We start from the raw sequence: 53,769 nt of genomic DNA on the forward strand, positions 1-53,769 counted from the left end.
CCAATAAAACAATCGGCAGAGATGCCCATGTTTTTGGATCTTTTCCTTGTCTTATGATTTCCAGGGTTATACATTCAACAAATACAGGAGTGGGAGAAAGTTTCCAGATGAGGAGAGAGATAATTTTGACTGTTTTGTACTTACTCAGCTGCTATCCTAGCCCCAGAAGACATTTATAAACTTTTCTTCAATCTAAAAACTACTGCACTTAATTTACTTATTCCCATGGCAGGGATTACACCATTTCACAATTTACCTGTTTACTTTTGGGGTTTTCTAAGTTAAAAATGCTGTCTGCAAATAAATTGGCTCTGAAACTAGGTGATAGAAGTGACGTGTGTTGTCTATCTGATTTCAGGCTCATTAGTCACCTCTCTGCGGCCATGAGGGCTGCTGGAAGGAAACGGTTCAGAGCGCGATAGGTGGCAATTCCAGGGAGCAGGGGATGTACCCGTTTGCCAGCTCTGCTGTACATGCACTGCAGGGCTTACGAAGTCTTGCAAAAGGATGCAGTTTACAGCACAGATTATTTCTTTTTTTCTTTTTAATCTACTGGCCTTTGCTTTGACTTGCGCGGGCTGGCAGAGCGCGAGGAGCTCCGCAGTATCAGGAGCTCCCCTGGCTGTTCCCAGTCCGTTCGGGTGATGGGGGGAACCAGAACCTCAAGCATCCATGAGAAAAGCCGGTGGAACTGGACCCTTCTCCCAACAGAGACATTTGTACTGCTAACAAAGCCCCTAACTGCAGCCTGATAAACCAATCAGTCCCCATTTTGTCCCCTGTTTCAGAGCAAAAATCAAGAGGCTGAAGTTGTGCCAGATGAAGAGAATAGAAAGGAATAAAAACTCTGACAGGTTAAATGTGAAAAACAGAAAAGCAGGCCAAGAAAGTTTGAGAAACAAATCGTAAGAGGCATAAAAGCTAATAATAATTTCTTTTTCAGACACACCAAGAGCAGGAAAACTGCCAAACAGTCTGCAAAGCCAACAGATGAACAAGGTATAAAAATAGTGCCTAGAAAAGATAAAATCACAGTAGAAAGTTAAGTGATTCTTCTTCATCTGCATTTGCTAGAGAAACTTCAAGAGGTTCCCATAGTGGAATTAAAAAAAAATAGTAAAAAAGATCGTATTTGGGAGGATCTGCCTAAAATTGAAGTACCAGCAGAGGAGGTTGTAGAACAAATTAAGAAAATGAAGAGTAGCAATTCATCAGAACTTACTTGACATTTGGAAACTAAGTGTAACTGAATTAAATGTGAAGGTATGTAACAGCTGAATTATTTATCATAAGTGGAACCTCTCGCAAAATCGCCTTAGTACTTAGTAGAAGAACAGAAGGTACCAAATAATAGGTTTCCATATAATGCTTAATAAAATACAGAACAGTAAAACCACTATATCAGGCAAACCAGTAGCACAGCACAGCAGACTTTTGTCTTGAACTTCTAGGCATAGATTTTCTTGGCAATTATCCTTAACAACGTATCTCAGAAAAATAGCTCTGATCTGTGGTATATGGATTTATTTTAACATTTACTTTGTTACTTCATGCAACTGCAACTGGCTCCAGCCAACTCCTAACTGGCACCTGCAAATAGCAAACAGGAACTTGTCCCAACTAAAACTTGGGAATTTGGGTATAAAGTTTGCTGGGTCTTTCTAAGCCTAGGATTTCATCTACAGCCTTTGCAGCCACCCTTACTAGCACAAGAAAGGGACCATGGAATGGGCACTGAGGCCCTATTAGGTGTGGCTAAGACTCCCAGAGGTTTTGGCACTGGAACATGCCATTGGAGGTCTGCTGAGATACCTTTAGAAGAGGGAAGGACCCAAGAAGTGAAGTCCAACTGCTTTTTGAAGTGCAACTTCTCAGCACCAAGCCCATCTCCTCTCCTCTGCGCTTTATTTTTAGGAGCAGTCGTAGATGCATCAGTACCATGGGCGACTGTGGGGCTCAGTGCCAAGCGTAAAGTCAAGGCTTCGTCACTGTGACAGAGTACACACCACCTTCTTCCTGTCAGTTACAGGCTCAGTTCAGTCTCAGTTTGGTCTCTCAGCAGGGGTTTGCTTATACCTCCAGAACTGGAAGGCTGTCCCTTTTGGGTTTTTCCCATTTTATTTTGTAATGGAAATCTTTTCTTTCATGTAACTAGACTTACTAGTGACATTTGGCCAGGGCAGCGCAGGCTTCAGGTTGGCCGCAAAGCATCTGACTATGAGAAGTACCAGTACAAGGAAGTTGGAACTGATGATTTGAGTTCAGGAGAAGACCATCGCAGCCAGAGTGCTGAAGGGTCCCGGCATCCCCAGTCCAAGCAGGCTGGTTCTGGGCAGCACACCGTAGTCGTCGTTCTGTCGATGGTCCAGTAAAGACCTACAAAATCTACAAGACCTTTGCCTGCAGGTGGTAGTCTGCAGGTCCTTGATCCTGCCTCCTCTGCAGACAGTGCGTATTCAGAGTCTGGGTTTGGGTCCAGACAGATCTGGCAAGTCTAGTTATGACTCACTCGGTTTTCTTTAGAATCCTGCACTCCTCAAATTGTTGTAGTTTCATAATAAGCCTCCTCTAAGTTAGCTCAAAACCATTAAACACATCTGTTCCTGCTCCTATTGTCAAAAATAAGGCAGTCTTCTGTTTGCCTTCATTTTTATTGGCATCCACTACTTCAGCACAGAGAGCAAAGTGCAGTCTAAATATTTTCCAATTCTATTTCCAGAAAAAAGTTTCAGTTTTGATGACTCTTTTTCAGTGCTCCGGTCTACCATTCAAGCTACTTTCTTTACTATGTTTTTACTCCTGGTACAATTTAGTGTTGGATCCATGGTAGGGCATGTAAATAGAAACATATGGATGAATTGAAATCAACTCAGTGATTTGCTTGTAATTCTGAAAACACCCTTTTATTACAAACAAAAGCTTCACTCAAGTACTTTAATACCTTATAACAATAGAGAAAACTGCAGGAGATGGGGAAACATTTTAAACATTAATTTTACAACCAGTCCTTTCATGTGGCTGGCTCCCCCCATGACTAGCTGAATCCTTTACTTCCCTTCCTATATGCAGTTTCTCAGACATTTGCACCACAAAATCTTCAGGATCACTCTCACAGTCACTAATAATTCTTCTGAGAAATAACATTCGCAGCTCTTGTCTTTTAGACGTGTTCCCATTTAGGAACTAATATTTTTATCCAACTCGCCTTATTTGTTCAGAACTGCTACTACCACTTGCTGCTGTGCTATTTACATCCTGCTGCCATTTTGTTGCTTAAGCTAAATATATTTTTATTGATAATGCTATACTTACTGTTCAGGAACCCCATGGATTGAGGATACCCTATTTGTATATATCAGGGCACCTTTATTTAGTTGTATAAATCCAATTGCCTCTGCCAAACTTAGCACGGGCTCCTGTGGCATTGCTCCCCAAGACTGTGTCTATGGGCAGTGTCCAAAGGTCAAATTCTCAAAACCTTAGCACGCGCTTAGCTCCCGACTCCCTAATTTACAAAAGTTTAAATTTAAAGCATTATAACTCTTGGCTTCCTCTTTAGCAACGCTTCCCATTCTAGGGTGTCAGGAGCTACCACCACTCTGCTTTTACTACGTCGAGATCAATCATCCAACTACCCTCGCCTGATAGAAAAACACCTTCACAGAAAGCTGCCAAATGATAAAATACACACTGTTCCAAGTGTGTTATGTGCTTCTTTTGCCCGACCCCTTGGACTATTAATTATTCCATCAACAAACATTAGATACAAAGTGGCTGTGCTACAGTGATGGCTAATAGTTACTATTTCGTAATGATATGAGACATACGTCCTAGCTGCCCCAAATCTATAAAACCTCTTTGGTTCGTGCCCCAAAGCTGCCCATGCTGCGATACAATCCATCTTGCATGACCATCCTGAAATTCACAGGGGTAACACAGGCAGCACCTGACGCTGCAAACGAAAACCTTAGGGTGAAGCATCCAGGAGCACTGCCAGATTCCCCTCACCTTGATCGTATCGGTTGACGTTCCAACCATATGCAGAGAGAGTTAGGTTTCCTTTACACTAAGGGAGACGGACCAACATTGCAGGTTGTTGGTACAGCGAGGGTCAGACTTGCCCACTTTGTTAACAAACACAAAAAATAGGCATAAGCAGTTTGTTTCCCTGATACCCTTGATCTGTAATCTGTCTGTGCTTGTTGAAATGCCACATGCGACCAGGTTTCTGAATTCTGTTCTGTTAATCATTGACAAAATCCTCTAATAATAGTTGACCATAACTCAAATATTACTACCTTTTTCCACAGACTTAATATGTTTGAAATGGTTCTCTCATTAAAGCAAATGGTTAATTACAAGCATTGAAAACTCAACTGAGCCATGAGGAAATATGACTTCTGGTCTGTTCCCTGGCAGACACTGCATACAATTTCTTTCACTCATTTACTCACACAATTCCCACCTGATACACATGCGAAACTCTCTGCTCCTGACAAGTTCAGCAGCCATGTGAAGTACCAAGACTAAACCACAACACCACTTTCTTGGTAACAAGAAGGGTCTTCCCAAAGCCTGGGGAACATTATCAGCGCTGTTGAAAAGCAAGTATTGAGTTCTCTAGCTGTATTTCTCTGGGGACAAGCAGAAGACCACAACCTCTCACACACACTTCAGCAGGAGCAAATGTACTGATAAAAGTGAAGCTGAGAAGGTTTTGATGCAAGACACACATGAAATACTCTCATTTTTTAGGATGTTGTAAGGAAGACAACTCTTGTATTGCATACACCAAACGATACTAGTTATTTTGGGGTTTGTCAGGACACTCGCAAATAGCAAAGTACATTCAGAAAGACATTTTCTAATCTTGGTGGCAAAGAACAGCCTTTTCTTCAGAAAAAAATTCACCTTCAAATTTTCTGCTGTCAGAGGCACATTTTAGTTAGAATTCAGTAAAGGAGCACGAGTGCTGTCCCAACCCCCTCTTTTTTTACCTTAAACTTTTATAGAATCACAGAATGGTTTGGGTTGGAAGGGACCTTAAAGATCATCTAGTTCCAACCCCCTGCCATGGGCAGGGACACCTCCCACCAGACCAGGTTGCTCAAAGCCCCGTCCAGCCTGGCCTTGAACACCTCCAGGGATGGGGCAGCCACAGCTTCTCTGGGCAACCTGGGCCAGGGGCTCACCACCCTCACAGTAAAGAATTTCTTACTAATGTAGTAATGTCTCATCTAAGTCTCCCCTCTTTCAGTTTAAAACCGTTCTCCCTCTGTCCTATCACTACACTCCTCAATCAAGAAAGAGGCCCTCCCCAGCTTTCCTGGAGTCCCTTTAGGGGCTGGAAGGGGCTCTAAGGTCTCCCCGGAGCCTTCTCTTCTTCAGGCTGAACAACCCCAACTCTCTCAGCCTGTCCTCACAGCAGTGGGGCTCCAGCCTCTGATCATGTTTGTGGCCCTCTGCTGGACCCGTTCCAACAGGTTCGTGTCCTCCTTATGCTGAGGATTCAGTAAAGGAACATGGGTGCTGTCCCATCCCCCTCTTTTTTTACCTTAAACTTTTGACTTGCTCTGAATCTGCATCTCTCTCTGAGCAATTCAAGATGTCGCTCCTCTTTGAGCTGCCAACTCCACAACTACACGCAAACATTTGAAAGACATTCTTATCTCGTCAGGTGACGTAGTGGCATCCATGCCCAGCTTCTGCAACCACAAAAGCCATTCCAGCTGCGGTACTACAACGTGAGCAAGAATTTATAGTTACAGGAGGAACTCTAAATAGCGTACATCCACACTGGAAGAAAATATTGCTGTGGTAACAGGAATAAAACAGTATTAGCAGAAAGCAGACTTAAGAAAAGCGGCATTTTCTTTCTGGTTGTAACTAGGAGTAGCAAGGGAGCTGCTTGCGTTTCCTCAAAGGGGGAAACATTTGTGTACAGTTCCCAATGAGAACAATCCAAAACCCACAAAAAAACCACACAACCAAAGGTGTAAAAGAACTCAAATCAAAATGGCTACAAATAGAGAATAAGGGGTGTTTTCAGTCTGCTTAAGAGGCCTGGGAAATGTTTTTGGTGTTACTGTGGATATTCACAGTAATATTTATTAGCTGATCATCACAGACCAAGAAAGGTTAACCTTTTCAAAGGCAGTTTGGCAGAGACTGACAGAAACTTGAGTGCAAGCGATACTAATTTTAAAGTCTAATCTGCGAGAAGCTCTTTACACAAGAGTAGAGAAAGATTAATTCACTATCGGTGCTCAAGGATGATGCACAACATCTGTGAACATTTAAAAAGAAATTAGACTTAACCAGCAATGCCACAAGCTCAGTAAGAAGGCACAGTGTGACCCCAAATTACTTAATATGGGCACTTACTGAATGATAAATGCCCTTTTTATGCATGAAAAAATTAAGTTATCTTCCAATTGTTATTTCCTACAAGAAAAACAAGCCTTTAATCACTTGATACAATTTCCTTCTGCTTGGCAAGATGTTTGAGAGTTTCAGCAGCACGGTGGAATTCCCAGTTTGGAATAAATTTGCCTGAGTTAGCTTTTCAACAGATCTAACACAACCAGCAAACAACAGGCACATTTCTTGCACACTTATGCTGATAACAGGCTTTAACGACTACTTCCTACACAAGTATGTTTCAGAGTTAGAGAGGCGATGCTTTCAGATACTGAAATTGAGAATGCCATACTCTTCCATAAGCTTGAGATGAATACAGTAGTCCAAGACTCAGTGTTGCACCACTGTAAACAACATGGCACGTACTAATTGTTTTTTCCTTTAAATAAAATGCCAGCCACTGTCTATTCCTTTATATTTTATTGAAGACTCATTTCCATATTTAAGCTTTGCGGGGCTGCAAATAAGTTCAGCAGTATATAACGGCACAACAAAATAGAACAAAAATTGTAGGCTGGTAATTCTTATATATTATTTTCTAAGAAAGCTAATTAGAAGCTTTCCACCTGAAAGACAACTACTCCAGGCAACAAACTATTAAACTTACTGTGAGGGGAAAAAAAAAAAGAGACAAAATAAAACAAATACATACAGTGCTTTTAGTTCCTCAAGCCTTACTGCTGTCACTGCCATATGTTTATATATACATAGATGAATTTTATGTATGTTTTTAAACATTGACAAAAGTATATCAACACAAAGACTCCTTTGGTTTGAAGGTCTAGATAAATCATAGACTCCCCTCTGTTTGAAAGAATGCATGAAGCTGTAATCCTTGCTACTTCCACAGTATACTAATGTCTCTCCATATTAAACAAATGTTTCTACTTTTTCTTCAAGTATTTAAATCTACTCCCAAACTGGGAGTGTTTGAGAGGATGTGACATCACATTTACAAGGTTGAGAAAGTGATTCTTGAACTTCATTATGATAATGCTGCAATAAAGTTATCAAAACTGGCAGTAAGAAGACCTGAAGGCTTAAAATTGCAAAGCTGTCATGAGGTATGTGATAACGTGCAATACTTACAAGGCAAGCACCTTCCATTCTGTCTCTTCTGATTTATCACTCAGTCGCTGCTATGTATATCCCAGGTAGCCTGCCTTATTAATAACTATTTATGCAAAATGGGTTAAGAACATGAATAAGAAGCAACAATAAAACACAGTCTGGGAACTAACATTTGGTTAAAAAAAAAAAAGTCTTTCTACGTGCGTCACTATAATGTGACAAATTCTATGGCTGTATGTCTGTGATTAACTGGTTAAATGCAGAAGAGTTTAATTTAAAAAAAAAATTGTGCTTTCTGTTACAGTAACAATTAGAAAGATCAAGCAGTTACTTCCTTCTCTCTGTAGAATGCAGAATGAGCAAAGAACAGCAAAAAATGAGAGCCTGAAGAGGAGAATGGAAAATCCTAACCCTTATTTTTCCCCTTTATATCAACTTTGCAAAATTAATTCCTTACTAGAATTATGTTACCTTACCACTAAAGATAACTGACAGCTTATGAAACCAAAACTAGGGGGGGCATACTCTTTTTTGTCTTGCAAAAGCAAGGTGAAAGACAATTAAGTTAAATGAAGAATGAAAATTTTAAACTACTGCACCTGCTTATGAATTCCACAGAGAATTTTTTTCCCCTCCGCTGCTGTGTGAAAGACACACACAATTAACAGGACGGACTACATGAGTCACATACTTCCACATGGGAAGCTGGTAAGGTAAACATATACGAAACAGTTATCAAGCAAAAAGTAAACACAGAAGAAAAATCAGAGGAAAACATATCTGCTAATCTTTCAATAAAAACAAATCTTGAAGTTTTATAATACTCTGTGAAACAGTCAAAGAAAGAAGAGAGAAACGAGGAAATGAAGTTGTTCTACACTTTTCAGTGGGAAAGTACTGCCTGGCACACAGAGCACATTTGATTTCGAACAAAGCAATAAAACCCACCACTGTAGTTGTGGAATAAGCCCTAGAAGTGAGACCTCTCAGCCATGGGGACTTTCTCCATAGTTCAACAGACGTCCTACGACTTAAGGACTGAAGCCTCTTATATCTCTTCTATAGAGGATTTTCTTCTCTCTGAAGCAGCTTAATGAGGAACTCTGAAGTTCTTCGATACCTTTGCTTGGTTTTAGATTTCCCTTCTCAAACTCAATAGCTCACTGTATAAATGGAACTGATTTACAGCATGCAGAAACAAATGACCTTATCACGTTTTATTTATTGGCATTTATAAAGCTTCTTGGAAGAGAAGCATGTACATATTAAGTTCTCTGCAATTAAAGAAAAAAATTGTACAAAAAAGTTCAGATCTGCTCAGTTAGTATATTCAGAGGATAGTGAGCAGCATGAGTCCATTTGAAATTCACAATATCTAAGTCACATAATTTTTAAAAACTAAGCATTTCCTTCTGCTTTGGCTCACCCAAAGCCAATTTTATCCTGAAGCAGCTAAATAGCCTTAAATAGACATGACTAAAGAACACGAGAGACTGCACAGAAGCCATCTGATTTCAGTTTCCTTTGTATTTGTTATAGAAAAAGGTACCTATTCCAGTCCAGTTTAAATGAAGATGTACATTTGAAGTACCACACCGAAATGTTCTCAGCCGAGGTAATTTCAAATACTCATTACATTTACTATGTAATGCAGAATTTGCTTTGGTATACTATGTGTGGCTGCTATCCTTTAAGTAATCAAACTTCCAAATTAATTATCTTGTCTATAATGGAGTAAAGAAATTAAAATAAAAATTCAACATGGTCAATCCACTTCCAAATTTGCATAAGTCTTCCATAAAACACAAACATACTGGAGAAAAGGGACTCAAGCAGTTCTTAAGGTAAATACAATAATTAAGAAAACTTTGCTAGATTTCAAGGCAACAAAAGAAATTTCACTATTTGACCTCTACATAAATAAATGCAAAGATTTCTTGCATTATTTTGCTTGATTCTGTACAAGTTTCAGTAATTAATTTTATTTAAATATAACTCTTACAACAATTTGATCCAGGATCTTAATGAAAATGAGATGTAAAGGTTGACAGTTCTAATATAGAACTTTCACAACAGTTATTTTAACACTGACTAAACAAGGAATGGAATACAAAAAGATTTAGGAATTACACATTTTAAACTGAAGATGTCTTATCTCAGATTCACTATGAAGACGACTTTTGCAGGATGTCTCTCCTGGTTCTATCCTTTAGTATGCAACTTCATTGTTTACCTACCAAACAAAGCATACAAGTTATCACAGCAAAATTTACAGAATAATTGACTTTGGCCTTGGTCTTACAAAGACCTATTTACACATTTGAGATAAGTAAGCATCTTCTTCCCTTTAAATTCTATACACATGTTCAAGCTTTAACCCTATGTTTGGATCTACAAAATCCGCAAGATAAAGTGTCTCTCAAATATACATCTTAGACCATTAGAGTAAAGTGTCTTTATATATGTGAACCTATCTTTCGCTAAATTACCCACTCTGCATCACATGGACACCTCTAGAAAATGAAGCACTCGCTTCCACAGTTAACTCCTTGGTGCTGATGGGTTTGACTGCTGAAAGCAGCTATTAGTAGGGGGGGAAACTCAAATCATTGTGCAAAAAGAAATGAACATGCCTCAAGTTGCCCCCAAATGTGACGAATCCTGTAAAATAAGAGAAACAGGTCCTAGTGCACATTAAGCAGATGTCATAAATTGTGTGTGGAAGGCTGCAGCTGCTCAATAATCACACTCCCATGTGCTCACCATCTTATTCTTTGGAGTTTGTGTCATTTGAACACCTCAAATAAGAACCATTTTGGCTGGAGATTTTATTTTAATTTTATTTTTTTTAAAATTCTGGTTCTCAAAGGCCCACTGCCAATGGCAGATCATTTTAATGGAAAAACGGATCTCAACACCAAAGAGTTAATGCTGTCTATGCATAACTGAAACAACTCAGAGTATAACTGCGGTTTAAAAATCCTTCAATTTGTTTTGTGACAATCTAGCAACAAGATAGATTTTTTTTTTTCCCCCTCAGTTTAAGATTTAACCCACACCCAAAACTAATGCCTGCTATAAAGAAGGCAGTTCCTCATGCCACTATTAGAAGTTCCAAAGCACTGGTTAGTTCATAATTAAAAGAAAAGCAAGGTACAATTGCAAACGAGTATGTGACTTTTTACAGAAGGCCTCATTGTGGTAAATTATATACAGCATAGTGTTCTCATTTTCCTTAAAGTGCTACTATCATCATATTGATACAAGATCATTTATTGTTTTAGGAGGTCTTTGAGTACAGCACCAGCACTGGCATCAGGAGACACTGGCAGCGGCGTAAAAGTAGGCAACGCATCAGAAATCGGTTTCATAAGCAGATGTCCAGAACTACTAGCAGGTGTTATGAGAGGCACTGCTGCAGATCGAGGTGCTAAAAATGGATTTATATCTGGTCTTCTGCTCGTTCCCGAGACTGCGGAATCTGAGATGTAAAACAAAACCCAACAAGAAAACCACTTTGTTAGAAAGCATGTGTTAGTCTACCCAATATTTACAGCATTTGTTCACAAACACATTCAAAAATTGCTTACTTTTGCAACGTGAAAATACTATCTTCTTGCTATGGACCATAGACGCTCTCAAAGACTTTCATTCCCTCTGTCTTCTCTCATCTTGGATCTCATCTGCCACTGCTTCTTTTTCTGGACAATTCCTATGTCTACACTTCAGGCCACCAGTTACAAGCCTGACTTAAAGATCAGGTACAGACCTGCCAACCATATTGTGCTTGCTGGCAGCTGACATCCAGTAACAGCTCAGGCCACCCAAAAAAAAATTATACATCTCTGTCACAGGCAACCTGAACACCCTTTGCCTGCAGTGTCGGACATGAAATACCTGTCACATTGACTCTAGCACAATGCAAAGGCGCAAGGGCCCTTGTGCACGCACTACAACGTGGCGCACAGGTAGGTTTTCCCACCCCATGGTGTATTGGCACAGCTTCCCCAGGAAACAGCCCCAAGAAAACCCCCGTAAATAAACACCACAGACACAGTGAGCCACAATTTAGTCCTGAGACAAAACTTAACGTTTGGTCATTAGTCAAATTGTAATAAAATGTTAGTTTTAATAAATTATTAATAAACTATTTTTTTTTTTAATCTAACAAATCGACTTGCCCCTCCCCAACTTCCCCCATCAAATCCTCACTCAGCTCCAGATGTAACCTGTTCTCAAGGTTCCTACACCAGATGCAGAGCAGAAACTAAACTGACATTCCCATATCAAACTAATTGTTTGGATAGGTGATTTTATTCAGATTTTTTTGTTTAAGCGAAGTCTTTCATCCTGTAAACATTCTAATTCTCATAAACGCTTTTCTGTGTGGATATTATACTGACATTTGTGCCCGGTACTTAAAAACTGCTCCCATACGGTCCACTTCTAGGAACAAAAAACTTAAATGTACCCAAACAATTAAAGGGATTATCTATAACAGGTGTCTAGTTTTACAAGCCAGCAATTTAGCTCCTGAATGGATAAAAGGTATCAGGAATTTACTTCTTCCAGACAAGGACACTGGTTTTTTACTAAGTAAAATAGATACTTTACCTCTTATATTGCTGTTATACTACAAGGAAGAAGAGTAAGAAGAAAACTAAACTTAATTTACATTTATTAAAAAAATAAATACTGCTTTCAGAGATAAATTGGTATTTCACAGTAGACATTTATACTTTGTAACATCCAACTACTTTAGGTGAATGGAAAGAGGGTGTTTAAGCATATATATCTCTCTATGTGGATCTATATATTACATAGGTTTTTGGGGTTGGGGTTTTTTTTGTTTGTTTGGGGTTTTTTGAGTTTACAGTTAAAGTTTCAATCAGAACAAAGCTTCTGCAAATCATGACTGTATTTCGGTAAAGTCTTAAATAAATGCACATAAAAAAATCAAGCACAAACTGGATCACTTAAACTGAAGATTTGGATCTTACATTACTTAGACAAAAGCGCGCTATTTCAACATGCATAATATAAGCAGAATTGTTCTCTGCCTCAGAAAAATCAAAGTTAACACTCATGCACAGCTTATAGAGATTTCAAATCAGGCCATACACTTAACTGATTTTCTTTCAGTCCTCTCTGAGCAACCAGGTTCTACATACCAGAGAGGCACTGCAAGGCTGGTATTACGTGCATTCTTCACTCAGTGAGACCCAAGCTGATCAACGGGGATGCTGAAAATCAGGACTGGGTTCACTGATAAACCATATGGCGCTGTCTGTGCAGCATCTGTTTGGCTTTAACAGGTGCCATTAAAGCCTTTCCATGTCAAAGGGAATTTGCTCCCTCAGTCTTCTGTATTGAGATTTTCGGAAGTGGGGTACAGAAGCAGCAGGAAGGAAGGGTGGAGGAAGAAAAAAAAAAAAAAAAAGAAGAGAAAGCAGGAAATTGGGGGTGGTGGCAGGGGGAAGAAATCAAATTCATAATTTACAAGTGAGAAAACAGAGAGTCACTGAAATCCCCTTGAAAATTCTGCCTTTAGTCATTTATGTTCTGTGTAAAGATTCAAATTTTTCTTCAAATGTTACCTTGCATTTGACTGTTGGATGGAGTACTGCTGGTTTTACTACTTCCTGCTGCTCCCAAAGGTTTCATATCATGAACAGAGAGCTTGGGTGGAGGAAGGCTTGGGCAAGACTCTGTTTCGAGGAATTTCACAAACAATTCTGAAAAAGACTACAAGAGGCTACCAGTTACTATATTTTACTGATGCTCTGTTGAAAAGTATGTAAGTTAAAAACACATAGGTACATAAAACACAAAGCTGTCAGCAGCCTCCAAAAAATTCTGCACTGCTACTTAATACTAAGTATTTAGTACTTGGTACTAACTAGTCCTTAGTGAGTGACAATGAAATTTATTTTCAAAATACAGTTTTTTTTGCTGTCTCAGTAAGTGGTGTTTATGTGAAATTGATAAACTCTAAAGAGAACATACATACTTCCACCATGGTTCCATTATTAATTTAAGCCAATTGTTTCAAGAATCCCACGCTGCTGCTGATATCAGAGTATTTCCTGCGTCCATGCTCAAGCAAATAACTTCTCCAGAAACACATAAAACTTAAACATTTAGCTTAAAACACATTGCTTTCTTTATTTGACAAAAAGTCTTGAATAAAGGAAGCATGGAATGATTAGGGTGTCAGTAGCACCACAAGATAAAGTTTTGCTTAGTAAAGCCTGTACTATACATACAAAAGCATTAATTTTGCTATTTTACATCCATAGTTAATCAGACCACAATCCTCTGGCAGCCTAAGTGTCTGCATTATTTCAGTGGGCAAAACCCAATCCCTACACTTTAAGTTAATTTACAGGAATCCATTCTCAATGTGAAAAGTCTAGCTCAATGAGCAGAAATCCAAAGTGAATCCAGAAACCCCAGTCCCTCAGTGCTCTATCTTTGAGTGCATTATTTACTGGTCTGCAAAATGGAAAGCTCCATAGGTTAACTGCTCCCATGGACCATGCCATGAGAACTGTTGCTTTACAGTATTTGAAAGCTTAAAATATCAACGTTATATGCTGTACATAAGAGGCTCCAGCTGCAGCAGCTGCAAAAACTTTTCAAATTAAATTTAAAGGACATATGGGAACACAGTCATCAAAATACAATGTCATGGTCTTCTATACTATTGAGTATTGCAGAATTCCAGACTCTTACACGTATTTAACCTCCAGCACTGTCAGTTTGCAAGATAATGTCCATACTGTAAGAAGTCAGTGATCCCAGGAACCAGTGGAACAGTAACCAGATTTCAGTATTAGCCCAACACTTAGTATTGTATAATTTTCATCAATGCCTACATATTTATTTAATGCAGAAAAAAACCCAAACAACTTATGCCAAAGCAGTTGCACAATACACGCAAATAATGCAAGATACAGTAGCATCAGTAAATGAAGCTCAATATACTGATGAGCCAAATATCAGCACTGCCCCAAATATGCAACTGCCCCATTTTTTCCCACTCAAACATAGAGAATGCACAATTAATTCTTACACTATTAAAAATGTTCTGATGAGTTGGCCTCAAAGGTGTACTAGGGACACTCTTTGATCCAGCTCCTCCACCAAGCCAGCCAGTCACCCATCTCGTAACTCCTCTTTGGTCTTCACATAATAACTAGAAAGTATTTAAAAAAAAAAATTAGGAAAACAAAAATAAAGCAGCAGACAAAAGAAACAGCAACATTGTGCTCATTATATTTATTCACCATAACTATGAGCGGAATCCTACAGATAAATAAAAACTTTAATTACTGTCAAAATCTTATTCTCTGCCCCCAAAGACTGGTAGTCTAAAAACCCGGCTCTTTATTTAAAAAGATAAGTCCCACATTCTTCACATTACCTAGTGGTACTTAGAGAACTGGCTTACTTTTCTGTGACTAACATATTACAGCTATTATACACAACAGCACAAAGTTAAATCCCTTCCTTTCTGCATGAGCATTCCTCAGCAAAATGAGATCCATTCTATCAAAAAATGTTATCAAACAGTTCCATTAAGATCAGCATGTCCCACATAAAAATTAACTCAGATGAGAGAACAAAAAACATACTTTCCCCACAAGAAATGCAGTGAGAGTCACATCTAGTTTAGCAGCAAGTTATTCTATTTCCAGGCAAGGATACCGCAAATAAAACAGGATGTCTAGTGTTCTGGAAAGTATTACCTGATCAAGTTCTTCCTTTTTTATTCCCAAGATACTTCCCATTAACCTTAACACTTCAGTACGTTTATTTTTTGGAGTATGAAAATGTCCAACAAAGAGGTTTCTCATCAGGAGCCTGCAGAACAAAGGAAGCTCGTTATACAATCTGCTCTTGGGTAACAGTTGATACTGTAATATTGATTCCTCATACTCGTGGTTAATTTTACAATAATCCAAATAAACATATCTAATACAAGGAAATAATGCGGTACCTCAGCAATTTCCTTCCCCAACAAGTTACAACATTTCTTATAGGGGAAGTGTTAATTTGGACAGTATTTGGTACATTCTACGCAGTACGGTGAAACTGAACTGAGCACAAGCAAGGTTTGACGTAGGCATTACAATTAGGGAAAAGGTTTATTCTAAGATCTTGACTCAGAAGAGCATATAGATATTTCTATGCAGTCCCAAATCAAGATGTATGGCAGGGGACAGGGGAACCCATTTGCCTATCCCCATTTCAGTTCTAACGGCTAAAGAGAAGGAAAAAAAGAGACCAAGGAAGAGAGATTTACACACATCCAAGTGATGCTAGCTACACAAAAGGGCTTGCTGTTCACACCTTAGACATTGTTAACAGACGTTCATTAAGAACTTTCATCTCCATTTGCACAGCTCATGCTATTGAAGGACACTTCTACTTAAGAAAATTATCAGTAATCCAACTTTACATACACATTGGTTTTATGAATCAAAATTGCTACTTATAACCACCAAGCAATGGAAATGAAAATAATCAAAGTATAATTACAAGATCACATAGAGAAACCCAGTTCTGCACTAGTCTTACAGCTGTGCTAGTAATGTATCTGTACATTGTGAGGAATAAAAAATAAAAATGTATATCAAGTTTTTCATTAAAGACTTACTTGTCCACTTTTCCTTCTGTGCTGTTCATAAGATTCATTAGTTTATTTTGTACATCTTCTAACATTTCTCTTCTGATCTCACCTATAAAATGTTAGGTCACAGCAATTAAAAATTGAAACTTCAAAACTTTGTTGCAAAACTTATAAATAATACACACATTTGGAAATAAAAATGTTAATATTGTTATAGTGCTTTCAAAAAAACAACAAAAAAACCATCTTGATATTTTGTAAAAAAGTGTCAACTTAAGTGATTATTATTTGAAGTAAGCTAAAACTTTCAGACCGATAGTCAATGCTAAAGTCCAGAAACACACAGAAATAAATCAACTGCAGACAGTCTGACGAACTGGTCTGTTCCACCTAGATAACACAGAATTGGGAAGAAATTCTTGATCAAGGTCTATGGTTGTGTGGTGGCGATCTTTTTCATAACCTGACCAAACTGCATGTGGCATCAGGTCTTTTGATCTCAGTACTTAACCTCAAATATTTCCTAAACCCAGCTATTCTGCGTACTCTACTCTCAGGTTGCTAAAGCCTTGGAGTACTAAGGAGTTCTTCAGTCTCCCAGGAGAATGACCGGTTGGCAGAGCAATATCAGTGACTTGTGGGTCTCTTCTGTTAGGACTTTTCCTGCTCCTGTTAATCAATACAAGCTCTTGAAACAGCACGCTGGGACATACTAGTGCATCCTAGAACCAGTGCTGTGCTTCACAGTCCAGTATACTGGCAAGAAAGGCTCTGCAGAGATTTATTCAAGATTCCCCATACTTTTGGGAATATAAACCTTCAGGTAAAAATGGCAGAGATGAAAACACCACAGCTACCATGAACCAAAGACAAAACTGAGAGGAAAATGGCAAACACTTTCAGTCAGGTATCACGGCCTGCAAATGAAGTGAATGGGCCAATATTGTAAGTTAATTAGTACAGGGCTGTCTAGGAGTGTGCTAGGAGTAACTACACAGATTTTCTGCCTTTTTTGCACGCTGACTCCAAGTTCTCATACTGTTGTGTAGTGGCTGCAATGAAATTGGTTCATCTAAGATATCACAACACTGATAATGATATTCTTGCCCTACAGAAAGGACCCTATTTTTCCTCTCCACAAACCTGAAACAGGAACTATTAGAAGAGTAAGAGAGGAGTTAAGATTCTGCATTCATTACTGCTATAACTTTTCAGCTTTCTGAAGTTCCTGCTCTTAATCAATGATTTGTCTACTGTCTACACATTTGAGCCTCGCAATGTCAGAGTGTTTAATATGAGGGAGATACAAACGTAATAGTCCATTTCATTAAAAGGAGCCATGGCATGATACTGTTACATTCACTCTTGCCCAATAATTTCACAGCACTAACTTCTCTACAATTCTAAAATTCTGCTAACACAAATAACTTGCTAGCTTAAATACAGAATACACACAAACCCCGATCACTCTGTGTCAGTAACTCTGTTTTCCTCTGACCTCCCACAAAACTCATAAAAATAAAGCTCATAATAAAGAAAAAAGAATTCTCCTAGAAGTTTTACTTGCCATAAATATTTTACAACATTCTGACTGTAAGGAAACAAGGCACAAAGCTTCCTCCTTATAAAAACTCAAGATACTTCTATCTAGTTCCTAGTGTATCCGATGTTTGTCTACACAAGTTTGTACAAAAAACACAGAGTAAAAAGTGCTAGAAAAACTTATCTCACTTAAATCCTCAAACGCAGGATTTAAGAACACTGGCAGTAAAACATTCTCAGACAAGAAAACAAATAATTACAAGATAAAAAGAACTGTCAGAAGATAAACTACAAATGGCTTCACCTCAAGACAGCAAAAATATAGTTTTTCAAACTGGGGTTCTGCAAGATACTACCTTTGAAGTTACTTTTCTCCTAATAAAAGTACAAGTAAGTCTAATCACACACAGAAGTTTGACAAATATATAATAATATGAACTATCCATGTGAAGGCCAGCTCTACAAGCAGAAACGATGAGCTTTTTTTCCCCTCTCTCTCTATAAGGTTGAATGCTTATCTTCAAATCCTACAGAAAAACTGCCGACCTACTTAATTTCTCTACCATTTTTACACTTCTTGAGCTCATGCTAATTAAAAGCACTCCATTTAAAAAAACAAAACAAAACCTACAGAAGATACATTTTTCTTGTATCTATCTTGTAGTTGATTTCTAAAAATGGATACAACCTAACATGTCCTGTTCAAATACTCCACATCTTTATATAAACATTTTACTTCACAAATATGAATTTCAGAGAGTAGAGAGTAGAATAAACTAACAAGTGTCATGCTGAGAAAGTTCTTATTCAAGGAACATAAGGATTGAGCTCCTTATTCAAACCAAGTTAAAAAACAAAGTTATATGTATTATACAATATATCTTGTAACAACTACATCCATACGCACTGAAATCCATTCCAATAATGTGACTGCTCTACAGCACTCCTCTCTCAAAACACCAAGGCGAGGCACAGGAGAATAAATCCACGGTTTCAAGGTTTAAACTTACTTAAAATTATGCTGCTTTGTAAATCTGGTTAAATAGGACCCCAATACTTGAAGAAAAACATTTGGAATATAATTACAGAAAGATAACATTTGCAGGAACATACATGGAAGTTGAGTTGCAATTTGGGTCTCCACGGAGTAAAGGGAATTAAAAAAGTTAAACTATTAATGCCACAAAAAGATAAACAAACAGCATCTGAAAACAAATTGCAAGTAAACCTCATGCTGTTGCTATTGTTCTACAAAGCAAGACAATCCCATGTTTCCTTTTCAATTTTCATTCACATGATGAATTTTAAAACAAATGTATTAATAATTTCAATTAAATACTACTGTTGTTTTCTATTTTTACTTGGCAAAAAGATTTTATGTTGCAGAGAACCAACTTTTAAGGAAGCTACAGAGCTATATTCCATCCACAGTGACTCTGCAACTCTATCACTAACCATATTTTTTAAATGGAATATTTCCTTCTAAAATAGAATCTTACAGTTGAAAAGGACTTAAAAAACACGTACTTCATGCATATGAAAAGACTGAATAACAAAAGAAACCTGAGCCAAAATTCAGCATGGACTGCTGTAAACCAGACATTTACAACAGTCTCCAATAATTTGTTAACCATTTATGGCAATCCAGAAGACTGCATCTGGTACATCTTATACTTTTCCATTAAAATCACTTCTCCTGCCAAAAAAATCCATAAAGAAATCCTTCAAAAGATTTGGCCAACAAAACTGTGTCTGGGAATGTATTTGGCCAATTTTCAATACGACTTTATATGTTTTCTTGTGTAAATAGAGAAAATGGAGTAGCCCCCTTTTTTTTTTTTCAATAAAAATGATTTATTCTACAACAACATTAAAGTGCTGTTTCCTTTATGCAACAATCCCTTTTCCATTTTTTTTACCAAGTGAATCGCTTGCCAATACAACATAGCTTGATAAAATACTGAGATCCAGTTTTCTGTCAAAGTTCAAAGCCCTCCTGCTTTCATATGCAAAGGTTTGCAATCAAAATTAACCAGTAATGAAGAGCTCCCCATTTCAGAGTGCCATATTTGCCTATGCCAAAGTTAATTTCAGTCCAGGGTGTTTGAAAACTTTTGCTGTGATTGTCTGTAGTGAGACAGAGATATACAGAATTCAAAAGCAAATCAGTATGTAGTTGTACAAATTCATGTAGCAGCTTGAAATTTAATTTAACTTGTACAATGCGAACTCAGAGAGCACTCCTAGGACACCACTTGCATGCCAAATTGCACTTAGACACAATTAAATTTATGTAAGTACACAAACAATTATATAGTAGAGAAGTCGTATCTTATTTTTTTAGAGTTCTTGCTGAAGTGACTTTTCACACCAACTATCTAATCATAAGCAAGTATGCTTTAAGAAAGCATGTTATTTCAAAGTAAGGCAAATTATAATTTAAAAATTAACAGCAATAATTAGTTGTGTGTGTTCAGGGCAAGAGTTACCATTGCATCCAGCAGAGATGCTGCACCAGGTCTTCCCCCAGCAAACCTTAATTGAAGGCATTCACCCCAAAATTTCCCACAGATAAGAGGAAAAAAACCAGAAAGAGCGAGCTGTTCAGTAACCACAGAGAGTAAGCAAACCTCTGCTCTTCAAGCTGCCTTTTTAGGGCCACATCAGGGATCAATCCTAAGTTTTTCTCTGATTTTAGATTTAACCCATGTGCTCAGTGAAAGCCTGACCATAACAGAGGATGCTGCAGAAATGGGAAAATATGGTGACACACAGAAATAAAGAGGGAAAGAGAAAGTAGGACTCAGTTGGGAAAATGGAGAAGGAAAAGACAGATGAAGACAATAAAAAAAAAAAAAAAAAAAAAGAAAAAAGCCTAATATTCCCTCAGCAGTCGGTACTGTTAATAAGTTCACCCATAACAGAAATGTCATGCAACTAGACACAAAGAAGTAGCCTTCCCTTCTTGTTCAATGAAACATTGCAGACAAAATTACAAGTCAGAGGTAAGAGGTAAGTACAGAAATGGAGCAAAATTATTATTGGTCCTAAGTCCTGCTTTGGCCAATGCTATGACTCCTTTCTCATGAAAACTGAAATTAATGCAGTAATGGGAAAAAAAGTGACCTTATGTTATTATTTTGTTACCTCCAAGTGAGTCTCTGAGCTTATAAATCTTTACTGATGTTTGACATTCAAATAGATTGCATAGAAACTACCCTTCATTTTTTCCATTTGATTAGACTAAATAGTGTAAGGCCACACATGGAAGTTAAATCAATTTTTAGTAAGAGGTTATTCTGCCTTTTTAGGCTTTTGTACAGTCTTAATGCTAAATGTGTTTGTGAAAGAGAAGGCTCTGCATCTCATACAGAATTCATGTTTTAGTGATACCAAAAAGGAGAAAAAAGAGACCACAAAACCACACCCGAAAACAGAATCAAAAAATCAAAGAAACAATTATGTTGGAAGTGACCTCTAGATCATCTAGTCCAAGCCCTCTGCTCAAGCAGGGTCACCTTCAACAGGCCATCCTGACCCACGGCCACTTGGGTTTGAATATCTCCATGGATGGACACTCCATGTCTCTGGGCAACCTAGTCCAATGTTTGGCCACCCTCACTGTAAATATTCTTCCTTTTCAAAACTGTTTCTCTGGCAAATTCCTCTACCATCTGGACAAGTTTTGTCTTCAAATTCACAGTAATGACATTCATCAAACATTAGAGTACTTAATATGAGAACAATATGAAAGGCATCTTTCTAAATACGAGCAATCAGGAAGCTTATTTGAAATGAGATCTAAAAATACAATCTAGAGATGTGTCCAAGACCTTCCACAAAATCTCTTCAGTCTCACTTCTGAGCAAGAGCTGCTCCCTCTACATCTCTTACCAACAGCACACCTTTTCTCTCTACCTCACTGTACTCCTGTGCCTATGTCAAATATCGTAGGTAGTCACTTTGGAAAACCTGACAACATTTGGTATTTCAGAAACTTTTTAAAGAAGACATTTACTGAGCTAAATGAAGGGCTTTGGTATTTACAGGGGAAAAAAAAAAAAAAAAAAAAAGCACAAACCGAACAAAAACCAACTACTACAGGGCTTTCTTTTGAGAAAGATCCCAAACAGAAGGTAAATAACACTTTTTCAAATTTGCTTTATAAACAAGGAAGTTCTCAAAAGGTGGCACAGAGTTACTCTTTTCCATATACGAGACGAATTTTGGTAAGTTACTAGGAATACTACATCTTCTCCTCAGCTGCTTCGAATGTTTTAAACAGAGATTAAAAAAAAAAAAAAAAAAATATATATATAGTTACCTTCTTTCTTAAGTTCTTCAATCTGCTCCTCTTTGATGTCAAGCTGCTCAGTAAGCCTTGATGCTGCATCCAGAGCAGCATTCGCCTCTTCTAAACTTTCCTGAATAGAGGGCAGGAAAGGAACAAAAAGAGAAGCGAGGGAGTTTACCGTCACAATTACACTAATACAATGCAGATCGAACAAAGAGATGCAGAGACTTCAATCATTTGTTCTTTAGAGTAACTGGATTGTAAATATCCTCAGAAAACGGATGGTCAGCAGAGGAATACTACTTTGCTGACCTTCTTTTAGCGCCCCTCTCTCTTCCAAGGAAGAGAGAATAATTACATAATTTGATGTATTCTTAGACAGTAACACTTAATACAGCAGTTAAAAACAAAAAAAACAGTCAAGAATAAGCATTTAGTTTCATAGGGTTCAATTTCATTATTCAGCCCACCTGCAGTGACACAACTTTTTCTTCTAAGCTTTCTGCTTTTCTCCTCCATTCTGCAGTCTGTTTTTGGTGTTTCTCCAGCTCTGCTGAATACATCGCTTTTTCTTCTAAAGGATTAAAAATACAGCATGAAAAACAAAAAAATCTTAATTCACAACATGTAACTGTTTTTTTTGGGATATGCAATTGCAAAACCTCAGCATTATCATATGTGGTCTTCATGAGGCAGAGAAGGCATTCATATTTCGTAAGTGGGATACTGACAATCAGTTTACACAGGGCCAGAATTGCTTCTCTAAGTTTTTTTTAAAAGGCAACAGATTCTGAAATTCAAGCTGTCAAAAAGGAAACCAAGTAACTACTGTTTAAAAAGCACCAAAATATGTCTATCTGGACTTTGGTAAGGCCTTTGACACCGTCTCCCACAGCATTCTCCTGGAGAAGCTGGCGAATCATGGCATAGACAAGGGTACTCTTCACTGGGTAAGAGACTGGCGGGATGGCCGTGCCCAGAGAGGGTTGTGATTAATGGGGTGAAATCCTCTTGGCGGCCGGTCACCAGTGGTGTCCCTCAGGGCTCAGTTTTGGGGCCAGTTTTGTTTATACCTTTATCAATGATCTGGATGAGGGGATTGAGTGCACCCTCAGTAAGTTTGCAGATGACACCAAACTAGGTGAGAGAGTTAATCTGCTTGAGGGTAGGAAGGCCCTACAGAGGGACCTGGACAGGCTGGATCGATGGGCCAAGACCAATTGCATAGGCTTGGGGAAGAGTGGCTGGAAAGCTGCCCAGCAGAAAAGGACCTGGGGGTGATGGTGGATGGCCAGCTTAACATGAGCCAGCAGTGTGCCCAGGTGGCCAAGGTGGCCAACAGCATTCTGGCTTCTATCAGGAATGGCGTGGCCAGCAGGAGTAGGGAAGTGATCGTGCCTCTGTCCTCGGCACTGGTGAGGCCTCACCTCGAGTACTGTGTTCAGTTCTGGGCCCCTCTGTACAAGAGGGACATTGAAGTGCTGGAGTGTGTCCAGAGGAGAGCTACCAGGCTGGTGAGGGGTCTGGAGACCAGGTCATGTGAGGAGAGGCTGAGAGAGCTGGGCATGTTTAGCTTGGAGAAGAGGAGGCTGAGGGGAGGCCTCATTGCCCTCTACAACTACCTGAAAGGAGGCTGGAGAGAGGTGGGTGTTGGCCTCTTCTCCCAGGTGAATAATGACAGGACCAGAGGAAATGGTCTGAAGTTGCAGCAGGGGAGGTTTAGATTAGACATTAGGAAGAATGACTTTACTGAAAGAGTGGTCAGGCACTGAAACAGCCTGCCCAGGGAGGCGGCTGCGTCACCAGCCCTAGAGGTATTTAAGATTTGGCACTTCAGGGCATGCTCTAGTGGCAGAGATTGTAGGGGTTTTTTTCTGTGTGTGTATGGTTGGACTCGATGATCTCAAAGGTCCTTTCCAACCATGAATATTCTATGATTCTATGAACTATCCCAGTGGAAAAACGCTTGTTGCAATCTTTGCTATTTCTCGACAGAACTCACCCTGTTGGAATTGCTCTAGTACCATCTGCAGGTTGGCCAGTGACAATGCATACTGCTTCACTTGGTCCTGTGAGATGGTGAGCTGCAGCACAGTTTCATCTCTCTGCTTGGAAACCAGGTTTAATTGCTCTTGCAAAGATTCAACTTGCAGACTAGCTTGGTGACTTAATGAAAACAAAACACATTATTTATGGAGAAAATAACAGAAGTTGTCACAAAGAAAATGAAATCCCAGCAAAAATAGCCTACCTTTAATATTTCAGCTCAATTTATAAAAATGGAGCCAATTTTTTTCCCCTGATTCCTCTTTAAAAAAAACAGCAAACAACAAAAAAACAACCTAACAACAGACTTTAAATAAGTCTGGTAATAAAAGTTTGTCAATGAGAAATAAACCCCAAAACCAAAACTCAACCTACTTTTGTTTGAGGTGCTTTAGGAAAAGAAAAAATTAATCTTTGTTGTTTATTATTAACAATATTTTTACCAAAAAAATGAATCGATATCTTGCTAATTGTCTGCACGAATTGCTACATGAATCAATAGGTCTTTCTAGCAATTTTTACTTTTAAAGCCAGTCTCCGAGAACTCAGTATATCTTGCTCCATACTGATGACTGAATGCCCCATTTAACTTCACATTATGCAAAAATATTATGAACCTGTTTTCTCCTATGTCAGTCTTTTTAAGAGTGCATGTCAGGTGGGAAACAGGCAGCATTTCTTGAAAGGTATTTGACAAGTTTGATGAAGAATTACAAAACATTCTGAGGAAGAGTTTTTACACACAACCTTCTCTCAACTCTTCCACTTCCTTCCACAATTTTTCACAACAAATTCCACTCAGAAATCTTTTTGCTGAAAACATTAAGAGCAGAATCCATCTTTGGTACTTAAATAAAAAAGAAAGACTGCAGCTACATACATATATTTTGATTAAAATACTTGTTCATTTGGACAACTGTAATAAGACAAGAAAAAAATTCTTTTGCCCAAAGTAACTGACATTCCTTTAAATAAAACAATATTAAAGCAGTCAAGATAGGCATGAGTAATTTTGATACTTAAGTTCTCATTGTTCTGGCTGAAAATGTGATGATGGCAAATAAATAAAAAACCACAATTGGCTCTAGCCTCCCAGATTCTGCCACCCATGAGAACTTCAATGCATCTTGCTTTATCTATATACACTAATAAAGCTTTTAGTAGTGGTATCAGGTATAAAGTAAGGACACGCACTTGTCTGGAAAGCAATTCACAAAGCTTGACAGTCACATTTGTGCATTGAAGGTTATAAAATAAGACTCTTTCAAACTGAACAAAGCCTTGACTTTAAAGTCCCATCTTTTTTGATTTGACAGACAACTAAATCAATAGGTTGAGGGATTTTTGTTTTTTCTGGATCTAAGCACTATCAAAGATGTGAGATTTCAATAGTCACTACTAAAAGGACAAATACCTTCTCAAGTTGTCAACAGCAGCCAAGTATATTTCAAATCACCTTCCTCATTTAAAGAAACAAAAGTTTTTATCTTTTTGTTTTCTCGACTGCTTAGCATGTTATAAAATGGTAATTCAGTAAAATAAAGCCATCAGTACCAGTCTAGCTAACTGTTATATATATAAATACAGCCAATGCCACTGCAGTATAAATGAAAAAACTACCTGGCATTCTCCACTGCAGTAGATGAGGACGCAAGTTTTTCTTCCAAAACCAAAACTTTCTTTCTTAGCTTGACCTCTCTGTCTTCTGCAGCTAAAGCTTCTCGGGTGTAGGAGTCCTCCATTTCTAAGAGGTGATTCCGTAACCTCTCCAGCTCCTGGTTGAGGCGCTGCTCTTTCTCACGCAAATGCTGTATCTGTGTAGAACATACCTTAAGTTGCCCATAATATCACTTCTCATAAAAATAATTTAAGCAAACATAAAACATGTCCATTGAAGCACATTGCACGTGTATCGATTTTAAATGCTTTTTACAAGTGATTGCTAACAAAAAAGAATTCAGAAAATACTACAGATGCAATTTCTTTTTATTTCTTGCAACTGTAAGTTATTTGGCGGTGTACCTCGCTCTGCAGGGCACTGCTCTCCATTTGCTTCTGTTTGAGTGCCACCATGACTTGGTCCCTCTCTTGCTGAAAACTCACAGCCTTTTCCTGCATTGATTTAACTTCATTTAACAGTTGATTCAATTCTCCTGTCTTGCCCTGTTGAAGACACAAACAAGCATTTCAAATGCAGCAAATAATTTTACCCAAGGAGACGCAGTCTTTGCTCAGAAGAGCATAAAGACGATACTGATATAACAAGGAAAAGGGCAGGACGCCCATGGCCCTACAGCATAGAAAAACATTCAGGGAAAATATTATTTTGAAGTTATTCGCTCACATGTTAGAAGACAAAGTAGAAGTTATTGCCAAAAGACACTATACAGATGCATTGTCTTAACTGACTGCTGTGAACAAATAGATACCTACCTATCTTTAGATGAAAGATATATATCATGTACATAGAGTCTCAGACAACTTGAATACTTGAGAATTTCACTTTTGCCCCAGTGTTTGGAATCTGTTCTCTGTGATACCCGTTTAAGCCATGCACATGTAAAGCATCAGCCTAGGTAGATCAACTTGTCTGAACTTAAGATGACTAAACACATGAAGAAATCTTTAAAAACAACTCCCTCACTCCCAAAGATTAACCTTCAACAAATCACAGCAGTGTTCATCACATTTTCAGATGTCAAATTTCAATTAACAATGTTCCCACTTACATGCAATTTACTGTAACTGCACATCAGCATATAAAGGAGAAGTGTGAGTATGTCAGTTACACAGAATTCACACGTACATATGAACGCATTTTCAGTTATTTGAAACTTTTCAGCATGCTCTTTACCTTGTCTCACATGTTGTTTTGAAAGCAGTTACTTTTATTGAATATGTTGGGTAGAAGTAAACCAATCCTTATCACTAATACTTATGAGCTTCAATTATTTGGTTTTATTAACCAAACTGAATATAGTAAAATTCATTTTGCAGTAGAACCATAACCCTGAAGGCAAACCTTCTCTTTTTACATTGTGTTATCCTCTGACGCATACAAAACTGCTTGAATACTATTTTTCCTAGTTCTCCATAGCAAACACAAAGCATGTAACAGGAACTCCTACTTGTGCAAGGAAAACATCCAGACGAATGTTCCATGCTTGTGAAACTGAAATCCTAAACCACCAGGGAGTGAAAGTCTGCAGGCCAAAGATACCCACCACATGAATTTGTATCTTGTAAATTCACCTGTTACTTTGTTAACTCCAGCAGCAGCAGTTCATACAAGGTGCTGTTGACCAATGTATCAATGATGCCACATAACTCTCTGCTCTTTTCAAAAAGCGTTCTTCAAATTACATACGCAATAATTAATAAGCCACTGCAACTTTCCTCTGAACATATGCTTTGAAAAAAGTATCAATTTTTCCATATGTCAAATTGCAGGGAAGCAACCACTAATTTAGCTTGTCCAATCCTTTTTTTTTTTTTTTTTTTTTTTTTTTTTGCAGTGGAGTTTCTCCAGCCATAAAAGCAAGCTACATAAACCCCAACATCTCACAGGGATGTTGCAAAGCAATCACATTGGAATGACAAACATTAGAGGAAAGCACATCGGAAAATTAGTCCTGCTGGCCAATTCTGCAGGAGTTTGAGTACCATACAGTAGAAAGTATACAGGTCACTTAATGAAACAGCCAAACCAAAATTTTGAGCAGCTGTTCAGTAAATGAGCAATTTCCAAATAAATTAAAATTTAGTTTACGGCAGCACATTTCACAGATAACATTGTAAACCACTCACCTGCTGACTTTTTAATTTCTTAACATGGCAGGGGGAGGATTTTTGTTGTAACGTAATGCAGTAAGGAATCACAAATGGATTTCAGGCAAACACCTGACGGCTAAATATATGCAAAAACGCATTACCATGTGACTAATTTTAAAAGATATTAATGAATATGAATGCATGTACCTGTTCTTTTTCTTTCAACAGCTTCTCAAAAGCAAGAGCTTTTTCCTTCATTGAGTGAGACTCAAACTCTTTCTCTTTCAGCATCATTGAAAACTGCATATTAGTCTCCTGAAGCGCTCGGAATTCTGTTTCTTTTTCCCTAGATCTTGCAACTATTTTTTCATTTTCTTCTTTCAGTTTTCGAATATCCATTTCTAAAATTAAAATTCTTTCTTTAAGATTAGTCACAGCTTGCTTCAAAAGCTCATTTTCATTTTCTTTATTACTAAGATTTTCACTCACAGAAAGTAACTGATCACTTTTAGATTTAATTAATATGTCTTTTTCCCTAAGTGATTTCTGTAGGATATCATGTTTTTCTTTGATCTGCCTCATCTCTGACTCAGTTCCTTCTTGACTCTTTCTTTCAATCTCTGATGCTGCAGCCACAGAATCAGATAATCGCTGATTGTTTTCCTGAAGAGTCCTAATAGTTGAATCTTTTTCTTGCAATTTTTTTTTCAATTGTTCCAACTCCTTTTGAAGGAGTTTAGACTCGGGCTCATCACTGAGAACTTCGGGAGCACTGCACTGAATGTCTGAAAGCTGTGGAACGGTGGAAGCCGTTGCCACAGATGGTGTCACCAAATCAAGTTTACTCAGGAGAAGATCCTTGGTGTTATGAAGCTGTCCTATGCTGTGTTGAACTTGTGCTAATTCCTGACTAAAACTTCTCAGCTTTTTCTCATTCTCTTCGTAACTCTGAATCAAGCCGTTATAATCTACCTGCAACTTTGAATTACTGTCGCTTTCAACTGAAATTTGTGCTTGAAGCTTGTGTAACTCTTCTTGGAGGTGAGCGGACTCATGCTGCATATTCTGAACTGTGGTTATTACCTGTTGCTTCCACTCCTCCATCTTCTTTACCTGCTGTTTTAGTTTATCCCGTTCTTGTAGAAGTTTCTCAAACTGGTTACTGGTAACACCTCCTGACCCGTTATCAGTACCTGTACTGGATGTCTGCAAGACAGTCAATAAGGTTTGGCATTTTTGACTTAGAGCATCTATTTCAATATCTTTTTCTCGAATGATACGGGATAAATTCTGTATAGTTTCTCTAGACATGTCTTGACTGCTGTTTTCAGATCTGTTAGATAACTTTTGATTCTCCTCTTGCAACCTTACCAAAGCTGCTTCTTTAGCAGCGACTATATCCATGATATTACGATACTCTGTTTTTAACTGACTGTTTTCTCTTGTCTTTTCACTTAGAACTGCTAGTACTTGTTCTCTTTCCACAACATAAGCTTGCAGCTGCTGCTGAAGACAAAGAACATCCTGCCTATAGGAAGCTGAGGAAACTCTAGCGTTGAGAGCTTGTATTTCTAAATCCTTCTCTTGAATGATCCGAATAAGTTTGCCAACTTCATCCTTAGACAACTGATCAATTTGCTGACTTAGAGAAATGTTCTTTTCATTTAGAAGCTTTATCTCCATCTCCCTTTCTTTGATACCTTTTACCAGTCTTTCAATTTCAGCTTTAGACAAGTCATGCTTTTCATTTCCATTTTCCCCATTAAGAGTCTGAACTTTGGTTTCCTGAAAAAGATCAGAGGAATCAGTCTGAATAATCTGTCTCTCTTTGTGCAACTGAGTTTTAATTTGTTCAATTGTTTTCTGCAAATTTTTAATTTCCTCATCTTTCTCTAAAGAGAGTCTTTCATGTGTGACATTCATTTGCTCACACTGAAATTTAGACTCATCTATTTCCTTTCTTTGTTCCTGCAGAGACTGCTGAAGTTGCACTGTTGTTTGATTCTGATCTTCTATTGTTTTTTTGAGAACTTCTATTTCTTCTTCAAGATTACTCTTTATCACTTTTAACTGTGTTACCTCACTTTCAAGTTCAATAATAATATCTAGAGTTTTAGGCTCAACCACAGGCGTGGCTCTACTTTGCTGATCCTTAAGGCGTTCAATTTCTTCTTTCAAATGATTATTTTCTTCCTTCATGACTGCAAGACTTCTGTCCTTTTCCTCCAAGTTCTGTTTTAAGACATCCTGTTTTTTTGAAACTTTCATATATTCCTCAAGTTCCTGCTTCACCTGTAAGGCTTGATTTTTAAATTTTTCAATAAATACCTCTTTCTCTTTTATGAGTTCTGTCAACTGTTTTTGTCCTCCTAAGCTAGTAGTCAACATGTCTTTTGTTTCTTGATGGTCAATTTCCATCTGCTCGACGCTCCTTTGAAGTTCAGCAATCTTAAAGTCTTTCTCTTGGTTGAGTTTAACCAGGCGCTCATGTTCAAGCTGCAATGCAGTGGTATCCATACTACGGGCATTTGATAATTCCTCAATAGTTTGCTTATACTTATGTGCTTGTTCCAAAAGCCTCTTTTCTGTTTGGTTTAATTCGCTCTCTATCTGTCTTTTTTCCATTTTCAGAGCCTCCATAACAGTGTCTTTTTCCAAGTAAACTTTATTTTTCTCAGAAATGGCATCACTTAACTCCTGTTTTAGTTCTTCAATGGCTGCTAACAGCTTTCCATTTTCTGTTCTGAGATCAGACAGAGACTTCTCTAAGTCTTCATTTAGTTGTTTGTTTTCTGAAATGTCATTCTGTAGTTTTGCAATTTCTACTTCTCTTTCTTTGAGAATCGGATCTTGACAAGTGTAGTTAGATTCCTGATTACTTTTTTCTTTTAACGTGCTCAATGATACAGAAAGTTCCTCCTCTCTTTCTTTTAGTCTCTGCTGCAATTCTCCGATTTCTTTTTTATTATCCAAATGACAGTCCTGGGCTTTCCTTAATTGTTCCTGAAGGTCTTTAATTTTATCTTGAAGCTGCTTCTTACTTATATGCAAATCATTAAGTGCATATGAACATTGGCTTAATTTTTCTTTCTGACTATCTAACTCCTTAATAGCTTCCATCTTCTCGGTTTCTAACTGTGATACTTTCTTTCTTTCAAAATCTATGTCAAATTTCAGCTGTTTGATGATGCTATCAGTTCCTGTGTGTTGTTTTGACAGCTGCTCTTTCAGTGTAATCATATGCTGAAATGAACACAAGTGAGAATTCATTAGGAGAGGAGAACCAGCCAAACTATCTATTTCATTCATTTTTATCCTCTGAACAATTTAAAAAAAAAAAAAAAAAAACAAAAAACTGAGAGGAAACAAAGGTGTTTCCTAATTGCCAACATTAAGTTGGCAAGTAGTATCAACCAGTTAATGCTAAATTAATTAAAACCAAATATCAAATAGGGATAGATTACATTTCACTAAACCCAGGAAAACCCCAAAAGAACTCCACCTAAATCAAGGAATAAAAAGAGAACTACCAAAGAAAAAGAACTGTCAGAATTTGTCAGGGCAGTTGGAATGGATATGCAGCAAACAACCATTACTTAAAATCAGGGAGGCACTAAATTTAAAATAACAAATTACAGAAGTAAATTCATACCTGTATATTCTGTTTTCAATTTCTTGTTTGAGCTTATTTTTTTAAAAAAATAAAATTCTGGGATTCATTTCATAGGAAAACACTTTAAATGTTCAATTCCATAAAGTAAATCAATACTGAAAAAACACATGGCTTGCAACTATACCTTTACAGGTCAAATATATCAGAACAGTGACAAAAAGGTATCATTCCATTTTGATTACATACAATTGGTGACCTTTTCTGCTCCAGAAATGCTTGTATTATTACGAACTTGTAATAAAATAATTTAATTATTCAAAATAATTAAAAATAATGAAAGGAAAAGAAAAATGGTTTTCTTTAAAAAAATCATTCATGTTATGCATACTGTCACAAGACAGAGGTCAAAGTCTAAGCAGCATAAGAGACGTCAAAAGTCTTGCAAGGAAAAATCAAGTAGTATTTAACAGAAGTTTAGAAAGCAACATCCCTTATGGACAGCTGACATGCCATATTATTTCTTTGTCCATAACAAGTAGGTTTCTTGTACTTCAGAATCTTGCATTAAGATAGTAGATATGGAGAAACACTGGTCCCAATATTCTTTTTAAGCCTCAGAAGATAACTTATATTTCCCTGCTATCTATGTTCAAAGACCAACTTAAAAGATAAATACACATGCACACAAATCTAAACATTTATTTTAGCAGTTCAATAATTAATTGCAGTATTTATTACCTGAGTAGCTTCTTGATTCTGCTTGTCTAATTCTTCCAACTCCGCTATTAATGTTTCCCTTTCAGCAATACTTTCATTTAATTCATGTTCTTTCCTTTCCAAATCTTGTCTTAACTGACTTAATTCTGAATTCTGATCCTCAGTATACACAGAAAGAATATTCTCATTTTTAGGTTGTGCGCTTGTCAGTTTCTTCTCAAGTCCCTCAAGTTAAAAAAAACAAAACAAACTAAAATTAGACTTTATCTTGCTGAAATTTATAAGCTATTTAGATTCAAAATCGTTTATTTCCTCTCAACAATTAAAAGCAAAGCATGCATTTTTATGTTAGAATCTCTAAGCCTACATGAATATTATCCCAGTTAAAAATTCTTCATTGTGAAGCATATGTCTCTACCACTCCTACATACACATTCATTTTCTCATTACTAAGTTTAGGAATGCAATTTACAAACTTCTGCACAAAAAGCCAGGGTCTGACAAGCAAAGTTATATCCATCGCTGAGGTACAGATCCACAGCTGGGATAAATGATTGTATCTCCAAGAGATACCCTAAACATGTAGTAGGCTGCATGGTGAGATGGGAAGTTTTAATCAAGAACACCTGAATAACGCCCTCATGAAAAATGCCATGGGAACTCTTGAATGCACGTAGAACACACAATCCCAATTGAAAAATACTACTGGATACAAAGTAAACTAAGGCAAGTCTCTCAAGTCTGAGTTTTCAAAGGACTAAGTCAACCTTGCCAAAAATTAAAAGGTGTGTTCCACAGAAACTGCACGTTCCACTGCTTGACTTCATCAGTAAGATGGAATGTAGTATTATTAGAGTATTAGAGATATTTTACAACTGGTAACAGTGTCAAAACTGAAACGTGCCAAAGTGGAAGAGGTGAAAAATGACAAATTTTTACAGAACATATTAAGACTTTGAAAGCGTATGTTACAGCAGCCTAAGTAGCAATGGGACAGGTGGGACTCCACTAGTTTTCTTTAAGAGTACGCTGTGGAGTTTCACAAGTCAAAATGTAACATTTCTATCAATTCCACATATAATTATACAATTAATCCACAATTATGTCCTCGATAACAAGGTTATTTATGTAGAAGCGTGAATGTTTCAAAAAACGTATAGTGCCAGAGCGCGTGCTTTCCATCAGTTACTACTGCTATGAACTTTTATGGTGGCTTAATTTAGAAATTGCTTTACCTGATTTAAACTTGAAAGTCTTGCTATTTCATTTTCTGCTTCTATAAAGGAAAAAAAAAGGCACGTAATTTTACTACTTTCCAAACAATAAAACCAAATCATTCTCCCACCTTGACCCAACAGAACTCTGCTTCCCAGAAGAGAACAGTTTCACAATATTTTGTGATGATAAACATCAGTGCTGTAGAAGATTCAGACGCACCATCAATCACCACCACAAAGTACAACCAAGTCCACATTAGGAGGACTTTGCTACTACACTGGAGCAGTTACGCAATATTAGAAGATTTTCTAGATACAGATACACTTCTTAAATAGATGTGTTTCAGTGTTGCTTTAAGAAGATATTAGCAAGAGACTGCCTTTACACACAAAAAGTGTTCTTTTAGAATTTAAAAAAAACCCAACTTCTATTGAGGCTTACCTACTTTTAATGAAAGAAAAAACTAACCAAACAGCTGTCAGGCATAATTACTTACCTAATCAGAAACCCCTATGATAATCACACTAGTCCTAATTATATCTCTCTGTTCTGCTTAGCCTTACCTCAATGGACAACCCTTTTCTAAGCCACTAACTTTTAGAAGGTTCTCATATTCAGTTCCAAATTCTAAAAATAAGTCCTGAGCATTAACAGTGAAAACCTGTGAAGATAAACTAAAAATAATAATAATAAAAAATTATAAACCATTTTTGTACCTAACAGTGCTTGCTGTAGTCTGACAACATCTTCTGGTAGTGATGTCCTTGACTGGAGCTTCTTCTCCTGTTCTTTCAGAACATCTTGCTTTGCAACAGAACTTTGAAGCATACTAAAGTCAGATTTAAGATTTTCATATTCTTGCACTATTTGGATTTTTTCTGCCTTTGCCAATTCTTGCTCTTTCAGAAGAATTTTGTTTTCTTCTTTGGCAGAAGACAATTTGTGATTTAATTTTCTTATTTCATCCTCTAAGTCCTTCACAACTTGCAACTTTTCTACTTTTCCTCCTTCTAGGCTCTGCGCGTTTTTTTTCTGTTCGCTACTTTTAGAGTCATCCACGGCATCAGCGCTCACACCACCTAAAAAGATAAAAAGACAGTTTGCAGTATTAACGAAAGCCAGCACTGTAGATCTTTTGCTTAGAAGTCTCCCCTTCCACCCTTTCTCCTGACAGAGGGAGATAGTCTAAACCAAAGACATAATCATCATCAATAGAAAGCTTATTTAAATAGAACTAACAGTTGAAGCAGTGCTATACTAGTCTGATAAGCAGCTTTGCAAATACTTGTACATACCTGGCTCAAAAGACAAGTGTTGCGAGACATACATTGTTCACAATTTAATTAAAATATACTTGACCCCCATCTCCCTTGGTGGGGAGATGACAGAATCTAATTTATCAGCATTTGGAATACCTCAATTTTCTAAGAATAATTTATCAAGAATTATCTTTTTTCTAAAAATAATTTATCAAACCCCATCTAATTCAAAACGCATAAATACCTGTTTATAATATAATTAATTGCATTTCAATGGTTGTTACGGAGAACGATTTGCTACAAATTAGTACATCATTTGCTAAATGATGCACAAAGTTTTTCACCTACAGATCTCACTTTGCAGAATTGATATTTTTACATATCCACCATACTATCATGACATCGACAGTTCTGTACAACCCTTACAATGTAATTTCCAGGTAAGCTACAGAGTATAAAAAGGCATAAACAAAAATGTACAGAAAAAAGTTCAATGAAAGCACACTGTGAATTCATTTCAATGTAAGCTCAAACACTTCCCCCTGCCCCAGTCTGTATTATGTTGTCAAACAGACCAAGAAAGCAAAAATATAAAATACTCTAATTCTTCAAAAGCTGTGACCAGTACTTATTTTACAGATAACTTGTAGTGCAAAAGATATGGGATTCCTGCCTTTGACTTCATTAAATTAGTCCTACTGGTGTACATACGTGCTGTATATGTAGTATGTGCAGTAAAAGACAGATCACATCTAAACAGGCATCTGATTTTAAGAAATACATTCCCTATCAGTACTATCTTAGAAATTAGGAGGTTGTGAAAACATTTCCCTTCCTTCCATGAAGAAAATGGATCTGTCTTCCCAAGATGAGAGTACACACTCTTTAGAAGTCTGAGTTGACAGATAATAAAATAGAGGTTTACAAGCAAATCTCATATATTTGCGCAAAGCCCCTAAAGGAAACCTAACTGACATGACTAATTTTTGGAATATGGAATACCTACAAGACAATAAAAAGCTCCTTCTGAGAACTACTGAGCTGCTTCTACGCAGAATCATAGGGGTTGGAAGGGACCTTCAGAGATCACCTAGTCCAACTCCCTGCCAGAGCAGGGTCACCTAGAGCAGGTTGGACAGGAACCCCAGGCGGGTTTGGAATAGCTCCAGAAAAGGAGACTCCACACCCTCTCTGGGCAGCCTGTTCCAGGGCTCTGGCACCCTCAAAGGGAAGAGTTTTTCCTCATGTTGAGATGGAATTTCCTGTGTTCCAGTATGTGCCCCTTGCCCCTTGTCCTGTCGCTGGGCACCACTGAACAACAGGCTGGCCCCATCCTCCTGACACCCACCCTTTAGATATTGATCGGCATTGATGAGATCCCCTCTCATCTTCTCTTCTCTAGGCTAAACAGACCCAGGTCTTTCAGCCCTTCCTCATAAGAGAGGTGCTCCATTCCCTTGATCATCTTCATAGCCCTCTGCTGGACTCTCTCCAGTAGTTCCCCATCTTTCTTTAACTGGGGAGCCCAGCACTGGACCCATCACTGCCGATGCGGCCGCACCAGGGCAGAGTAGAGGAGGAGGATGACCTCCCTCCACCTGCTGTCCACGCCCTTTTCAATGAGCCCCAGGAGACCACTGGCCTTCATGGCCACAAGGGCACATTGCTGCCTCATGGTCAACTTGTTGTCCACCAGGAGTCCCAGAGCTGCTTTCCCCCTGTACTGTACTGGGGCAGGGGGTTATTCCTCCCAAGGTGCAGGACCCTACACTTGCCCTTGCTGAACTTCATTAGGTTCCTCTCTACCCAACTCTGTAGCCTGTAGTGTAGAATTTAGAGCTCAAAATTTGATATGTATAGAAAATGGCCTTCTAGACTGATATACGTCAGAAGATTAAATGCTATCATTCCAGTGTTCAAGCCAATCACAGTGAATATAAGATACTAGGACACGCATGCGTCTTAAACAATGAAGCTGAACTGAGTTGAAATTCAAATTCCTAAACATCATGTATTTGGTATCTATTACACTGTTACATATGTATTTGACGCTTTAATGGAAATTACATTAAATAAAAAAGAAAGCATGTGGTAATAAAGACCTTGCTGTAACTGATTCTCAAGTTCTTCAATTCGCTCTTCATATTCACTCAGTTCTTCTCGGTGTCGACGACTTATCTCTAGTAACTTTTGTCTGTGTGCATCCTGCAATACTGAAAGTTCATGTTGATGTTCATCTATTTCTTGACTTAAATTCTGTTTCAGCTCCTACAAATATCATCAGAGAAAGAGAAAGGTAATATACGGTACAGCAGCTTAAGGAAGAAAAAATACAGAAGAAAGAAAAAAAAGTTTTCCCTAGTAAAATTACAGAATTTATTAAAGGATTTCTCACAGGAGATGTCAAGTTTCTTGGCTTTTAATTACTTTTTTTAAACGTGTTAAGAGACATTCCTTTTAGAAATATATTTACACAAACAGTACGCTCTACATAACAGCAAATATTAAACAAATGTAGAGAGATTACAACTCATTCATAGGAATTGGGATACACTACGACATATTTATAGTAACTTTCAAGGATGACATGCAAATGGGTATGAAAACACAAATCGTCAATGAAAAAAAGCAAGATGTTCAGAGAAGAGAGAAAAAATTATTTTGTGTATCTTAAATTCAGTCTCGTAAGTCACCAACAGCTTCTGAAAGTGATTTGCCCTCGTACGTACTAACATCATTCTTTTAAGTTTACATACTATATTCATCAAATCATATAAATACCCTTTCTCAGAGTAACTGGTTTTAAATATAGCACATCAATATTTCAGTCAGTAGTACAATTACATGCCCACATGCATTTTTAATAGAGAAAATGCTAAGTGATAATGTTGTAAATATTTTAACTACACTCAAAAGTCATGTGACCATATGCAAAACCATCAAGAATAAAGCATAAGAAAAGACAAGTTTGTAAAAATTGTCATCTTACCTTAACAATATTTTGCAGTTTGCATATTTCACTTTGTTCAGCATCATTGGTCCCTTGCACTTTAGAAGACTGAGAAAAGAAAAATCACATATCAGTGTGAAAATTCTGATAAATACACGTATTTTTCACATAAGTTCTTCCTGTTGATACTCAAAAGTAGAAAACAACAAAGCTAATGTGAAGCAAAATTCAAACCTACAGTAATTTTGACCAAAAAAAGACATTTTAATGGACACATTTTGATTTTCCACAGATTTTTTTTTTTAAATTATTACATGCAAATGTGTAAGAGTTTGGGATGGGGGGTGTTATTGCACTTAAGACAAACGGGTTGCTTAATTTTACTTGAATATTTCCCCATGGGAAGAGTATACCTCTGAAATCAGGCTATAGCTTGAAAAATGATGACTCACATCAACAGCAGCTAAAAGATTACATTCTTTCTTGTTCCATGAATTACAACTGACATATCAAGGACTGAGAGAAAAGTAAATAAAAATAGTATGCAAGTACCCAACTATCACTTTGAAGAGTATTTTGCTGTCAATACTCAATATCACAGCCAGGATGAAGAAAAGTATTTTTTAAAAGGCTGCACTAAAATGAAAGCTTGAAGTAGTATTCTTGGTAAATGTTTATGAAACCTGTTTCCTAACTTGACACGTCATGCATAAAAGCATCATGAAACAGCATTTGGAAGTTAGTCACTGAATGTGTCGCTAGTCATGTGCCAGAAAGAAAATGACTAAAAGATCATCAGGTTTCCATCTTTTTCATCAAATCATGTCGCTTTCAGAATCTGTACAGCACAAACTTTCAAAAGACCCACTCCAGAAACAACAAATGCAATGAAAATACTAATTTGGAGGGGAGCGGGGAGGGTAAGACAGAAGGGAACCACTCACCAGTGCAATCTGCTTCCAGTGGTCAACCTCAGATTCAAGCCTAGAAACATCATTGGACAATCTGTTTATTTCTTGTTGTGACCAGATTATATCTCCAAAATCCATGTCATCTCCTTCAAAACCTGAGGAATGTCTGCCCACTGGAACATAGGAAGCTGATGCAGTGGCTGGTGGCAAAACAGCAGCTCCGGACTGTGCTGACTGAGCAGCCGTCTGTACTTTCTGCAGCTGTTCCTGTAGTGCATTCTGTCTAGCTTTTAGATGGCTGATTTCCACCTGAATATACACACCACAATGCATTGTTTCAATAAGAAGAATGTCAAAATACACTCTACTTCCTTTACCCCTTGTAGCCTTATGAAATGTGAATTAACCAAATGACTCCCCCCCCCCAGCACAAATTACTGAACACTTTCACTAAAAAGAAAAGGAAAAAACCCCACATACACTCCTAATGGAGAAAAGCAGCGTTAGCTGATGTTTTACAAAATATCTCGTGCCATGAGACGTATTAAAAGTTTTAATAGTTTTCAGTTAAGTCAAACTTGAGTAAAAGCGTTTGCTGATGCCCTCAGCAGCCAAGGTACCTAAGTACTATAGCAAGATTCAGGCTAACAGGTCTTACAAAAAACTCAAATATTTAAAGAGGGTATTCTGATATTAAAATTAAGCAATATATGATGCTCCCCCAGTTACTTACATTGCATTTGATTTCTTCTACACTTAAAAACTCAACATATTGAAAATTTACTTATTTACAATAAACTGAAGTTAGCTGCATACAATTTTCTCATGAGAACTGTGTTGTTGTATTTAACAAGCAGAATTCTATACATCTCAAAATTCTGCTTCCTTTAGCTCCCATATGCATTTACAAACAAAGCAGAAATAAAACTCCTTTTGTGTAATTCTAGGCACACTGGTAGCTTTTTCCATTTAAAAGGCTATGAAACCTCACATTACTCAATAGGTTATAAAGCCCATGTTTCCATTACAAAGGGACACTTCTCAAATTATGAAAGCTAGTTCTGTTCCCTTTAACTGTATGCATTAATATAAATAATTATTATATCCACAGACAATATAACTGCTTCAAATGAGAATTTGCTCCCATTGCTTTCCTTAAAGATAATTGAATCAGCAATCCAAAACAGTTTAAGTGTCCTTTCTCACAGTGATTCCAGAAACAACAGAAATTCTGATATATGCATGACGTTCCCAGAGAGCTTTCTCAACTATCTCCTGGCAGCTCTGCTTCTATTAGATGATTCAACAAAATATATGTCATAGTCTCTCAGTGTCTACATAAACAAACCAAGAAACCATAACTCTGACCAATACTTCCACTGAAAGAGCACCAATACTATAACAAAGAGATTAAACAGCACAATACATATGGTTATTGGACATACTTACTCGAATATTTCACTCTGTATCCTACCTCTTTCTGTTGAAGCTGATTTCGGTACTCTACAGATAACTGCTTAATTTGAAGTTCTGCTGCTTCGTGCTTTTCTTCTAAATCACTACAAACTTTTTTCAGTCTCTCATTCTAGCAAAAAAGAGAAATGAATGTTGGTACATTCGGAAGAGTTCTTACATAATTAGAAAAGCATAAGTCTGCTGAACAGTAAAGAAATCAATTAAATTGTACAGGTTTCTCATGTTATTTCATTCACAACACACAGTAACTTCCAAGCGTGGGCTCAAAATCATGTTCATGTCCAAGCTTTCCATGGACTCTATCTAACTCACTTTCAGAAAAGGGTTTGTGGCCACCAGATGTAAATACCAAGATGAAAAATTGAGAGCTGAACTACATCTTAGCATGATCCACAGGTGGAATTTAAGAACAGCCACAGAGCACAAATACAGTCCCGTATTCTCTCCCTGACATTGGCCAATAGCAGATGGCAAGAGTCTAGAAAAAGGGCAAGCAGGAACAGTTACTTCCTCAAAATACTATCTTCAGCCCTCAAGAGCATTGAGAAGTTAAGACATACATGAAAGCGTTGGTTTACAGCCATGAATAAAGCCACAACACCAACAAGTCCTTTGTAAAAGTACACGAAGTCACTTTCCACAAGGGCACGTGGGATTTGTAAGCAGTTTTTGAAGAGCACAAGCAGGCGTAGCCATGTCAAAATGACCATGCAGCAGGGCAACAGAGAACTGCATCAGGGAACACACACACGCTCTATACTTTGAAGCTTGCTGCAAAAGACATGCTGTCCACATTCTAACACCACTGTCACCCCTGTTTCTAGATTTACCCAGGGACAAGCAACTTCAGCGCAGTACTTCACCTTCACAAGAAACAATTGTTATTTATTGCTTTTAATTACAGTAGTGTTCCAAAATCTCTTACTTCAAGCTTTTGTGCTGCGTTAATACTTTCTATTTCTCTGAGTCTAGAATTGGACACATGGAGTTCTGTTGCCACATCTGAAAGAAAGGGAAAATTTTCATTTTTATTAAACTGATTTTAATCTGTTAAGTAGACATCAGTTAAGACCACAGTTATTAATAGGCATCTTACTTTAGACTGTTTCAGTGTTTGTTCCTTGGTAAATATCAAAAGCTGCTTTTATCAGAACACTGTCAGAATTATTTTTCAGACCATAGAGTATTTATAAACTTAATTCAGTTCTTCTCTCTTATCCAGGCTTTAAGTCAGATCACAAAAGTAACAAAAAAGTATGGATGTAAACTTTAAAGAGAAACTTAACTTGACTATTTTGTGTCACTGAATGTGTTGCTCATTTAGGACTTTGCCCCTGACATGACAGTTACGTGCTTCTCAGTAATCTCACGTGAAGTTTCAAAACAATAATTAGTTCCATAAAATACACACAACAGTCACTAAATTTTCAGGAAAAAAACCCACTCAAACCCAGTAAACCCCAGAAAATAACGCACACAACAAAACACCAACCCTGTCCCCCACACAAAGGCACAAAACCCCATAGGCCTCACAAAGGCGACACCATCTACCATACCAGTTTATCTAATACAAAAACACAAAATTCTGTTCCTGGATGCTCTTCCTTTCATGATCAACCTTCCTCAAACAGGCTCTTTACTTCTCCCATGTTCCACTTTTAACAGGTAGAAATACCACATTTCCTTTTACTAATGAAAAATTATCCTGAAATGACTATAAAGGAACCTTGACAATTTTTCAAAATTTGAAATAAATATAATTTTCAAGTAAATACTGCACTTCATCATTTCCTATGCGCTGTTTAAAACTGATGCAGCTCTAAGTGCTGCAGAGGCAACAATCTACCCATGAAAACTGCTACACTTCAGATGTTAAAGTGTAATAATAGTAACAATCCACAAACACCATCTTCAGTTCAGATGGTAGTCAAAGTAGTGAATGTAAGGGATAATATTAAAAACAAGGAAACATTAGAATACTAGGAAATTAAAAAAAAAAATAAATGTAAGGAACTGCTTGACGAGTGCTCTTTAGGACGCATAGTATTTAAAGGTCTCTGCAGAAGAGTACTCAGAGGCCACCAGATTTTTACACCCTCGCTGTTAGTAACGAACAAAAATGCACTACTCTAAAATTTTTAGGAAACAGCAGTTGTTCACAGCAGTATCTAACAATCTGTGCAGCTGAAAATAACTACTGAACATCAGCACATCTCTCTTGTACAAACTACAGTAAAAATGTGTGAATTGGAATCTCTATCTTTTAAAAAGGCAAAACAAACGCACTAGATGACTACACAGTTTAGCAGCATAAAATAAGTTTCAAAGCTAAATTCATATGCAAGTCTTTCAGAAAAGTGAAAAAAGATAACTTTGCAGTTATCAGAATAAATTGCTCTCTTCTGAGCACTTTACCTGTACACCAAAAAACCCACCCATGAGACCAGTATTATCAGCTTAACAACAAGTTCTATACAATACTTTCACAATGCTTCATAGTTGTGAAGTTGCAAACAAAGTAAAACAGTTTAATTTCACATTTGAGATGAGTATTCAGAAGTCTCAGCTGTTCTTTGTGGTTGCTATTCTTAAGACTGTTTCAAGAATGCTCACTTCTTTTTCAAGAAGTTATAGTTTCAAGATGGTAAACAATATTAGTGGTATTAACCTATTGATATTTATTGACATGTTATACAGCTGCTTTGCTAGAAAAATCAAAAGTTTTATTCAAAAACATAACAAAAAGGCATTGTTTTAAATATAACGAACAGACTACAGTTTAGAATAAATTTACTCTTACTTTATTGAATATCTTACTTTGATGTCTTTTTTGTTGCAGCTGTTCGAAATATAAATCATCCTAGCTTCTAAATCCCTATAAAGAAGGGCCACGTTCTCTTACTTGGCTGTAGGAGAATGGCAGAACTCGACAGGTTTCTCTGCGGCCAACAGAAATATAAACAACAAAACCATGAGAAACACCGGGCCTTTGCCTGTGTGACACGTCAGACTTAGATCACACCCGTGCCAAAAAAACCCAAACAACTCTGTACTGCTACTACTCCTCAGTTTCAGGAGACCACTCTAAAGGCATATAATCAAACAGGGGTTTTAGATAAACCAAGCAAACAGAGTGGAAGAAGAGTGTCGTCTGTGTGCTTCCATTACTGATCAACACAACGCTTCACGTAACTGAGAAACTTCCGAATAACAGACCTGGGGAAGGGGTTTACCTCCGCTATTAGAGCCTGGGAATACGATTATTATCCAGATCCTGAAGACAGAGGGGCGGAATAAAAACGAAAACAAGGCACCAAGCCTGGGTTTAGCAGGACTCCTGAGGGAGCCGGCGGCGGCGGAAGGGCTCCCTCCCCACGCCGGCCTCTCCAGTCCTGAGGCACTGGCCACAGACAGCCCCGGCAAGCGTGTCCCCCCTTCCCGCCCGGCGCCTCAGCCCCGCTTACCGCCCACTTCCTCGGCGCCCTCCAGCAGGATGTCCTTGGTGAAGCTGGAGATCTGGCCGGTGAGCGATGACAAGCTGCCCCCCACCTGCCCCAGCGACTGGCCCAGCCCCGAGCCCAGCCCGCCCAACCACGACGCCATCGCCGCCCGCTCAAGAGGGCTCCGGGCCTCGCTCGGCTGCCTCCTCCCTTCTCCTGGCTAGGGAGGGCCAAGGCTCCTGCTGCGGGCTCAGCACACCGGTCCCGTCCACCCCTCCTCCCGCATCCCCCCGGCGCGGCCCGGCTCAGCGGCTCCTCCCGGCGGCCCCGGCCTCTGCCACCTCGACGGTCGCCATGACACCCCCGGTGACAGCGCCACGGGTGGCCGGCCAGAGCAGCGGCGCCGCCGTGACGTGGGCGCGGCAGCGGAGGATGCCGGGATAGCGGCGGGGCGGCGCCGGGCCGGGCCGCGCCGGGATGGTGGCCGGCGGTGCCAGAGAAGGGAGCCTCAGTACGGCTTCATACACATACCCGGGACACCCCTCGCTAACGAGACACCGCGCCCCGCTGCCGCAAGGATAGAGGCGTCTTTTGTTCGAATATGTGGGGTTTTTTTACGAAATAGGCGAGTTCCTGAAACGCGCGGCCCCTTCTGCTGCGGCGGTGGCTGTTTCATAGGATCACAGAATTGCCTCGGTTGGAAGGGTCGTTTGAAGGGACCTTTCAGATCATCGAGTCCAGTCACCAACCCAACTCTGACAAAAACCATCACTAAATCCTCTCCCTGAGCACTATGTCTGCTCGTCTTCTAAATTTCATTCAGGTTTTCTCCTGTTGCGCTCACAAAAATAGCAAAAATTGCATTGGGAAGTTCATTTTTGTGTGGCGTGTGTGGCTCATGCATGTGTGGGAACAAATTGAGCATTTTTCAGTTGGGTAAAATCTCGGTTTTTTGCTTTTAATATCACATGCAATTTGTATTGGTGTGAACAAACAGCAGCTTGGTATATAAACATAAGCATTGTGCTTGCTGCTTTACTTACTGTGCTGGTTTGAAAGGTATCATTTCCTAAGGGAAACGGTGTACATTTTGCTAGTGGAAATTTATTTGTTCGTGTGGACTTTTTATTGCAATTGGGGAAAAAATCTAGAACGCATCTAGATGAAGGGGGCCTACAAGAAAGCTGTAGAGGGACTTTTTACAAGGGCATATAGTGATGAAACTAGAAACTGACTATTTAGGATTGCAACTCGTTTTTTAGCTGACTGGTTTCATCTCTTGGTGATAAAGGCACACAGAAATCATGCAGGATGCTCTGTGGACTGACTGCGCTACAAAAATGGTGCATTGTGCCACAAAAAGAATGCGTATTCTGGTAGCAAGACAGCAAACAGTTGCATATTTTAAAATTGGAAAGCATACAATTTTTAAAGACGTAGCATAACTATAATCTGCACCAACTTTCTTCCTAACAGGAGTGTCTTTACATAAATTTTGGAGTATCAACAGATGAAAAGGCATCAGAGATGATGAAATGTCAGTTATGAGTAACAGAAAATTACCCCACTGCTAATGTATATACACAACATCTGGCACAAAGCCCGTTGGTATCAAAGGTGAGATTTCAATGTTTGATGACTCTCTGTCCAATCCACATATAAGGGAAAGTGCATGTGCAAATACTCAGGTCAAGAGAGAAACATTAGAAGCTATAATCATATTTTATTTAAAAAAAAGTGATATCAAATACAACCATATATATTCGTGCCTATTTGGAGAGCATTTTCAAAATACCAAACAGCACTGCCATTTTCCAGTCAAAACAATGACAAAGCTTTTCAAGCTTTCCTTTTTTTTTTTTAATCTTCTCAGTATTATATGCTTTATATACACAAAATAGAGACAAAAATTGTACAGGAATCCAGAGCCAAAAACATGATACTGAAAGCAGAGTCTCAAGATGAAAAAATCTATTCCTGAAAATGATTTTTAAAATACACAACTATTAGGCAAGAGATGAAAAAAATTATTCCCTTACAAAATCCTAACTCTACACTGTTTTGTACACATGGGGTTTCATGTAGCAAAAGATAAAATTTTATCAATGCTTGCATGCTTTAAAGACAATATCAAGGTTTTACTCTTTTTTTTTTTTTGCGCCATAGTATTTAAATATTACATCCCTTTCTCTTCAAACCCTTTTATACGTTTCACCTCCTGAATTCACAGTTGCTATACTTGGGGGTGCTAGGAAAAAAAAAATAAAATACAAGTGTAGTAACAATTATTTGCTTTTCTTAACAAAGAAAATACAGGAAACATTTTGATTTGGTAAATGCAGTTGAAAAGTCACATATACTTTAACATTCTGATGAACTGTAACTGGGGGAAAGAGGTGACTGTGGCAGGTTAAATACTGAAGCATTTCCGCCATGTCTGAAATGCAAATAAGGCAAAATATGTGTATACAGATTAAAAAAAAGTTTATTGCAAAACAGCTCATGCTTAAGATACAAACCTGGACACAACACAAACAAGCAACCAATTTGAAACAAGAATTGAATACTTGGACCAGGCCAGTTCAAATGTATTAATATGAATTATTGTTCTTACTTGAACAACTGATTGTGTATGTGGGGAAGGGGTATATACTTATTACCCATTAGACCATTTTTTCCTTTTTTATTTTTTTAAATGATTTGTAACTATGAAGATTTCCCAGGAGTTTTGTTTTATGCAAGACAGTAATGGCTTACCAAGTGAGCAACATAATTTTCTATCTAGGCCGTTCAGAAAAGTTTACACTTCAATTTTGCTTTTCCTTGGATTCTTTTTTCAATTCCTTTAAAAGTATGTGCTGGTAACCTGAATGGTACATTTAATACTTCTTTGTAAGTCTGAGTTCTAGAGGTCTCCAGTCCCACTCCCCATAATACTTCCCAGTAAAAAGGCCACCATTTGTACGTTTTCATCATTATATTTGAAACAATAGCTAAATTTGAGAAAATTTCAGACGTTTTAGAACTGTAACACGTTCATTTTTAAAAGCCTAATTGTCAGTTTTGTAATAAACCAATATTTGTCTTGAGATACAGAAATAGTTTAGTAGATGGACAGAAGCTATTTTAAACTCCCTGCCATTTTATAGATTTATAATAGAAGCAATAGTCCAACATTAAAACACATCGGAGATTTAACTTTGTATTAGTTAAATTGTCTGCAAATTAATTAAGTCTGAAAAATAATAAGAGTACATTAGCTGAAAATTAGATTTAAACTTGCTGAAGTTGTTTGAAGGGCACAAGGAGCCCAAATGTTGGAGAGTAAGCCAGTATTGTATCAGATTAGCGTCAAGCCCACAAATATATGAGCATTTAAACAGCTCATATTTATACTTGCTGTGCATAACAGGAATTGCATTCAAGCACAACTGCATTATAACACTTTTTCCTCCTGCCCTCATTACAAGGCCACGAAAGCAGTTCAAAGAATTATACTTACAGAAATAATTTTGGAAGATATTTAATGTATCACCATTATCCCAACACCCCTTTGATTTCTATAGGCAGAACACCACGCACTACATCACGTGGACTGTTCACTGTGAGGAAGACTGTAAAATTCTGCTGGATGAATGAAGTCTGAAATTCACTCAAATATCATACTGTAATAAAACGGCTCCTTCACAATGGACTTTGGCCTGAAGCTACAACGTGGGAAAAAAAACGTCAGCTTGACAGGCGAGGTAACACCAGGAATAGGCTCTAAGTTAGTAAACGCCTTTTGAGCATAGTTCAGCCACGTTGAGAACTGTTAGTCACTGAAAGAATGCACACCAAAAAAATGAGATGGGCTTTTTATTGGCAGCTTCTTGGCAGGGCCACACATTTTGAACTTTAGGACTGGATTAGAAAATATGGACTGTTGGCAATTAGTATTAGTCTTTTCCTTTGGTGCAATTAACATACATAGCTTAAACTGCTACCTCTTAACTGCTTGACTAGGCAGATACCCCTACTTCATTAACCTTGATATTCCTCTGAAAATCAAATTGGTATTTGTAGAACAACGTTTCGACACAGAAAGGAATAGGGTTTGCCCTGTAATGACTGATGCAGTTGTGCTTTTCAGGCACTGTTCCTGCCTGTTCCTCACATATTAGAACACTTAGGTGATGAAGTAACTTACACAGTGACATGAAAGTTCCAACGCAAACCTCCACACTTTAGTGATTATAAAAACATGTAATCACCATGGGTTACAGTTAACGCAACTCAAGAGGCTTAAATTTTTTATTTTTTTTTTAAATATAGGGCTGCTACACTATATAGCTATAGAAATAATATATTTTTATTATATTCTTATAACAGAGGATAAAAGGTCCAAGTACTGGTATCAAATTGCCAGCCTATACCTGTTTATAAAAAGGAGTCTTATTTCAGAAGCGGTTTATGGCACAACAAAAGAAGGGAAATTAAAGCTGTGGATAATTTACAGACGAGCAGAGAAATAATTCAGTGCTTTACAGATTCCTTTCCTGTTTTCAGTTTCATACAAATTTTAAACCGAAAGCAGAAATTTACAACCTGAAAAATAAGAGCATTTCAATATGGCATATGCACACACGGACTTTTAAAGCCATTGTTTAGCTATATTAATTTGAGACATTACAGATATTAATTATAATGTGCACAACAAGATTATTTTAAAAAGACAAAATTTAAAATCAGTTTTTAAAAAGTAATGCTGTCTCACATCAAAATCCGTATTATCTTAGACATACCAGTGGTTCTGGTGACATTGGTGGAAATTCAGCACACAGGTAAGGAAAACAGAATTCAGCCCAATTATGTATAATATAAGAATATCCTAAGTTATCAAGAAACCACTGCTCTAAACAAATCTTCACTGGGAGGTAAGAGCCCTTTCATGTACAGTACTACTTGATGCTGAATGTATATTTCCATCTAGCTACCATTCATTTCATACTAATTTTAATTACATGTTACTATTGGGCAATGATATAACTTTAGAATATTTTGATAAAGAAATTTGGGGTTGTCTTCAAAAGATTCTCAGAATGCCTGTGCTAACTGTTAATGCATTAAGTGGACTACAGCTTACACACTCTCATCTAAAACATATTCCCCATATAATTTATATGTAAACAGAATTTGTATTTCAAGCACCATTTTGGAAAATGAATCATCTCAATTGTTGCACTGAAGTTGAAAGTCAGGTTTGGTCACCCTGTCACACATTCATCCCGGATATCAAAGCAAACGTCTTACAACCAATAGAATAAGCTCTCTCACATACTTTGCTCCCCATTTTTCTCAGAATCAGAAACAGCATGATAAAAAATTGTAAGGTGCATGAGTAAAGGCCATTCCTGAAAAAGCTGCAACATTCTGACAGACGCTCATAAAAAGCATTTCAGAAAGAACATCCACACAGACATAAATATTCATTCTTAAAAGAGCTACTTGTGCAGGGGTCATTTCAGACTGCAGGAATGCGCCGTATGTGTGTGGCACTGACTTTATGGCACCTAAACCCCCTCCTCCTCTCTCCTAGACTCGGTTACAGCTCTTTCATACTGAAAGGCCAGAATGAAGGACTGAGCTTAAAGAGGAAAAAAGACCCCAGAGGAGGTAAAAAATACAAGAAAACCTGTTTAACCCAACTGATCACATGCTACTTTTATAGTAAAGACAGTGGCACAACTACAAAGAACGTAAGAAAACAAAAACAAATAATAAAAATCCAAACCAAAGAAGGCAAGTTATCTGCTAAAAGACAATAGGGCAATGCAAAAAATCCTACTTTAAACATGGATCTGAAAATTTTACCGTTGGAACTGAAAGGAAAACCTACAGCTGGAACTGAAGGGAAAACCAGAAAGTGTTACAAAGTCAGAAGTCACTGAAAGGAGTATCATCATAATCAACAATACACTGAAGATTTTAACTGCAAAATATGAAAATGATGGATTCACGTTTCTCCTGCAGAATGGGTCATTTCAAAAGTGGACAGCAGGACCGAAAAGTTGACATTAAGTCACTCAGAACAAACAATCACAAAATAAATTATCTAAGATAAGCAGAATTTAATTCTTTTTTCCATTTTAAGTGATTTCTTATAAAGGACTTAGTCATTTATAGTCACAACTTATTACTTGTATCTATTTTTCCTTTAGTACTGAAGGAAATCAGTTGATGCTGGTTTCCAGCACCTTTTGAATTTTCTACAGAATTCTTCAAAACAATTTAAACTTGCTTTTTAAATGCAAGTTACAGCTACTACACATGTCTCACTTTGTTCATGTGACTAGTTTAAGTAATTTTAATGCAGGTACTCTTGGGAACAGAAGTTCTGTAGTAGGAGTGCTACAGTTTTCTAAATTAGTGCAATTTTTTGTTTATATTTGCAAATTCCCTCTGAACTCTGACCTCCAGCCCCTGCCTTTCATTCCTGCTTCCAGAACTCTGAAATGAACCCTGCTTGTGCAACATCCACACAGTAAAGTTATAATGAAGACTTAGTGTTTTGACAATAAAGAGGGGAAAAAAGTTATGTCATTTCTCCTCTTCTGTATTCAAGTGGTTTCTAACAGATTCCAGAGACATATTCATGGCTGCTTGAAGCATGTCTTCTTCACTCATATCACCTCCTAACGAAAATAAATACATAAAAGCTGTAATTAATGCACAGAGGTACTTCTCAACTATAGTTAAATGCTTTCTTTGTTCCTTTTGTACACACCCACCTGTTTCCACACCCCCCCCATACTGGTTTTGGTTTTTTAAAATCATTGGACATTTTGCACTGAGCTTCCCATCCACAACAGTCACTTGGTAACAAGTAATACACATGAATTTTGGATTACCAATACTTAATACTGCTAAGGCCTACATATTTATGTTCTACTGAAAACTGGTTCCAGTAGTTTTGTTAGATATTACTCCAAGTTTATTACATTGTCATACAACTTTGTCATCTAACAAAATTGCTGGCACAAATCCCAAAGACTGCAATTTCTAATGCTCGAGCCAAACAAAACAACAAAAAGCAAAGCCAGAAATCAAATGGTCTAACAGTAACGCTCTTCACTTTGAAGCAGGATAGTGACATTCAACACAGAACACGCTTTTCAAGAAAGTGGTGCATTGCTTTGCTGCCAAAGAGAGTAATGGCTGTGATACATGGGCCAAATGGCTGCTGAAGTGAGGGAGTAGGCAGACAAGGAAAGTGGCACAACACAGAGGTAAGAGACGTAAATATTTCAGTGTTGGAAATCAGTTTAAAAAACAATACCTGGGTCAGCTTCTGGAGTGCTTGAGGGCTTATCATGTAGGTTTGGGGTCCGATCTTGCTGCTGCAGCTGTTGTTGCTGCCTGAAAGTGTTACAAATTTATAACAGAGTAAGATTAACATCAGCATGAGACCTGTATCAAGTCTATCTCATTGTAAGGAAGGCTAAGCGTAAGAAGTAGAAGCTGTTTGGTACCATAAGACACCTACACCTAAAATCTCTTCAGTCGTTTCACCCTGCTAACCTTCAGACACCTATCTTCCCAACGTTATATTGCAAGCCACACAACTATTCTCCCAGAATTCAGATGTTCTGCATTCTCATCCTCTCATGCAAAAGTCTAACTCATCCAATCCATAGCACTTCTCCCTGGTCTTTATTTCCTCCGTCACTAGGAGACAGAAATAAGGAAAAGCTACAATACCCCAACTATGTATTAAGAAGGTCCTCCAGAACAGCAACATAAAATACCATCGAGAATGCTTTCACGTGATGCACATTACAGGCATCATTACCAGAAGCAAAGTCTTACAGAAAGAATACTTCCTTCAGGAAGATAATTACAGAAATTTACAGGATTTCATTTAAAAGACTTCTGTAACATGTACGTTTTCCTTCTTCACAAGACTGATGTTACATTACTAACAGATCCCCTCTTATTTACAGGTTTCTTCATAGGAACCACCTGGCAATAGCAAAACTGAAGTATTGTTAGGAAAACATGTTACACGATAAAAGTCAAGCTGGACCTCAGTCCGAAACCCATCCACACCCCAAAAGGCACTGAAAAATATGCCATGTACTTCCTACATGCAGTTTTCTGTTAACTACTTTACTTTTCAAAATACGCTTGTCTTCTCCTTCGCAGTTCTTCTGAAGAAAGGCAGTCAGTCTGACTGGTGTGAGGCGACTGAGGAACACTCTGCAGCAATGAGTCTGAGAACTGACTTCGACGACTACCTAAAACCAGAACACGCCATATCCTACTAATTACAGTAAAATGAAGTTAGTAAATTAAATACAGCTTAAGAAAAATGTCTTCAAACTTGAGAGGAAGAAAGAGGCTTGCTGGAGAAATAAGCACCTAGGCTAATTTCACTGGATACTCTCTCTCCTTACCTTAGGACCATCTCCCTTCCCTCATGCCACCCTTTGCCAATTTGTTCTTGCTTCCTAGTGATCAATGCTAACGCAAAAGTTGCAACTTTTCAAAAAACAGAAAGGAGATAGCTACAGGACACTCTGGATTGTCCCTCTGTGCCAGTCTTTTCAGAGAGCTTGATGTGGCTGATGGAGGCTGATTTCAGCGGCTGCCTAAAGCACAAGCAGCATGAACACTGGAAGAGAAATTTAGATGAGCACTTCACCTTGCATGCTGAGTTGAATGGCTCTGCGAAGATCAGCTTCTTCATCTTCCATATCGATTTCCTGCCTACTTAGAGCCAGGGCTCTCTGAAAATTCTCTTCATCTTCATCCAACATGCCTGTTCCATCAAAAGGAGGGTTAACTTCTATTGCTTGGTCCACATCACTTCTGGGTAGCCTGTGAAATTGGTATGTTTATGGCAGAATTCAGACAGAAATGATACTAACTTTTATTGTGAGATTTAAAGTAAATATTTGCTGCCGATTCAACTCTACTTTTTTTTTTTAAACTTTGAGAAAAAAACACTTCTATTGTGAAAATATGTTATGTAATCCCATATTTTAATTTCTACATAAAAAGCACAAAAGAGCTGCAAACAGAGCTTACAGCTGGAAAAATGAAAATACTGCAACTCTAAACCCATGCACATCATGACGAGAATCTGTTTAATAGGAAAAACTTCAAAAACAATAAGGCTACAAAAAGTAATACGACACATTATTCAAACCTATTGCTATTTAAACAGTTACACCAGCAGAAAATAGTGGAGGCCATGTGGTCTCCTTCTTAGGAAGCTTTGATGACCACAAGAGAGCAACAGATCCTCTGTAAATGACACACACTTTCTATGTTACTGCCAAGTAGTTTGTTTTTATTCCGTCAATTTACAACACCAGCTTACCTTTATAAAGCAGAAGAAATAATAATGAATTAATTCCTCTGGAAAGCCTTAAGCCTTTTTATCAGTACGCAATTTATTCACTATGAAAATGTGATGAAGTTATTGCAGTAGTATTACTTTATATGCTTTGTATTAGAACGCATCACAACAGAGCAGCACCACATTTACAGTGATATTATTCCAAAAGGGAATGCTGTATGATTCATATGATGTGGAATTCAGATACGGGTTTCTCATTCCTTTCTACTTATGACAGAACGCACAAGCCAGTCTTAATTATAGACTGGCTACTGTTAACCATACTTGCTAACCCACTTTACTATAGTTGGAAAAATATTGTAATCATGAAGTTAAAAATCTGCACTATACAACACTTATGCACGTGGAAAGACTGAATCCTTATTAAGGTAGGTTTTGCATGCTTAATTTGTATTCTACCAACTTGCTTCTACTGTGCGGAACAGTAGTAAGCATATTGCACTGAAGGTACTTCTAATTACGTCTTAAGGGAGTTGTCTCCATGTAGGCATTAATCATGGAAACCAATCATACCGGACATTATTAAAACGAAATCTCTATTTACCTTACCTCTGATCTCTTGACTGTGCTGTCTCTTCTCCAATTAGTTTTGGTCGCTGCATCTGCTGCACCCGAATCATCTGCAATAGCTGATCAGCCTCACAGTCTGGCAGGTCACCTTTTACTACAAATATGGAATAACCTGAGAAAAACAAATTGTAAGTCTACAGCATTAAGGTGCACGTGTAAACACTCTAAAATGCACACTATATGGACACAACGATGTGCAATTTATTACAATGTAAGGCTCTACCTTTCATTATAAGGACTTGGGTTATTTCACTATTTCAATCATATAACTAAGGGTAGTTAACTGAATACATAAGTTCTAATAAATAATGATTATTACCTACTTTTAATTAACGAGATTTAACATCTGCAAGTTACTATTACCTTCCTGTTGTAATTGAGCCAAGAAAAGTGCAAGATATGTATCTGATATTAGTTCTGGACCCATCAAGAG

General features: G+C 37.8%; 2 protein-coding genes across 7 annotated transcripts in view; both read right to left on the minus strand.

The window, feature by feature from the left end:
• Window positions 1-9,000: 9,000 nt before the first annotated feature.
• Window positions 9,001-43,712, minus strand: TRIP11 (thyroid hormone receptor interactor 11). Of its 3 annotated transcripts, XR_010070751.1 has the most exons (21): window positions 43,388-43,712; window positions 40,849-40,925; window positions 39,922-40,032; window positions 38,481-38,756; window positions 37,576-37,644; window positions 36,689-36,854; window positions 34,044-34,406; window positions 33,345-33,385; window positions 32,131-32,334; window positions 27,987-31,022; window positions 26,031-26,171; window positions 25,629-25,822; window positions 23,965-24,128; window positions 22,433-22,536; window positions 21,993-22,092; window positions 16,154-16,235; window positions 15,243-15,357; window positions 14,567-14,689; window positions 13,089-13,236; window positions 10,410-10,972; window positions 9,001-10,223 (listed from the first exon to the last, which is right to left on the minus strand). XR_010070751.1 is itself a non-coding variant. In XM_063332546.1 (20 exons), exons 1-20 carry the CDS (start codon window positions 43,524-43,526, stop codon window positions 10,764-10,766), a joined length of 5,850 nt encoding a protein of 1,949 aa, XP_063188616.1. In that variant the 5' UTR covers window positions 43,527-43,712; the 3' UTR covers window positions 9,001-10,763. The 3 variants fall into 3 exon arrangements, 2 of the variants coding, with proteins under 2 accessions (XP_063188616.1, XP_063188615.1); XM_063332546.1 differs by having other exon boundaries at window positions 9,001-10,972; window positions 32,131-32,322; XM_063332545.1 differs by having other exon boundaries at window positions 9,001-10,972.
• A 2,118-nt stretch (window positions 43,713-45,830) lies between these two features.
• Window positions 45,831-53,769, minus strand: part of ATXN3 (ataxin 3) — a 16,570-nt gene continuing 8,631 nt past the window's right edge. For 2 of the 4 annotated variants that reach the window (XM_063332547.1, XM_063332548.1), the window contains 6 exons: window positions 53,700-53,769; window positions 53,316-53,448; window positions 52,047-52,222; window positions 51,516-51,639; window positions 50,682-50,761; window positions 45,831-50,037 (listed from right to left, as the gene is read on the minus strand). The exon at window positions 53,700-53,769 is cut by the window's right edge and continues 18 nt beyond it. In XM_063332547.1, the coding sequence (XP_063188617.1) occupies window positions 49,943-50,037; window positions 50,682-50,761; window positions 51,516-51,639; window positions 52,047-52,222; window positions 53,316-53,448; window positions 53,700-53,769 (678 nt within the window). In that variant the 3' untranslated portion in view covers window positions 45,831-49,942. The remainder of the gene's footprint in view (window positions 50,038-50,681; window positions 50,762-51,515; window positions 51,640-52,046; window positions 52,223-53,315; window positions 53,449-53,699) is intronic. The other 2 variants (XM_063332549.1, XM_063332550.1) reach the window with 1 other exon arrangement.

This window comes from Chroicocephalus ridibundus, chromosome 4 (assembly GCF_963924245.1).
Source record: "Chroicocephalus ridibundus chromosome 4, bChrRid1.1, whole genome shotgun sequence".
NCBI classification, from domain to species: Eukaryota; Metazoa; Chordata; class Aves; order Charadriiformes; family Laridae; genus Chroicocephalus; species Chroicocephalus ridibundus.

What these genes read in the sequence shown, in the direction of transcription:
- TRIP11 (XM_063332545.1), bottom strand. Translation starts at nt 43,526, where the DNA reads ATGGCGTCGTGGTTGGGCGGGCTGGGCTCGGGGCTGGGCCAGTCGCTG. An exon ending in ATCAGCTTCAACAGAAAGAG is followed by an intron (nt 38,757 to 39,921) that starts GTAGGATACAGA and finishes GTGTATATTCAG; the next exon opens with GTGGAAATCAGCCATCTAAA. An exon ending in ATCAGAACATTTTTAATAGT is followed by an intron (nt 13,237 to 14,566) that starts GTAAGAATTAAT and finishes AGCCTCTTGTAG; the next exon opens with TCTTTTTCAGAATTGTTTGT.